The 66,790-nt window shown below is 37.8% G+C and overlaps 1 protein-coding gene across 4 annotated transcripts; it reads left to right on the forward strand.

Annotated features, from left to right (window-relative positions):
- The first annotated feature begins 32,822 nt into the window (after positions 1-32,822).
- AGTR1 (angiotensin II receptor type 1) lies at positions 32,823-59,650 on the forward strand. 4 transcript variants are annotated; one of them, XR_001331764.2, is made up of 4 exons: positions 32,823-32,980; positions 37,531-37,648; positions 51,399-52,743; positions 54,256-59,650. XR_001331764.2 is itself a non-coding variant. In XM_014256156.2 (4 exons), the coding sequence occupies exon 4, from the start codon at positions 51,452-51,454 to the stop codon at positions 52,529-52,531; it is 1,080 nt and encodes a 359-aa protein (XP_014111631.1). In that variant the 5' UTR covers positions 32,823-32,980; positions 37,531-37,648; positions 42,866-42,940; positions 51,399-51,451; the 3' UTR covers positions 52,532-59,650. The 4 variants fall into 4 exon arrangements, 3 of the variants coding, with proteins under 3 accessions (XP_014111631.1, XP_014111630.1, XP_014111632.1); XM_014256156.2 differs by adding an exon at positions 42,866-42,940 and having other exon boundaries at positions 51,399-59,650; XM_014256155.2 differs by having other exon boundaries at positions 51,399-59,650.
- The last annotated feature ends 7,140 nt before the right edge of the window (positions 59,651-66,790 follow it).

A 66,790-nucleotide genomic window follows, 5' to 3' on the forward strand; every position in this document is an offset into this window, starting at 1 on the left:
AATGCACCCAGATCCTCTTCTTCCCTGACTGCTTCCATCTGTGAGCCTCTGGAGGAAATGCCTTAATTCCCAAGTGCCCAGACCAAGGGTTTGTATTATTGATTCTCCATTACTTTGGTCTCCAAGCCTGTGCAGTTCTACCTTTTATAATGTAAAATAACCATCTTTATGGTTCCTCCTAAATTTTTGTCATAAATAGATTTCATCAACATGTTCCTATTGTTTATGCCAAAGTCATTAATAAAAAAACCAAGAAAAAGTAGTTCTCTCTGAGTTAATCCTTGAGGAAATGAGAAGAACCCACCAATGTTTTTCATAATGATTCACTCTTGACATATTTTAAATGGTTCCTTATGTGCTGTGTACATTTTTTAGCACTTATCATCATAACAAATAACTTGACATTATTTCCAGCCCCTAACTGATTCCCAGAGTTAGATTTAAATTGCAAAAACTCAGGAGAAAAATATAAAGTATTTAAACTTTCTCTGCAAATTCCTGTATTGAAATTATTAACTGTCTCATTCAACTCATTGGAGATGAATTTTCTCTTTTTTTTTATGCAAAGATAGATGTAGATCCCAATTGCAGTAAGACTTTGAAGGTAAAGAGCAGATATAACCACAGAAACAGAACTTTAAAAAATATTAAAAATATCCAACAAGTTAAATAGAAATCCAAAGATTTGGATTGGAAAGTTTTCTACAACAAGGAGCTAAAGGTTTTTCAAGGAGGACTACCTAATGTAAAAAAAATGCCATGTTGCATTTCAGATTTCTTAAACATACCTCCTTTATATGTCAGTGTGTCTGAAACAGGTTCTTAATGAATCCTTACTATGGTCACCTCTATTTATAAATTCTCAATTTATTTTTGAAATTTTATCAGCATAAAATCCAGAAAGCAATTTTGTATTTCTATGTTTCATTTAGGAATTCTCTTTGAAGAAACTCCTAAACAAACATTTAGCTCCTATAAAGTAGAACCCTGCAGGAAGCTGGGTGAAGTTTCTTTCAGAGACCTTCATCCTCATCCCAGCCCCAAGAAAAAAAGAAAAAAAACAAACCTTCTGCACAGCCTTTCCTTGGGAATCCATTCCTGCTCAGGAATGACTGGAGTTCACTGTTTCCTTTCTCGTATCTTTCCTACAAAAATACCTTAGCTCTCCCACCACTAGGAAGCATGTTCCCTTACCAAAGCTTATGTCCTCTATCTTCTCTTTCAAAGACCTTCTAAAATTCCTTTTTAAAAGTTGTCTTGCTATTAATAAAACTTTCCACAGCTCCAAATGTCAGTCTCACTATTTTAAAAAATACTGGGAGGTGTTGCTCTTATCCAGCTATCCACAATACTGTATACCACAGAAGACTTTCACTACAAGTGAAATCTCATTAAAATTTAACACACACATTAAATAAGAAAGTCCTATCAACTCATGATGAAAATACATAAATATTTTTAGATCACTCATGCTTTCTTATACTCAAGACTTATTCTATGTTTCATTTCCTCACCTACAATACTAGAACCAGACTTTATCACTCATATTCTCTGTAGGCCTAATTCCTGCAATGGAGTGCATTTCTGAGGAGTTCCACAGCGTGTTTTTCCAGCTACATGTTTACAGTATCTTGCTGAAAAGGATTTCCATCTTGGATATAGTATTTCAGTACTATTTTAGTATAAATAATGGTGCAAAAATGTAACCAAAAAATAGTTTAAGCACTTAATAAATAAAGTACTGTAGGTGAAATGACTTCTTGTATATCCCCTGGGATCACAGCCACAAATACCAGGAAAACAGTTTGAGAAGCAACCACAGAAATAGAAAGTTGGATATTGGATTAAAAATAACCCAGAACAAATGAATAGCAATCTCATTTAAACTTAGATTTAAAAATAAGATCATTTTATTCTGTAGTGCTAACCACATAAGTCAGATCTCACCATAAAAAGAAAACTAGCATCAGTAGCACACAAAAGCAATTAGAAGAAATACCAGTGGTAAGATTTCCATGAAAACTGAAAAAGAAAATGAAAGGTGCAAAAGCACAGGCTCCTGTAGAGAAAGAAACTCATGGCAGTGTATTAAAATGGATGTTACTTGTGAATGGACACTGGGCACATTCTTCATCCATGTGGTTAACACAAAAGGCAAAAGAACCATGAGAGGATGCTTTGGCCCCTATTTCAGGGGTCTGTTTGCTCCAACCATGCATTATTTGTGTATTGTAGGTGCAGCAATAAAAATAGTTCTTAAGCAGGTACCTCAGACAACCTACAGAGCAGGACATCACCTTAGTAAGGAGCTTAAAGACATCTTCATACTCATATCTGGACCACTCAAACACCTAAACCATTTGTCCAGTCCCCAGCCCATCATTTAACACAATGACAAAGATTTAAGTACATCATATGGAACTTATGCAAGTTATCTTCACTTCTTAACAATGCCCAAATAATGCTGTTGGGAGAGTGACCAAGGTAAATAGTATCAGTCATCCAACGGCACTGACGGGTTCATATTCAACATTTTATATCTTTTCCTCAAGTGCAAAGAGATTCTGAGGAGGTGGAAATTGGTCTGATTAAGACAAATCCCAGTAAAACTGGTCCCCAGAATACTCCTATCCATTCTGCAAGAGCCTGTACACACTTCAAAAATCCTTCCTTGAAGCCAGAAGTGTGTATGTCTTGGGGAAAAGGGCTTAATCTCATTCTAAACAAACACAGCAGCACAGCAGGCAATCTACAGCAAAGTGAGAGAGCTAAAGACGTTAGGGCACGTCCAAAATCAACGAACACTCAGCCGGACTTTCAGCTAATACAAACCAGCACTATGTGCATTAACTTCTTTGGCTCAGAATCATCTTCTAGGCTTACAGCACGCAGACCACACGTGACTTCCTCCATCAAACCTTTCACAAGCCAAATCTCAGCCTCACCCACCTCTTTCTCCCACAACCCCTCAGTTGCATCCTGTTCCAACACAGCTGGGCTTGGTTACTGCACCCTCCTCAGCCCTGTGAAAGCCTGTCCTGCACAAAGCTCAGCCCTCCTTTGCTTCTTTCTTCATGCTAGAGAAGCTTGAAAGCACCACCTAATGGCACAAGCAAACTTTCAGAATATTAACTTTTTACACTATTTCTAGAGTGTGCTATCATAAGGAGATAAAACTTCATAGAAATAATTTTAATGGTCACTTCCTAAAGAATGCAAGATACAAAAATGGAAAATATAATTTTATCCCACATCAAGGAAAAGGCATTGCACTTTACCAAGAAATATTTATGTAAAGGCATATCTTTCTATATTGTATGTTGGAGTTCACAGATACCCACAATTTGGCTTAAATGTGGAGTTCATTAGTGCAGTGACCAGAGTTCCACATCTGGATTTAGAAGCAACTGAGTGAACTGTACTGCAGAGAAGTTAACAAGAACATTTCTACTGTCAACTGCACATGAAAGAAAAAAAAATGTGCTGAACAAAACATTTTAAGAGTTCAACTGTGGCCTGCCTTATATCATTAGTACTTACTAAACAGAAATTGGAACAACGGGAAGCTGTGTGATTGCTTACTTTACGCAGAGTTTACCACTTGGCTACTGTAATGTTCTCAGCAACTTTCAAGAGAACAAACTAAATGAAAAACTGTGATTTCATTCACAAGTTTGGAGTGGATTTTGGCAGGACACTACAGATTGCTGTGGTCAACCTCTAACTGAAGTAATCTGCCTGTTACTTTATTCAATCCTGAGCAGAAGCCATAAACGCCCTTCCTGTATCCATTCACTTCATAAACAGCCAGAACAGGACTCAGTGGTTTATGTATGCCCATTTAAATCCTTTATATTTTAGTATCCAAACATGCCCACACATGGCACATCAGAATTAATAGAACTGCTATTGCTCCAGCACCATTAAATATTTTTATCTTTGTAAAATGAAATTATGCAAGAGGAACAGATGATATGCTACTGCTAGCTAGTAAGAATTATATCTTCCCATCTAGAGAGTTTCTTTTATACAAAAATCATTGTAATATTATAATACTTCTGCAGGTAGGGAAATCAAGAAAAAAGGAAATTAAAGCATATAATCACATTACACATCAATTCCACATTCAGTAGCAGATCTAGAAACATAATTCAGTATCCCAGCACTGTTCCAAAATTCTATTCACTCAGCTGTATATAAAGCATGTGGCATGTCACAATTCAAAGCAAAGCAATAGCATGGCTGGACTTCTCCAGTTCCAAATCCCTCTCAGATGAAAACTTAGAGATACTGGCAATGCCATTCTTCTGATTCCAAATGCTCAATCTGACTTCATTTGAAAAAAAAACCCAAATAAAACAATCAATTTCTTTTCTGAAAGTGAATACATTTAATGTGGGTTTCCATCACTGTGCAGGAATATAGGTTGCTTACATGCACTAGAGGTTGGAAATATCGTGTGTAAATAAAAATGATGAGAGAATAAGAGTCATAAGAAAGAATGTCTTTTTTTCCTTCAAAAGCATCAATATTAAAAGTGAGGGTGTTGAAACAATTTTATCATATATAGGAACCTTCTTCCATATAGGATTCAGAGCACCCAGCAGGATATGAACTTTAAATTCCAAATGCATGATAACCAAGTATTCCCATGTCACATGGCCTCCACAGACACAAAGGAAAAGCAATGTTTATTCCCCCTTAAAAATATTCAAATATTAATCAAAACATGAATGTACCTGTATAATCTTTAATTTCCTTTTTTTCCTAGCTATTGAGATACTGATGTCTCTAGCTAGGATTTTTTTTTTTTTAATTTAAATCATAAAAGTCTCTTATTCTGAGCACTATTTTGGTTTCCATGTGATTCTGCTATAGTATTTGTCTTTGAGAAGTGGCTACTAAATAAAGCTTCATATACCTACTTCAAAATAGGCTGGTACTGAAGCTGTTTCCACAGGAGCTAAGAAAAAAGTGAACTTGTAAATCCTTATTGCTTAATAACTACACTGGAGTTTCTCTATACAGTTTTATTGTCATGCTTTTCCCATATGAAGATCTGCTTTCACTCCTCTTTGGAGCCTCAAGGTTTTCACTAAGACCAAATTCTTAACCAGGATCCAAATCCAAAACAAGGGCTTTGGAGTACACAATGAAATCTATTTCTGTTTGACTCCTCCATACTTACTATATCTTAATTTCAAATTTGCTTTGCTTGAAATTTTTGTTCTGGTTGCACAGAAGAAATAATAACTAAACAAATAGAGAAGTAATTTGAGCCTGATATTATTCATGATCCATCAACAGTGAAGGAAGAGTTCAATCCCTTTGTTACAGATTGTAACATTTTTAAACCATGTTTTGACTTTTCTATAGGATTTTCTGTTTATATGCACTAAACCACAACAGTATTTAGCATACTGAGAACTGTTTATATATCTTGTATTTAAGAAGTGCTTGCTGTGTTTGTTTAAATCAGATAACACAGATGGCTTTCCCCCTCCACAACTCTATAATAAATCTAAATTGTAACTCCCCATTTATTTTTATTGTCTTGACAAGAATCCTTTGAAATTATCATGTACTTTATTTAAAGGATTTATTTTCAGTTTTCCCATGTTAAAAGAAATCTCCTGGGAGGAGAAAAAAAAGGCACTTTCAAAACAAAGAAGTTCCATTAATAGAAAAATATTTCAAAATTATAAAAAGGGAGTTGATTCAGAACTTACTATTTTTTGCCTACACATTGAACATAAAGGTTTGATCTTTTTTTCTGGATTTTTATTCTTTTAACTAATACAAATTGAGCTAGTAGGAACCAATTTTTTGCTTAGATTGTATAAAATGCATTTTAACTGAAGAATGAGGTTCCATTGAATGTTAAAGCTGGTTTTTGTTCCAGCTTTACCAATTCCATTGTTGGTATGATTAGCCATGACTTAGCAGGCAGAGGACAGGAAACGGAAAAATTCATGCTTTAGTTTTGTTTCTATCACTATCTGTCGCTTAGTGTCAGTTTGTCTAAAATTCTCTGGCATTATAGAAGGAACATATTAGTTTTTGTCTGTCCAAATTTCATGATAAAACACAAATATACAAGTTATTCAAACAAGACAAAGTTCTCAGTTCCATCATGGTGTAGATCATATCTCCATACAAGGCAATTTCCACCCTACATACCCCTAAAGCCAATAATTTCATGTGCAACAGCAAAGAGCCTGGGCCAGCTTTCCCAAGCTGTCAAAAGAAACAGCAATTCTGGGAGAAACCAGCAGGTCAGACTTCACACGGACAGCTCTGATGTGTCCTCCTGTCCAGAGGCAGAAATGAAGAGGTAATGGAGAGAAGCCAAGCTTCATCAGTTTTACTGCTCAGAAAGTGCTCAGATGCAGAAGAGAACCCACAAAAGAGATATCACACACACACGGACTTTTTATTGTTTGTATTGATGCAGGGCAGGATAGCTGGTTGTAAACTATTTCTTTTCCTTTAAAGTATTTACTCAGTTCTTACAACAATGAAAATGGGCATTATGGTAGAAAGCAACCCAAGAACAGAAAATTGACAAACTATATAAAAAGAATATAGAGTTCAATGTCTACCTAGGCATACATACCTGCCACCATTCATATTTCTGTGTTGCCAGGAGCCAGCAGCACTGCTGGCAGCGCTGATTTTTTTTCCATATTATATTTTCCCCTCATGAATCAATGCTTATATTTCATTTTAGCCAGCCTTGATGGGGGTTAGAAGCAGCAACTGGTTTATAAAGCCTACATTATTTTAAACATATGAAGGAACTAAATATCAATCTTTTCTGTTTCATGATCTAAAAGGGTTTTTTATTTATTAGTACAGGAGTGTACCTGAGAGTCCAGCCATCCATTCACATCGTTCCATCTGATGAATACATCCTGATTTTCCTGATTTAAACCAATATGAGGGTTGAATCAGATTCAGATTGGCAAAACATAGTCAAAGCTCTATGGAGCTGAACAGGAGATAACATACAGTCTATAAGAAGCAAAAATTAAGATATGACATCTAAAAACAAAGACAGAACGACTCCCAGGTTTTAGTTTAATTGAAATCTGTATGTTTGCTACATGACCAGAGTTATGAGCTTTGGCACAGACATTACAGTCTCCTAATGTTTTTGCTTCTAAAGCAACCAGCACGCATTCACCCCAACTAGTGTGGATAGTGAAGCTTTCCAGTGTAAGAAACAAAGTTTATTTCACTTTGCTAAAGATATTAAAAATAAATAAATAAATAAATAAAACAAATAAAGCCAAAAAAAACCTGTACTGGAATGCTAAAGCATTCTGACTGAATTCAAGTAAGGACCTAAATTATTAACTCTTTAGGTTCCTCCAGTTTTTGAAGAGCGGAAGGAGACTTTCACTTCAAGGGAAGGCAGACTTAAATCTCACAGAGTTTGGGTGAAGGCTGGGCATTAAAACCTCCAAAAGCACATAGAAGAGAACAATCTTTTGTGCTCAGACCAAATACACTCCATAGCAATCACTCAATGATGACAAATTCTAACACCAGACACTTCACACACGTATGCAAAAAAAACAAATTGCACAAAACCCCACACATTTTCCTGGCAACTGAAACTAAATCATTTGTTTGGTTCTAGTTTACTAAATCTTGTCCAACAATAAGGTTTTATAATATTATAAGACAAAAGAGTTAATGAGCCTATTGACTAACACTTCAAGGCATTAACAAATGCATTTTGGTTCCCACACAATGTCTTAGAAGAAAACGATTCCTTCACAAGTGATACCAGCTGTAACCATGCAAGTATTTGTACATCACTCTGGGAGCTCCAGCTTCAGGTTGTGTCTCTCGTCTGGTGGTTCAAGATTGTCCTAATTACTTCCCTGCAATATTCCTGGATGGGCACAACCTCTTCCATGAAAACAGATCATCTAAATGGCATAAAATCTATAGAAATTGCCAATAGAAAATAAAGAAATTACCTGAAAAAAATAGTAGTGGTAGTACAGAAGGCCTGCATTAACTCATCATAAGAAGAAAAATACTGGCTATAGTTAGAGAATGTAGCTCACCAAGAACACCTTTTCTAAACACCTAAGAGATCTCTTGTGCCGAGGAAAACACATTATTTTAAAGTTGGCCAGGTCAATGTAACACACATTTGGAAAGATATCAGCAGTGTAGAAATAATTAAATACTTCCATCCCCTTCACATATTTCAGTATATTTAATTCAAATAAATTTTGTAATGGAAAAAAATTTGTCAGGTATTTTATAGGTCATTTCTATTGGTTGCCTCTTTTTTTTTTTTAATTGTTTGTCTCTCCCTTTCTCAAAGTGTTACAGCTTCACTATGAAAATCAGGTATTGCTTAACAGTTAAAGGATCCTGTTCCAAATAATTTAACAAATTTCTGGAAGAAGGACTTGAGGAGGCCCAAGCAATTCAGTGCCAAGCTCCCTCCTACTTCCATGCTCAGTAAAGGAGCTGGCAGGACACATCAAAATTACAGCCATACCACATGACTTCATAAGAACTCCATCTTGAAGACCCTTTTAGGATTATTGTGCATTACTCCATCAGTCTGCAAAGCAGGCTGTTCTTAAATGAAAAATTGGGGTGGCAGTGACAAGCCTCCTTATGAACATCATAAACTCTTTATGACATTTCCACGGATACCTCTCAGGTTATTTTATAGTTCTGCCACTACAAGCAGAACTTGCACAAATAGATTTAGATTGGTAACACAAGACAGTAAAGCACAAAGCATAAGAGAACCAGATGCAATTTCATCTTTAAAACGTTTCAGTTGACTCTATGGATTTTAGAATTTACTATTTGATTTTATTGCACAGCAACAGGGACTACATGTGTGAAGCAAGAACCCTTTCATAGAAGGGCAGATATATCCTTTTATATCATTTCTACATTATCTTTCATTTAGAACAGTTTAGTAAAAAAGGCAAATCACTACACGAAGATATGCATTATGGCAAGTAGCTCTAATGAGTCAGCACTGATGAAGTCAGACGTGTATGCTCAAAGGCCTCTCCACAATTTAGCTCTGTTTAAAGCTTTATAGAAACTATTTTAGCACATGCAAACACCTCTTAAAAGGCCTCTTATCCAGGAAATTACATTGGCTGTTCACTGCTGAGCACAGATCACAAGACCACAGGACTGCAGAACAGAGTGCACCTTCTTGTACACTGAGTAGGGTCTCACGTGTCCAGGGCTGGAATACACTTTCACATGTGTAAACCACTTTGCCTTCCAAATAGGAGTACAGCTGGGGCTCTCCTTTAGTTACATGGACTTTGGCCAGTGCTTACAGAACCAAGCATTAGAGAAGTTTTATTTCTGTGTATAATCCCAGAAAGACGAGAAACTTTAAACCATGCCTTATGTTAGTTGAAGTGAAGGTAGAACACTTAACTGCCTCTCTGCTTTCAGACATTTATTAGGCTGACTTTACAAAACCTGGCAAAATAACAGATAAAAGTGGTTGGACCCATTTTTTTTAATATTTGCTAGCAACAGCTTTCCACAACAACTTTTTCCCAGAAAATCCATCAATTAATTTTTTTTTATCATCATCACCATCTTGCAGATGCATGCTTAAGTAGGAGAAAAATTAGCTCCTGTATCACAGAACAGAGAATACAAAATTCACAGAGACAAGATTTGGAATTTACGTATCTACACTGAAATCCCCACCACTCCCACTGCATGCTGATGATACCCATGGACTCCCTGCTCTCCCCACAAGACATCAGAGCACACACTCTCTGCCTTCAGGCCTAACATAGAAAGGCCAGGTGTCAGGCATAAGGAATTAGAAAATAAGAACTGGCTTTTTCTTTTTTCCATAAAACAGCACATTCAAAAATTAAGACTATGTTTCACACAGGAAGCTCCTTCTCCAAAGCATAGGGCTTCCAGCATAAAAGTTCCCTGAAATACATCTTCCTTTCTTAAAAAAATATTATGAAAACAGATTCTCTCAGAATTCAATACAAAGTTCTAGGTAAAATCTTCTATGATTTTTTGGTTTCAAACAGGCAACCATCATAGAAAACAGCAGCACACGAGCACACCAAAATATTGCAGCCATCCAAAAAGAGTCACAGGAAACAAACATCCAGCTCCTGGACTGTATCCAGAACACTCAAGAGCAGCCCACAGCTCCAGCTCTCTAATAATTCATTTGGTACTTACAGTTAACTGGACTAAAATCTTGATTCTATTCAAGTCAGACGTGTAAATCCCAAGTCTCTGCTCTTCTGTAGCTCTCTGGCCCCAGTTTCCTTGAGGTTATTTTGCTAAAAGGTTTGAACATTTCAAATATGCCTATTACTATCCATCAGTAGGACAAATTTATATTTCTCCTAAATGCCTGGTATTAACAACATGAAATAAGGATTTATGCCATATAGCGGTTCAGGAGCAAAGTGGTTTTCCCTGGAAACACCATCTTTATTGTGTTGTGGTGTAGAGAAGAAAGCCTTAAAACATCAGTGTCTGAATTGAATTTGGACACTTTCTGGAATAAAATCTCATCTCCCTTACTGAATTTAATAATTGATCCAAATACTTCTCTTGAAAGCTATTTTTCTTCTGCCCAGACAAAGGTACCAAGAGTCCTGAATCATCCATTCATTTCTTCATTTTTCACACATTTAAACTTAAATCTCACAATAGTTTAGGTCTGACGCCAAGGGGAAATGACCACATGAGTCTGATGGATTGTCAAAGAAAAAAGCATCACTTTAACTTTATGGTGTTTTCTGAAACCAAAATCTTCCCTTTAAAGGCTTTAATAAAGGTTTCACTTAGAATTTTATTTTTTTTTTTAAATTGAAACCCTTAATTAAATTCTGACAATGTTCCCAGTAATAATGCAAGAAAAAAAATCCTATCAGTCTGTCTTCAGTGCATGAATAAACAGCTCTCTCTCAATGAATCAAAGTTCCCTGATACCAACCAAGAAAAAAAAACAGAAAACACACTATTTTTTGGGTGACCAATGCCAAAAAAAAATACTTTGCTTTACTATACAAGCACAAAAAATAAATGAGTTCTTTATCTAAATTAAAATGTCCGCCCACACTGTAGCTGAAGCAAATAATCCTTCTGGAAACAAGAGTGTGGAATATGAGGAAGGTTCACAACTCTGTGATTCAATTAACACATTTTGTGTGTATGGCAGTGCACAGACACCAATTGCAGGGTCTTGGCAGCACAGATCCCACCCATCCATATAGGACATTCACAAGGACTTTAAATTGACTAAACTTCTGCAACTTTCAAATAACAAGAAAATTGCTAAAGGTTTTCTTTCCCCCTTAACATCTTGTGTCTGATATGCCACTGTTCTGCTCTGTTACACAGCACAAACAGAATTCCACTAACACGTGCCCATACATGGGTAGAAGCTCTGCCATGCTTAGAGCACTGTAGGTACAACAAGAAATTCAAAGAATTTTAATTTCATGCCCTACTCCTAACAATAAACATGCTTTGTACCTCTTTTAAAAGCAGACAATTTACATTACTATTTTAATGCCACTGACCTCATGACTCTAAATCTCTATCTGGATCACTACTCTCAAATATATTACTGATATTTAATACTCATGGGAGAGGGAAAAGCCTTGACCTCTTCCATGAGGAAGTTGTTCATCACTGGATTTTATCCAAGGAAAATGTTAACAATGATACAGAAAAGTGGTTAACCATTTTTCTTAAATATAAAAAGCATCTCCTCTTAAGGATGGGCTTCCGTGTTACTGTGGGAAATACACTAAGAGGCAACATATTAGCCTTGGTTTGTTTGTATGAACTCTTATCTTCAAATGTGGACATACAGCTCCAAAGTTATTCTACCTGACAGCTGAGGGATTGCTCCAATATGTCCACTTAAGAAAAAAGTAAGATTTAAACTGATAATGTGAGGAATGGAACCAGGCCCCTGTGCATACACTGCAAACATATTCCACATGGCAGCACTGAGAGAAACTCTTGGGAAGAGCAAATCACCACACTCTCTAGAGCCCCTCTGCTTTGCCCAGTATCTATGATTTACCTCCATGGGGAATGTCAGAGGACACACCTCTTCCTATTCCCTTTAACATCCTAGCAAATACAGGCAGTAGCCTCTACCTCCCTCTCAGTAACATTCCTGAGGCTGCCCAATATTTTGCTGGCTTTTTGACCACCACACACTCACACAGCAATTTTAGGGAACTGTAAGTGATGGCTTAATGACCTCTTTCCTGAGTTTTAACTGCCAGCCCCAACTGCAAAGTCAGGCAGGCATTACCTGTGCTGCTCTCGCTGAAGACTTATCTCCCACCTTTTTGTCCACTCACACAGCCATGTAGAGCTCCCTCCCCATGTGCTCTAAATATCAGTCAAGGCACTGTGATCACAAAACAGACAGGTTAAGAAATATCTGGTAACTGAGTGGAAAAAATGGATAAAGGGAAATCCACAGGGTTGTTCTTGTTATAACTGAGAATTTTATTCAGAGTGATAATAGGCAATTATTATTTTATTATTAGATTGGTAAATTAGGAATTTATAAAATAGTCATTGCTCTCACGCACTAAGTGACTAGGACATGCAGTTGAACAAATAAATTGTGTTTGCCACATCTAGAAGACATAGAAAAAATAAAAATCACTTTTTCTTCCTGACTATGAAACCTCAGGAATGAGATGGTGGCATTAGTCTAGAAAGGGTGACAGAAGCCACCAGTTACTATTATCATACTCTTCATTTGGCTAGTATTGGGGAAAGTACAGGTCACTTTTGCAAACCTCATGGGGTTCTGTTAAAAAGAAGAACTCTAGCTGCTGACACACTGAGTACCTACCACAGGCAGGTCAGTTGCTGCATTCTGACTTTGGCCACACTTGTACCACCTAAGGTTAACTTGGACAGCAGCTCATATACAGCACAACAGGGTCAAATACAGGTCCCTTGATATCGCTCCACAGAAACAATAAATAAAGCAGGAAAAACCTGACCCACAGTGTGAGATTTGGCAGCCTTTTATAGCTCCATCCCTGCAGCAGCTGCGCCCTTGGAAAGGCAGAGCCACACTGCCAGTGAGAGCAGCCAGCAGAGCTGCAGAGGGGTCACTCAGGAAGGAAGGATCCCTCTCCTCTGCTGCTCTCTCAGGACAGTAACCCTGCTCCCTCACACACATCACAGAGCAGAGACACAAAAGACTCTCACTAGAAGTTCATTTAATCCATTTTGGAGTCTCTTGGTCTCTCTTTTATTACTTTCCTTTTGCTATCTAATTCTGATTAAGAGGAAGGTGCTCTTTGAGTTCTTTGCAATAAGAAAAAAGAAACAAAAGACAATCTCCTCTTTTACCATACTGGAAAGGAATTAATTTGCTCAGCTTTGAAGCAATAATTAATTTTATGGGTGTTAAATGATGTTAAGTCCTTAATAGAGATGTTTACACAAATGAAGGCAGATTACACAGTTAAGAAGTCCAGTTATACCCCTAAATAAAGTCAAATTACAAGATTTTGCTGTTTGGGACCTATTTTGCAATATGTTCAATACTGCTGTACTACAATATATTTAAAATATTTTGTTTTCTGAAGCATTACTGGTACAATGTCTCTCATATTTTAGAATTGAATTATTCAGCAATTCATTAAATAAATCAGACAAATCAGATTCTAGCACAGCATGTAGTAGAATAGACTGCAGTCACTGGTATTTATGATGCTTTGCAATTGAAAGTAAACAGGTTTTACCAATTATATTTATTATATTTTATTATTTTTAATCTCGTTAATATACATAGCAGCTGTTTATACAAACATTAGCTGTCAGGTCATGCTAGAAATCAATGTATCAAAACTATACAAGAAGGATTTTATATAGGGCTGTATAAAATTAAATATATACACAACTCACTTCAACATTTGCAATAGCAGTTGTTTTTCAACAGATTGTCAAGAGATATGAATCTATTAATTTAGGATTAAGTCTGTTATTATAGCATGAATCCACTTTATCAGCCTCCTCAAATATACAAAATTATTTTATTGCTAATGTAAACCGTTCACACTGAGATGTTCTGCAAATCTCCTTTGCCTGCAAATGAAAATATGATTAGACACAGCACCATGTAATACTTTGGAGGCGAGAACAAATGTGTGAAGTGTGAAATAAATGTAGCAGAACATGAATCTCCCATTCCTAACAGCTGTTTGGCAGTACAGCATGTCTATGTGACAGCAATGACAACACAGTGTCCTCAGAGGTAACGAGACTCACTTCCCGACGAGCACAGAAATGCGTCACAGCCCCCGCGAGCCCCAGGACAGACATCGTGGGCACAAGATGCATTACTTTGGGCTACGGGAAACCAGGGAGCAGGAATTCCAACCAGCAACAGCGATTTTCATACCCAGGTGGAGATGCAGTATTGATCTGTATCACTACCAGCATGATTAATCATTAGAGCTGATGTAGTAATATATAATTCCTTGCTGTTTCTAGGTACTGAAATGGAGGTCTGAAGCCCTTTCTTGTCTCCTTTAGAGCAACTGCATAATTGACTATATTTTAGCAAGTAAATAAACAAAAAAAAAATATAACTTTTTTCTTTTATCAGCTAGAACCTGCTGTCATTGTTGACAAGGGAATAGAGCAACACAACAAAGCTGGGATGACTACAGCAGAGAATCCACCAAGAGCTTCTAGGTGAGCCTGAGAGAACAAAACATACATATATAAAACCTACTGCCAGAAAGCCCAAAAGACATATCCAGCATAGAAATTCTTTTTTCTTTAAAAAAGAAAGCTTTTTAAAATTTCTATTATCCCTTCTCTCTGATGAACTTCTTCTGAAAACAATCCAAGAGACACTGTAAAGAAATAATAATCCACAGAAGTAACAATGCTCTTTTAGAAGAAACCACACTTTCCTCTGGACAGGCTTTGCATTCATGTCTGCTCTGTGGAAACTAACACCTGTCAGGACAGGACAGGCACCAGGACAGTTCATCACACCAGGACACAGCCTGGTACACAACAGGGGATGTGCTGCCCCGCTCAGTTTGGGTATGAGCTCCATATGGACCTTCTGTCAGTGTGTGGCATCACGGGCACTGCTCAGTGAAGGGGCTGCGTCTCTTTCTCAAGGACTCCTTACTCAGGTGCCACTGAGTCCCTGCTCTTGTGAGAAGGGAAATCATTCCCAAGGTGCCAGAGGTGGAGCACATCGCACCAAAATATCTGTGATTCAGAGATATCAATCAATCTGTGATTGCCTAGAAAGATCCCTGGGGAGTTACCTGACCCATCAAGTAGAGAGGAGTTGGTTACAGCTCAGTATCATCACCCATTCTTTAATGCACAATTGTACATAACTTGTACATAACTTAACTTGTACATAATTAAAAGGAAAGCATCAATAATAATAGGGTTTGTGTTTGAACCAGAAAATGGTGTTTGTCCTCCTTAACTCAAGGGAAGGTATTTGTCAGCTCACAAGGTTTTACCTTCTGTTGGAAGCACTGAAAACAAAAAATAAAAACAGAATGATGCAAACTTTTCAGCAGATAAGCAACCTGGAAGTTTCTGAAGGGTCAGCATTGCTAAGATATTTTTCTTATTAGCCATACACACATGCCAAATTTCATGTAAAGTCTATACTTGACTACACGTAGACCAGTCCCATATTTCTCATTCATAAAAATAATAAATTGAAACCCAGAATTATTCTAGTAGTAGAAATGTCATGCACTCTTCAACAGTAACATTAATAAAAGGTGCAGAAAAAAGAACTGTGTGTTTAACCAGGCCATGGTTAAATGGCAGACAAAAATAATTTGTATATTTTTTTAAGCACTCTCTCTACTTTCCAAGAACAGTTTTCATGAGGCAACATGATGATTTTTGACACTTTGGAATACCATAAGCCTATATGGTATTCAGATATTCCAACTATTCTTGTGGTCATGAGAATTTAGATAAGAATCATTCTTTGAAAATTTGGACTTCCTATTCTTTAGCTAGGATATGTTGGCTTTATTCTTCACTAATTCTCCAACGGCAGGGAAAAATAATAATAAACTGCCAGTTAGTCATGTTATTTAAGAGGGACTTAATGGATTTTTAAGAAAGGAACAGATATTAGTGAGTACAGATTTGAGTTCTCTCCAGTACACACTCTTGAGGGTGTACATGGGAAGAAAGAAAAAAGATACAGAGAATGCTAAAAGGCTAATTGTTTTGCAAGGGGGTTTTTAAAATATTTTTTGAAAGAGACGTAATGTTATAGACAATTTGCCCACATCACCCTATTTCACTTTGAAACCAAGTGCCATATTTTAACCATTTTTAAAAATAATACCAGGAAAACTGGTATTTATTGACAGTCCTTTTATGTACATTGTGTTGTATTTGCATCATTTATTCTTCAGGACAACCATACCTCAGTCATTGCAGAAAAATGTGTACAAGGTAACAAAACCAAACAAAATATTATATAACACACAGGATGTGACAAGATTCAGTCAGGAAGGCACTTTTTATTTTTCTAGAAATCACACGACACATTGATTTTCTGAAAGCTAATTCCTAACAGCAAGCACAGCCAAAGAAAATCAAATGTCTTTTCAGGTCAGGATCCTCTCCATGTAGAACAGTAAACACTGCACAGTTCTAGACTAGAGATAAAACAGCATTTAATGATGCAAATAGGAACAATAAGAAATAGATAGAAAAACAGGACAAAATCATCACAAAATAATGAAATGTAGATAAATTTGATTTAATGTATATTGCTATGATTCCTGGATATAAGAGAATTTAACTCTGAGTAAAACTGGTTAAAAGGCCAAACTCAAAGTGATCTGCAGTGGGAACATCTACGTTACGCAGTTCTTTCAGAAACCAAACCTATAGATTTTCCTGCAGCCACCTTAATGCTAAACTTAATGGCAAATTCTGCCTTGACTCCAAGGATTGTAAGGCCTAGGCCACGTTAGCTCAGGCAAAGCCAGGACTCACAATGGTCAGATTGTGCTTTGCGTGTCTATTTTTGAACCACACAAGTTGAAGGTTCACTGCCATGAGGATGAGATTGCATTGGTACTGAAGGAAGGAAGACCATGGTTTAGTGTAAAGTTACAATGAGACAAGGTAGGACAGGCAGATAATTAACCAAGGGAGTCACGTCACACACACTGCAGCTGGACTGCAGAAGGGAGTCCAGAGAGAGGGAGGGACCTTCAACAAAACACTGAAAGTAATTGCAAGGCTCAGAAGAACCCAGGTGACCTGGAGTAAAGTTTTCACTGTTTAGAAGGCAACACATGGCTGTTGCTAACACAATGTACTCAGCCCTATATTTTAAAAACATGTTGTCCTTTATTTGCAGAAAACTTACTATCAAAACCAATAAGCTATCAGATAAGAATGAGTCATCACAGCAGCTACAAAGAGGACAGGATTAAAAAAATACATGTGTTTATATATCCAAAGTTAACACCCATGCATGGTAACTAACACAAAAGAATATTCATAAATTGCAAGATATTGTCTGTACAAGGGGCTGCAGAATAATGAAATATTGAGAAATTCCATATGGAACAGATTTTCCAGAGAACATTGTGAAAGGTGCATCTTCCAAAAATTTATTCCATAAGTGAGAAGTACTTTTGCCTAAAACTGATTTCATCATTTCATCAGGACTCATTAGCAAAATATTTAGCAATAGCCTGTACCATGCCCCCTTACACAGAAATGATTCAGTTTCACAGGCCATCCAAACCCACATTCTGCACAGGAGACAGATTCACTGTAAAGAATCACATTAATTCACTTACTGAGGTCAAGTATTAATTTTTCTGAGGCTGAGGAACAGAATACATCAACCACTGTCTGTGCATTTAATCTTTAGTCAAGCTCTCACTTATCAGTGTTACTCCCTCTGAACTTGGGAGTATTTTAGAAGTGGATCCCTTACTTTGCCCTTACCTCTTGTTGGTGCTGCCACTGACCACCTTGGCAAACACATCTGATACTGTGGCTGTGACCACTGTGCTACATTTACACAGGAAGAAAGCAATGCAACACATGTTTTGACAGAACACTTGTGAATAAGAGGAATCTGCTACATATTATCCAATAAGTACCACAATTAAAACCAGGTATCTGTGTGCCCTTTACTCATTTTTATTAGCAGACTGACAAATATGTAGGAGATCAGAAACAAGAAAGATACTGACAAGGAATTTTAACACTTGCTGCAAAATACACAAGTGTGCACTTTGACATATTTGAGAATTTTTTCACATACAAAACAAGACCATACCCCAACCTACCTCAAATCTCTTCAAAGTGTTAAGTCAAACAGATGAGAATTTTCTTGATACTGAACTAGGATATGAAGTTTACTTTGACCAAAGCACTGAAAACCAATCACAGAGCCACTGGGGACAGATTTCCATTAAACATCCCACATTTGTAATACTTCAGAATTTACCAAAGGGATTAATTTGTTATTTGGTTTGTTCTTTCACCACTGCAGTAAATCCTGTCTCTCCCTCTCCTGCATGATACCATATCTTGCTCAATTTCACTGTTATAACAAAAAGTGACAGAAAGTACCAGACCTTGTGCTTTATTCTATTCAGAGGCCATTTACTCACATGCTTTGGAAGAGATGGCCATATGGACATCTGCAGTTCTGTTTTCAGTTTTGCAGCCCTCACTGATGAGCAACATTAGATAAAATGCTGCTCACCCATAGCTAAGTGTGTGCCAAAAACAGAGAAACAACTCGAAGGTGTTAGATAAATGACATTTCTATCAGGAATATCACCTTCTATTAATGGAAGGTGTCTTTTTGCATTATCTAATCTGAAACTTTAATTTTGGGAGGAACAGTCAAAGCCAGTAACTTCAGTACCCCGCTGTTCATATAAAGCCATTAATACAATATAGATTTTACACTGAACAGTGATGAAAAAGCCCCACCTTTAACTGACATTTCAATAGCATTTCTCTATTAACATTTAGTAGTAGTGGGGGAAAAAGCATCATTTCTCTATTAGCCACATGAAGGCTCCAAAGGGATGGTGATCTTCCAGACAGCTGACTCATCTGGCACTGCTAACTACTTTGAAATTTTAGAACAAAAACTTTCACATTTTGCTTTAGAATACAAGAAAAAGCAATGTCACTTTATATCTTTTCACAGATACAAATAAGTGTGCAATAAGAAGTTAATTGCTGAACTTCAGATCAAAGTTAGCTACCACCTCTGTAGAATCAACCCTGTCTAAGCCAGGAAGCACCAGAGAGGTGAGGTCCTCAAGCAGAACATCAGAAATTCTACAGCTTGCTACCACACGGCTCTTAATCCCTAAGCATACAAAAGAGAAAAAGCTCTCCAAAAAGCCAGAAGGCTTACCCAAGTCTGACATCAAAGTTACAAATGAGCCCCTTCCCTTTAAACTCTCATTTAGCTTTTGTAGCTTTTCCTCCTGAGTAATAATCTGATTTTGTACACATCATTAATTTCACATAGATTTAGAGTTCAGCTGGCCTAGGTAAAGGAGAATGGGATTTTCCAGTAACATTGCATTCTCTAAGAGTGAAAAAAAATGAAACAAAAAGGACAATAAATTAAAACAAGACTAAAATATTTGTGATCCCACATACATACTTCAGCTCTTATTCAATCCAAGTTTCATAAAGGTGTAAGACAAAGTACATATTCTGAGAAAGAGATGCAAATTTCTCTATCCACTCTTGGACAAAGAATAATTTAGAATGGATCTCATCTTTACAGGTGAGCCAAATCAAATTATAGAATTTTGATTTTTTTAAGTCACAATACCTATTTTTTTACCAAAAAGCAGACAAGCAGTACACAGCTCTCTGACAGAAACTGCACTTAAGAAGAATATGTATGTGCCCAACACTGTCTCCTTCAAATCCATTTCTATGGATAGTTAAAATATTTTCTTTCATTTTATTTCTGCTCCCTTGCTTTGCTGCTCTTCCTGCCAATGTTAGACAATGTTTTTTTCTATTTGCCAGCACTGAGCTAAGTGTGAGCTCCCTAAGGCAAGGCTAATCACTGTGGGCCACATTGCTTTACTAAGGAAGGGCAGAGCCTCTTTTCTGGTCTTTAAAGGTCTTGGACAACAGGCTGTCAGTCAGAGATCTCTGGCTGGAGGCATCAAGGGCTATCTCAACAAAGTAGTTGGACAATACCAACATTTCTGCAAACTGCTTCAATTTTATTATTCTCAGTCTGTCAGCAGGCTGAAAGGGTCTCAGTGCTGAACCTGTACCCATTCATAACCTCCTATGTCACTGGGATCCAAATGACACTAAAACCAAATGAACCACCACACCAGGAAAAAGAAGCCTACCTAACTGGGCTGTCTCACCTCTTCCCACTTAAACCTTCACTGCCAGTGCTTGGCATTTTCCACAAATGCAGGGCAGGCAGAAGCTACAACCACTCACAGCACCTACCTAACCCCCAGTGGGCTGCCATTATTTAAAAGCTGGTTCCAATATTCAAGTACTTTTAATCATCTGCTATCCCCATCAATCACAATCACTGGGGAGTGCCTTGGAGTCTTTTTCAAACTGATAATTCCTTTCCAAGATCGACTTCTAACCTGTGTTAGAGCAAATGTGCAAAATTTGCCAAATGTAACACCAGCAACCCCAGCTTGGGGCAAGAAGATAGTAACGCACTTGGAAATGCAAACATTTGCCTGACTTGAGGCAAAATTAATACAATTCTGTATTCCTATATACTTTAGAGAACTCTTACATTTCTTTTTACCTGGGAACATATTAACCTTGAATAACACTGTATGCTCTGATCCCCCTAAGGCAGATAAGGCTTATAAATCTATGAAAAGACTGATTAGAATAACAAAATATACTTAAGTATCAGTTTCCACCCTTGTGGGCTCTATAATAAGACAACTGGCGGAAGAAACTTACACATGTTAAGCTGCAGGCATCAAAATTAATTATTTTACACCAAAGCTTGCCTCAAAAGGGACCACTGTAATTAGGATAATAAGCATTAGTGCAGATCATGAAATTTATGTGGGTTGGGCTTTTTTTAAAGTTTATAAATCCCCTTTGTACACAATTGTTATGTTATTGCTATTTGAAATAAAAACACAAATTAGACATTTAAAATCTTATTAAAATGTATGCAGTTAAACACTGACTAAAGCGCATATAACCCTCCAACAATTTCAGACTTTATGGACAATATCTATCATTCTAAGTCCATAAATATATTAATTGCATGGATTTTAAGTACCATTAACATTCAACCAATAGTGTTATTCCAGAAAGCTTCCAGCAAAGATTAGCACCTTTTGGAAATAAAATTTAATTTGCAGGGAAGGTAATAACAACGTTTTAATCTACCTCAATGCATTAGAAATGAAAGGAAAAAGTCATATAAAATTGGTTTTGAACACTGGAGACCTGTCCCATGGTTCCCAGAAACTAAAATAAATCCATGGATTGCAGAGCGCAGAAGGCTGTGAGTGACCTGAGGCCTCAGCTGGGGGAGTGTGCTCTGCACTGCTTTCCCACTGCTGCACGGGAGGTGCGAGCCCCTGCACCTCTTCAAACTCTCATCACCTCGGCTGCAGCCCCAAAGAGAGGAAACAGATGCTGAGGTGAAAGCAGACAGTGCATTGATTGCTTCTTTTAGGATTAGCATTAAAGTGTGCAATGTATAACATTTAACCCTCAGCTCCTGCACCTCCCCATCAGCCACCAGCACACTGCACAACGACAGAAAAGAAGGATTTTGCCTTAAGCCAACAGAACATTTGACTTTGTAGGAACAGCATAGATTAATCTTGTTCCTGTTTTTTGAATGCGGCAGTTTGCTTTCAAAAGTGCTACGAGGCAACATTAAGTTGCTGTTGCCAGATACTGTATTTATAATTACATCTCAGATTCGATTTATAAAACAATTTTTTAGCATATCAAAATTGTTACTGGTACAAGGAAAATTTTTGAAGGGTAGTTCTGCATATATTCATTATAAAATTTGTGGTACTTTCTCTGAAATTTAGATTTGTTAGCTCCAGACTCACAGCAATTTTTTCCAATTAATTACTGCTTTCCTTCCTAATTTTCTCAAACATTTTGACTGTCACTATATGTGTGATTCCCTCCCTCAGATTATTTCATAGCATCACAATCAGCACTAAAACAGATACTATTTTTCCACTCAAAACCTAATGTTTTCGAAGTGAACCTAACAATTTTTTTCTACTTTCTGACCTGTTGTGAAGCCTAAATAACATCTGTAAAGTGCTTCAATATCTTAGATACAAAGTAAGAGTAAGAGTACAAAGAGTTAGAGACAAAGTAAGAGTAGGAAAGGAGTTTTTATCACTGTTTTATTCTTTCTAGAAATTTTCTTCATTTATGATGAATTCTTTTTACATTTATATTTTATTCTTGACCAATTCCACCACTTTTTTAATAAAATAATGTTTTAAATAAAATCCTGTTGCTATTAGTTTCTGCCAATTTTGTTCTACTGAATTCAGTTTTGCCTGCAGCAGCACTTCAATTCTGACTTATAACTTTCACTAGTAAGGCCAATTAACTTTCATCTTACCACTTTCCTTTAACCTAAACAGAATTAAGGGCTTCCCTCAAAGCACATTATTTTCTTCTAAGCCATACTTTAGGTGATAAAGGAATGTAATTAAAAAAACACAAAACAACACAACTCTACCAAAATAAAGCCAAACAAAACAAAATCAATTAAACAAACAAATCCCAAACATTTGCAAGAAAGACTCAAAATTAATCTTGGGCATAATGAGGCTACAATATTGTAAGCATTGAAATCCCAGCAAAGTTAAAAGAAAAAATGGTCAAGAGAGAAAAAAAAAGCCATAATAATTTCTGATTTGCTGAACCTCTGGATCAGGACTGTCTGTTCTGACTCAATGAGCAAAAAGATGTCCTAAACTCTTAACTACGAGTTCCTATTATAACATCCTACTCTACTTTGATGAACTCTTGCTTTTATTATGAATTTCCCTACTACAAACAAGCTACCTATCACTAAAACCAGGAAGGAAAATGCTCAATAATACTTTTGTCACTTTATTTTACAGACTTTACCTCTGTGACCTCTTTATAGCAGAGACTGTATCTCCAGGAAAGGGCATTGCCACCAAGCTAAAACACTCCAAGCCATTTTCTTTTAATCTTAATTTAATACATCTGGACACAAATACATGACACTGGTATTTGCTACCAATTTTCAGCCTGAACCACCCTATTATTAGGCTTTGGAATTCAGCTATACTCTTTTCTCATCAATAATACACATGAAAATGCTGAGCACTTCAGAAGGTATTTTAAGAGTAACAGACCTTAATGCTGCTTTAGGATACTGGGGCACTATAATAATAAAATACAATTAAGAAGCTTTTAAAATTGATACTGCAAAGAATTAGGTAAAATATCTGCTTCTAAATTGCTGTTCTTCCTTCTCCTTCATTTCCTGATTATTGTAAGCTTTTCTACAATGCTAATGATCTTCCAAATAGCTCTTAAAAACAAACAAATAAACAAACTCTATGTTTTTACTTTGTTCAGAGCACACAAGCAGGAGAGATACCAAAACAATACACAGAGATAGACAAATCCTTTAAGAGCTCCGTCAGTAAGAAAGGGTCATAGGTGCAAAGGCAGCAACACTATGAGGAATAAAAAGTAGACAAACACAGATAATCATAGAGAAATCACAACAAAAGAGAAGGGATGTGATCACTGCTAAAAAGTGGAACATCCTTTCAAAAAGCCAATGTGGTAAACTGGTTGCAGAAGGCCTCCTAATCAAGACGCCTAGGGATGGAAGCTTAAGGAACGCACAACCAGGTCCTGCTTTTCCCTGGAGCAGCCTGCCCAGGAGCATTGTTCTAACATCCAGAGGCTGACCACTATGAGACTCCAGCTTCTGGAGCAACCTACAGCCATTCCTGTTTCATCCCTGCTTCAGACACAGAACAGTGAACACAGAAGAATGTGGCAAGATAATTTCCCCAGCTATTAAAATCTCTCCTTGGGTGCTTCTGGTAGTCTGGTGTACAGAAGCACACTCCCACCCTGGACTGCAAAGCATCATTTCATGGTTTGAAAGCCATTGTACACAATCTACCCAGTAAGGCAGCAAATGTTCCTCCTCCCATCTCTATGACTTTCTTATATTCTGGATCCTGTGAAATATCCAAGCTTGCAGTGAAAATGAGACCTGCCAGATGTGTCAGATAACTCTTGTCCTGCCAGCTTCTCCACATGCAGTTCTGGAGAGCTCACTACAGTTTAACTTCCAGGTAAGCAAAAGCGAAAGAAAACAATGTAAGTTCTGTGAGAGAAGGAATGCTGTGTTTTGGCTCTGAAACAAAAATCAGAACAAAGTACAGTCTGCCATCTCACGTTGTTCAGATACAAGGCAAGCTACCAAGAATGTTGCTGATTCTGTGATAAAGAGTTATATCACATAGCTACACTTTTCTGTATGGATTCTCTTTTTTTTTGGCTTAATGTAATTAACCCAGAGCAGTCATGGTTTCCTGTCGACTTGCCCTAATGCTGGAGTAAATTTCTTGTGGTTATAATCCTGTGCACAGAGACTCAAACACTGCAAAAAAATAACAGTTCTTGAAAAGCATGCAGAATAGTGATGTCTATAAACAGTGTTGAAATATGAACAAAGTCATGTAGCTGGCACTTCCAAAGAGAGGTTTATAAGGTAGTGTCTGCTCCCTAAGATTTATGTGTGCTTATGTTTTAGAGTTAACACGCCACAACAGGGAGGTAATAAGTATGTTCTTCACCAATAATTTAAAGCACTCTACATTCCTTCAGTGCTACAGCACTGTTCCAGCTGGGCTGTGTCAGCTCTTCCTTCAGAAAATGCATCCAAATACTTGCAGATAGGTCAGGAGAACATATTGTGGAATGAATATAAACTGGGAATGGCAGCAACATACTCTGTTTCCCAGACTTTTCAAATATTAAGTTTACTGATTAAATGTGTTCATAAATAGAACCTCACTCCCTGGTTACCTGTAGGAAGCTCATGTATTTCAGTCAGTACTTTTGTGAAAGGATTTATATATTCGTGCTAGTATTTTGATTTTAGTAACATTTCAACACATTGACATCATGCATTAGATGAATTCAATATCTAATGACTGCTGACTGTACCATCTGACAGGGTGATCCTGACCCTTTCAGAGGAGAAAATTAAGAACATCAGTCATTATGACCAGCATTTCCCTCATAAGCCTAGTAGTCCAAGCTGCTGTTAATAAAGGTACACCACAAAATGCAAAACTGTACTTCAGAGAAAAAAAAAAATTAATGGCAGTTATAATACACAACATGCTTTTATACAGATGTTTTTGTATGTGTACAGAGAATATAGGTAAGTTTATATGGATATGTTTACATATCTATACATTTTTCTGTTTCTTTGTAGATGCACTAAGAAAGGATTTAGGAAACTGATTCACCTTATGTAATTCCTGTTTTCTAAAGAGCAAAGCATTCTAAATGTTACTCTTTGGTCTTAAAATCTTCACAGTATAAACCTATTCAATAAAAAAACTTTAAATTATTTTTAAAAAAAAAATCCTGATAACCATTCTGTGATCCTCTGGTGCTTTGTTATTCTCATCCTCATATTTACATAGTTCACTATCAATAAGCTAAGCCAGCCCCTTGCAATAAACCAAACATCACAGTAAATAAGCTAAAATCATCTCAATTATGAACAAACTAACATGTTCTTACCATTCATTAAGGTTGCCTAGGAACTACTTTTACTTTTTTGAAAAACAGACAGTGTATGCATAAACAATTCAGCCTCCAAAATGTGCAGTGAAAACAGATAACATCTGAAAGCCATGAAACCAGAGTGCCAAAGGCACACCCTGGCCTAGCCAGGCTGTCTGAGGGCACTGAGATAATAGCTTACAAGTAGGGACGACAGCATGGGTTGGCCAAGATTTAAACAAAAAAAGTAGCCACCGAAATTAGACTGATAAATCATATATAATCATAGAGAGATGTCCTTAGCACCATTAAAAACCAAAATTAACACAAATAACTAGGTCTTCAAGACATTCATTAATTATAAAAGACAACAACTCCAACCAGGCAGTTAGCACCACTAATTAGTGCCATTCCCCTACCTTGCCCCAGCAGCTTTCCCCAAGTTTCTTACATGGTCCCACCATTTCTCTCAGCCCTCCACCCTCTGAGACATGTAGTGAGTGGAGGGGCAGAGAGAAGAAGGACAGCCAGCAGTGTCATTTCACCCAGTCACAGAAAGCCAGAGCTCTGGCAGGTGAGCTGTGTGGGCCAGTACAGAGCTGGCAGCTCCTGCCACAGCCTATTCACCCAGGAGCTGCGCCAGCTCCACGTGGAGGGACTTCAAAAGGCACACTCCATGTGTGAAACTGTCAATCTCTGGGGGATTTTATGCTATGAAATTTGGATCAAAACCAAAGTTCTTGTTCCAATGCAAACACTCCAAACTGATGGAAACTGATCTAGATTCACAGGTTTGGAAAAAGCTGTAAACACCAGTCTTACATACTGGGAATTAGCCTTTTGTATTTCAGATGGTGACTGAGCATGGATCCTTGTTAAGCTGTCCATAGGAGTTAGGAAAGTAGAAAAACACCTTCAAAAACAGTGTTATAGATCCAAGGTGATTATCAGAAGTTTATATTTTTGTGTTAGTAATCTTCTATTTAAACAAATATTTCACACGCATGCAAACACTGAAAGAGAAATTCTCACTAATTTTGTTCATACAATGATAGAATCATTCTGATCAGGTAAGTTGCTTTAATCATGCAATGACGCCTTTATAACATATTCCTTAGTTTTCATGGTGTCCTAATAATATAGCTTGCATAAACACATAATCATATATTATTACATTTACCACAACATATATAAGATTTAAACTATCAACTTTCAAATCAACCCAGTCATTCTAGGCCTGTCTTTTCCATACTTTTCCCTTTCACAAGAGAGGCCAACTATTTGCTCCAGTTCAGGAAAAACACCTATCTTACATATGTTGAAATGTGAGGAATTCCTGAAAAACAGTAGCTCCCATCTTCTAGCTATTTATAGGTGTTTGCATTAGGTATTAATTGCCTCCAATGTTTCCTCTGCCAGGATATCGTACTTTCTCTGCCTAGAGGTATGAGTAGTGACATAAGACAATGAAGAGTCAAGCTCTCTGGTTCTACAGCTCACACACACCTTTTCAGCAGCACACCGGGCACTTTGATTAGCTTCTGATTGAAGTGACAGATTTTCAAGGTAGAGTTATGTCTCCAATAGATCAGATACAACTCCTTATTGGAAACTTGCACCTGTTTTTAACATTATCAGCCTGGTGAGTATTGGAATTTAGCTGCTTTTTATCTTACTTGCTTGCTCTATTTTTAATAATTTGATTAGAAAGTGCTGATCCTCAGTGTTTTGCAGGTAGCACTGCTCTGGGGCTGAGGGAGTAAAAAGACTGAATTTTAAGTCTGCCATGAGCATTCTGAGGACCACCATCAAGTTACTGCATGATTAAACAGCCTAATTCTCCTGTAAGGTGATGAAAATACTTCTGCACTGTCTGTTCATCCCACAGGAATTGGACAGGGCTAGGTTGATGAGCAATATGTGCCTGGAACCACTGGGTTCAGCCATAGCTCCAATAATTATCATCCCCACTCTGAACCGCTCTGATGAGAAGGGGTATAAATTATGGTTTTGTGCAGAGAACCAAAAGATGCTTCTCAGTGCTCTGTGTCAAAAACACCATCTTTTACTCTCTTGTTGGTTACATTTCTTTTTCAGAAACAGCAAAACTCTCTGCTAACTAGAAAATAGTGTTATCTCCAAATAATCTGCAGAGAGAGAAAAACCCATTTACTTCTGCTTCTGTTTAGCTCAAAGAACACAGTAAATAGTGTCAGGAGGGTCTTCTAGCTGTAATTCTTGGTAAATTTACAGAATTCCAGAACTAAAAACACGATCTCTAAATCTCTTTCCACGGTTAGGCTGGAGAAGAGAGTTTTTCACATAGTAATTATCACTGATAGTGCTATACACTCTGCATCAAATTTTAATCACAATGATTAGAGTCAACAAGAAATAGAGGCCAGCTCAAACACCAATTTCTGTTTCCCTTCTTGTTCCAAAGTATATAAATGTGGGTTTATGAATACATACTGTATTTAAATTTATCGCAGTGGAAAATCTTGCTTATTGTTTTGAGAAAAGACGTTCCAAAAAACTACTAATTACACATTAGTCCACACCCATTACCAGAAACTGATAATTTTATCATCAGTTGAAAATTAAATGGGATAGTTCTTCTGACCTACAAGAGCCTTACATCATTAACATGACAAGAGGAAGTGTCTAAACTATCCTTTTCTGCTGCAGAAAAAAAGGACCACATAAAAAACAGTCACAAATTTCATAACTTAGATTTCCCTATTTCAGTATTTAAAATACTCCTTTCAAATTTTAACTCCCTTCTACCCTGAACATATTTTTTACATAAAGGTTGCTTCAACTGAGCTGGATTTACTCAAAGGAAGAGTAAATGAAGAAAATGATGCCACACACTTCTCATTCAGTTCGGCTTCTTACACAGTATAACCCAAACAAAAAAATCTACTTTTTATCTATCAAAATCAAACCAGTTAAACTTTAAAGTGTTATGGAAATGCTGAGATTTTAAACATTGAGTTCCTTAGAATCTTCATATTTTCCAGCCTCCCCTTTTGCTGTATGCTATGATGATTATGAGGGATACAATTAAAGCATACCAGATAAAGAAGACTAGAAGTTAAAGCATATAGCTTCCTGGAAAGAGATTAAATATCCTAATTGTTCACAAAGCTCATCAGAAAAAAATAATAATGTAAATTTCCATCACTCTGGAGAGGCAGACCTTGTGGATATCAGCACCACCACTGCTCAAAAGTCTGCAAATGACCTCTCTCACTTGCCTCAAAGAACATTTCACCCTCTCCTGCTCTCTTCTCCTCTCACACACACAAACACAGATTACTCTGCTGGACCAAGCAGAATGTTCTGGTCTGTGAGACCAGAGTGGATAACAACCTTAATATACATTCCTATTCCTACAGCAGAAGCTAACATTTTTCCTGCAGCTGAAAAGGTTTGGGTTCTAGAGAGAGACAGTGAGAATTACAATGTATCTTTTTTCCAAAATTTCATTTCTTTAATATTTCCTAGTAACTTTCATTTTTAGTAGACCTGATAGAAGGGAACACACTCTGAAAACAAAGTTCATCATAGACAAAAGTAGATAAAAACTTCTAAATCACAGATGCATTGGCCTGGAATCAATTCTAGGTCCTTTTTCTAAGAAAATGTTTAGGGATATACAAACAGGATAGAACTGAAGTACTCCTTACGGCAGCAGGAGAGTATTTTGAAAAGAAGTGTTCTTAAAAAATAACTTTCGTAAGTTGTCTTATCTTCAGGAAAATCATCAGCTTTACTCACATCAGATTGCTACCAGGACATATCCAGGTTTCCAGTAATCCTACATCTGAATTGCTCATTTTCTTCTAAGCAAATGCACGTATATATTCTACATGCAACAGTCCAGTCTGTTTCCTGAAAGAATCAACAGTGGGAAAATGCATTAAAATTGAACACAAAATAATACAATGAAGAGAACCAGAATCTCAGCCTGTGAGGCTTTCCTCAAGCCTGGCTCTTGACATGCAGAAGTATGGGCATCTATGTAAGAAGAATCAGCTTTCAACGAAGACAATAACTTTGTACTTCTTGTTTCAGCAAAAAAGAAACAATACCTTAAAAATGTAAAAAAACTACAGCCAAAATGTTCAGATGTGAATCATTCCAAACATATTACTAAAATATAAAGGGTTTTAAAAGGCAATGTAATTTTGAGTTCACAATAAAGAATTTGTTTTAAACTATTTATTCTCACTAGACCACTAGCGATTTTAATAAATATTGCCATTAGAAGAGCTATTTATTTGATTTCATAGCAATCAAACTGCCCAGTACAGTCACCTTCTTAATGACAGCTCTTTGCTCTAACACAAGCAATAGAATGTAACCTGCTCCCTGAAACCCTTTCCACATTACAGACACCTCGATCAATTCTGGTGGGAAGAAGCCTCTTTATTTACAGCAGCTCAATGAAAACAGAATTCTAGTCATCAAGTCTATTATTCACTGGATGTTCCTTTAAATCACATTTCTATAGTGAGTGCATGTTGCAGTGCTCATCATGTTACATTTCTGTTATTGGGATTCCAGACACAAAACTGCTGGAAGTGAAGAGATTTTCCCAAAATTACATTAAATTACATCTCTCTCTCTTACATACCCCAGAGATGGACTGAACTCAGCAGAGAGATGCAGACCCAAATTCAATTTTACATGCATCTTTTAAGAAAGAATCCAATTGAAAAAGAAGTTGTTGTGGGTTTTTTTCATTTTGTTCTGTTTTAAAATACAGCTATCATCTACTTTCTTCATCCTTTCCTGAAGAGAAGAGATGATGGAATGCAATAAAAGGAACAGCTGATCCTAGGCAGTGATTCACACATACAGAGGCATTGTAAGCAGCCAGCGTTTGATACTGGCATTGGGATTTGGTTTCAGCTCCTTCAGCTCTGTGAGAACTGAAAGCCCTGCAAATGTCTCCTCATGGAGATCTCCTGCACACCAGCTCCACCCAGCAGGTTGTACCACAGAACACACTGAGGTAGAAGCAGCCAATAGCTGCCAAATAAATTGTTATTCAGCAGAGTTTGGGAATCAGTCATATGTGTACAAAGAATGTTTTGGATAGAAAAAATATGTCCCATATGTTGAGAGCTCCATGTAATGAAACCAACAACATAAATGGAGTTAACACAGCCCACTCCTGTAGACAGCTTCAGGTGTTGTACAGGGCTGAACAGTACTTACAGCAAGTGGTTTCTAGTCCCTGCCATGATAAATCTGTGAACATGCACATGATTAGAAGATCTCTCAGCAAAATCTCTTTAGAGAGGAAGCCAATTACAAACTCCCCAAGTGGCAGGAAGGCAGTGTACTGCCAATATAGTTTGCTTCAGCCCTGGCTGCTGATCTGATGAAAATGCAGATGATTTTTCTTGTCACAACATAAATAAGATCAGGGCAAAAGATTATGTCACAGGTGAATTAGTGCTTCCATGTAACACACTCATGGCCCATCAGACACGGCCTGGAACAAGTGAATTCATGTAATGTGTTGCAGCTCTCCATTTCTATGTGAACCTCTGATTTAGCTAACAGATTTTCAGAAACAAATTATAGCCAGACAAGACCTTACTGACTGTACATGTGCAGATACTGAAAAACTAGTTGTTATCACTGTAGAATCCAAATGTTTCCTCTTGACTTGCCTCTCCTACCACTATGACTAAATAGACTGTAATTATTCTTAGCCACAATAAAGTTACACTGCCAACCATTGAAGGATAGTGCCATCATGTCTTTCTAGAGAGGGCCTTCAAAAACACACTAGGTGTATAAAAATATTAAGAAGCAATCCACAGCTGTTCAGCTCCCAGTGGAATCTCTAGCTCTGTCCATAACTATGGTGACATGGCCCTAAAATGAAGCATAACTTCGGAAATCCTGTTCTTGATGAGCATGACAGTGTCACAAATTCTGCCTGAAAAGTTGTTCCCTGTCCTGTTTAGTAGAACGAGAGGGACACAAATAAGCAAAATTCCTCATATACAAAACCCTTTCTTTAAATGACAATTATCGGTGACATGGAAAGTCCTCCTATAGAATATGTATTCCAGGGGGGTTTCCTCTGTTTCTGCTCCCCTCCACTCCCAGAGAATAAAGTTTTCCAGATTTATTATGGCAATTATACATTTAACTTCATTAGTGACGATCAGAACATTTCAGTTTTGTTCACTGGCGGCACGGCGGAGTCTTAGAGAAACTGGGAATGTTTGTACATCACTCGCGACCCCTCCCCCTGAAAGCTGGAGGCAAAGGCAAGGAAGGGGCCCCTCATGCGCATCCCTCGCCCCATGCCCGCAGCCTGCGCCGCGCTGGCGGCCGCACTTCCCGCAGCGATCTCGCCTGCCCTGCGCCGGCTCTGCCCTTCTGCCCAGTGCTGATTCTGTCCTCCTGCCCAGTGCTGGCTCTGCCCTCCTGCCCAGTGCTGATTCTGCCCTCCTGCCCAGTGCTGGCTCTGCCCTCCTGCCCAGTGCTGATTCTGCCCTCCTGCCCAGTGCCGGCTCTGCCCTCCTGCCCAGTGCTGATTCTGCCCTCCTGCCCAGTGCTGGCTCTGCCCTCCTGCCCAGTGCTGATTCTGCCCTCCTGCCCAGTGCTGGCTCTGCCCTCCTGCCCAGTGCTGATTCTGCCCTCCTGCCCAGTGCTGGCTCTGCCCTCCTGCCCAGTGCTGATTCTGCCCTGCTGCCCAGCGCCGGCTCCCCCGTCCCGCCCGGGCCCCGCGGGCACACCGCACTGCCGGCCCGCTCCGCAGCCACGGCGGGCGGGGACGGGCGGGGAGGGAGGGGAAGTGGGAGGGAGCCGGGTCAGCGGGGTCCGTCCCGGGAGATGGGTGGGGAGAGGCAGCGGGCGAGCTGGGCTGTGCCGCAACGCCCCTCGCTATAAACGGAGGGGCCGCGCCGGAGCGACAGGAGCAGCGCGGCCGACACGGAGCGCCCCCGGAGCGCAGCCCAGCCCGGTCCATCCCATCCCATCCCATCCCAGCCCGGTCCAGCCAAGCCCAGCCCAGCCCAGCCCAGCCCAGCCGAACCCGGTGCGCTCCGAGCGCCGCCGGGGCTCAGCCACCCCCGCCCGGATCCAGGTAAGCGCGTCCCGGCCGGGCCCCTTCGGCCAGGGGCAGCCACAGCGTTTGCGAGCGCGGCACAGCCTCATGCGGAATTTATGCTTGGCTTAGACGGAGTTGGCACGGGAAGGCTCCGTCCCGGACGAAGCGGAGGCACTTAATCCACCGTGCTCTGGCTTGCCCTGCGTGGCCCGCTCCCTAAACCCGCTCCACATAATTATTTTAGAGAGGACTAAGTGCCCCACAAACTCCAAACCCTGCCGCGTGTGAGCTCTCGAGTCTTGTCAACAGTTTGAAGAGAAAGCAAGGGCGCCCTTTGGCAGGAGACAGCCTCGGAGCAGTAACTCCACCGCACCATCAAGGCTCATCCCAACATCCTGCAAGACGTAGCCCTGTCACCTCTGCTAAGGATCAGATGAGCAATTAAATTTTTATTGCTGTGCTAAACTCACGATAGAAGTTAATCAACCACCACAAGTGATGCTCTTGATTTCTGAGCTATGCAAACAGTTCCTCAGTCTGGAAGGCAATGCAACTTCACCAGTTCTCAAAATTTGGTTTAATCAGAATTTCGTAGCATACACTCTGCATAACCAGATCTATCCTTTTTCTACAGAGCAAGAATTGGAGTGATCTACAACCAGAGATTAACTTTAGTTAGTAAAGTTAAAATGCCTCCCTGCCTTTTTTTCTTTTTTTTTCCCCGACAATTTCTAAACTTCTCCTGGACCCACACCAGACTAGAGTCTTTCAACAAGTTCAGATGAAGGCATATATAATCCTGTAATATATTTACTGTTCTTCTCCTCTCCATGCATCAAAACACTTTATGTTACCAGTTACTTACAAATACAAGCTCTATATTTTTCTAATTCAGCTGGTGTATCAGTAAGTAAGTCAGGTCATGATGTGTACAAGCAGTAAAATTGCAGTATTCATTTACACCTATTTCTGGAAAATCCCTAGAATTAAGGAGCTGTATGGCAATAAGGGACAGCAGGATTCTGCCCAGAGCACGCTGCAGTTCACTGTAAATTTCCATCACTTCCAAAAGTAGCAGCACTCATTTAGATTGTGTTGTGCTGCATAGCATGGGACAAGGTAGTAAATTGGCTCAGTAAAATCACAGGATGAGTGTATAAAGGGGGATTTTTTTGTACAGGGAAGCCTCTTCTCTTGTCACTTCCATGAACCCTCAGCACTAACATGATTAGAGTTTCATCAGAATAGGAGGATTAAGTATGGCCTGAAGCGGGTAATTACCATGATGATGTAGAAAGGCTTTTTCAGGTCTGTTTTGGTGTCAGACAAATGTTTCATAGTCCTGACTATGGCAGACCATTTTGCTTGTTGCCACCATAATCTTTTAAATTACAGAATCTTTCAAAAATATTAAGTGCCTACAAATTCAGCTTTTGCTCATGTATTAAGAATTTAAAATATATGCCTTTTCAGCAGGAACATGGTATTTCTGCACACTTTTCCACTCTACAACTTGAACTACATAGCAGAGAAAAATCAGTTGTGATTATTGTGTGCTTCCTAATTCATTGTTGAACTGAGAAAGCAAAGTGGCCCTGTACAATTAAGAGAACTGACATTTATCATTAAATTTGATTATAGCTGGTTTTATTTTTACTCTTACTTTTGTCATAGTAATAGATGAAAACAGAGAAATTTCGCACTGGGGGAGAGCAGAAGTGTGCTCATTTTCTGTGTTGTAAGGTGTCCTGCCTTCCTGCTTTGAAACAGTATTTTCTTGGGTGGACAGCATGTGCAAACTGCAGCTAGAAGGTACTGGTTTAAAAGGCAGCAAATACCAGCCTGAAGTGTCAGTACCCACAGCACTGCAGAAGTGAGGAGAGTGCTGCCTTTACCTTTCAGATATCACAGCTCAACAACTTGCTTTTTACAGTCCTCTTGGAACAAGATGAATGATGGTATTTGTATATCCTGAATAATGTTATATTTAATTGTATTATGTTTTGGAAAATATATTTAATTTCACTCTTTGTCATACTATAAAAACAGAGGCAGATGCAGAATGTAAACATGGTGATTTATTTACACTTTCTAGAAATGTATGGACCAACATGGCAATGTGTCAGAGTTAATGCTCATTTAAAATAGTTCTATTTGGGATAATGGGCACTTACTGCATTTTTCTACTCCTAAATTTTCTCCTCTGTGGTAATTTTATCCTCCATGTTTGTTATATAGGTAGTTCTTTTCTCTGGCACTGCCCATTGTTGAGCACATTAATTAATATGGCAATTTAAAATTACATAAATTACAATCCCTCATAACGATGTCCTAATTAAAATCTTGTTTATGCAAAGGCATAGTATTCATTTAAACCATTTTAAGCAGTCACAAATTACTCCTATTTGCACACTACCTCTCTTTTTTCTCTGGAACTTCTTGCATTCCAGAAGTTATTAGTGTCGCCAGTAGTATTCATAAGCTCACCCTTGGCTATTGCTCACCAAATTGTAGGGGTCTTAATCACACTCCAAGAAGCATACAATTGTTTGAGTGGTTGGCATGTTCTCTGCATCTCAAGTATCCTATTGTACTTTGGTGACTTCATAAAAGGTCATATTCATCTTGATGTAGATTCAGAACATGGATATTTATGGATTAATTTAATCAAATACTACATCTGACTTACATTACAGGATTAATCTTGTACATTTTTTAAACTGAATTTAATGGTTTTCTTCTAGGAGACTACCTCAGTAAGAGGAAAGATCAACTAAAATTGAATTTGGATATGTTGTATCTAAAGCTGAGCTGGGGAGATCGGTTATCAAGATTCATTGGCCTACAAGTAGATCTGCTTGGGCTTTATATTGGATGCATGAAAACAGGAGGACAAATGGCCAGGTCAGGAAGGGTGGTAAACAGCAAAGCAAAATATTTCCCTCACCTATTTTGGATAGTAATGCAGGCAGCGCAGCAACCATCATCTCTCTCCAGAAGGAGAAGCATAAACTTAGAATCTTTTCAGAGCATGGTGAGATTAGGAGCTCACAGCTGGGAGGGTTGGGTGAAGGTATAGCCTGGCCACTACAGGCCCATAGCAGCTGCTTGTCTTGTAGGCTCTATTGTATGTTTAGCTAAATCTCTAGCCTTTGGGTAATCTTGGCTCAGTTTTCAAGCCTTACCTAGTTCACTGCTGCTGTTTGTTCCTCCTGCTCTCAGCTGTACAACAATTCCATCAGAAATGCAATGACACAAATAATGTGTTCATCTCAAAAATCAAATAGGAATTTTTCAGTATTCTTGGATGGCAGTTCACATTTTTGTACAGTTAATCCTAAAGGTGATTATGGTGTTTTTAAGTCAGCCTCTGCATTTTAGGATCAGGTTTGAGAAGGTAAAATGGCAGAATTTTACAAAGAAACATTTTTAGAAATCTCATGGTATTTTGAAAACAGGATAAAAAAATATGGATCACTTTTGAAGAGAGAGGAAAATGGAGGAAAAAATTACATCATTCTTTTCACTATTGTAGGGTTAGTTTCCATAACACCAACAGGAATAAAGAGGTTGCTACTGTTGAGCATTGAACCTCACCTACTTACATTGAATTAACTTTGCATAAAAGTTAAAATTTTTGCATGTAACTACAAGGTGAGTTCAAATGCATTGGAGAGTTTGAGTAGGTGGCAACCTAATGTACACTTTGAGTTTCAAGATGCATAGAGCTCATTCATGAAGCTGAAATCCTGCAGCCTGAAGAACAGAAAGGCTCCAGCAGAACTATTTCAGTGCAATTGTGGCTGTATGTAAGAAAGTTACTAATCACAGTATCATTTTCTGTCTCTTCCTTCTGATCCCAAACACCCTTGCAGTGAAGAGAAAGCCAGTAATCTTTTGCTAATGACAGTATTTTTTTCCATTCCCTTTCCATCAACAAATCTGTCTCTTAGGATCATTTTTACTAACAGATAGTCATTCTACTCAGAACACTCATTCCATGTTCTATACCATTTTCTAAAATGTATCCTTCGCCAACAAAAGAAAACAAAAAAACACTAAAATTGACAGATGTACCCTAGAAGAATCTTTGTCACTTTGGAACATTTTGGGGAATTTAACAATTTGACAAACAATTTATGATACTCATTCTTAACATTTTTTTACCCCAGCTGGAACAAACAAATGCAGAGAGGTTATCTTGACTGTAAGTCCTAACAGCTGTGATTGAGACAAAGCACATATGAAATAAAATTGCTGGTCTAATAATTTTTGGTCTTATCTTCAGATAAATGATGGATTATACTAAAATTACTTTGAGCTTTCAAGTGAATTGCTAAAAAGGATAGGAAAATATCATGTGCCAAATGACATGCTGTTAGTATTCTCTGCTGCACCATCATGTGAAAGAACTACACATTTTGGCCTTTAGTCAGGTGTCTTTTACAATTTTCATTCCATTTGTGTTTTGTTTGATAGCAAAACTGTCCAGGTATTCACTATATAACAAGGCTAGCTAGAATGCTTGGTTACTATTTGTGGTGTTTATCTCCTTTTATTGTAGCTGAGTAGCATTTCTCCTGCAGGCACAGAAAACAGGTAATAACCGAAGACGGCCTCACAGCAGGAAAGTGGGATCAGATTGGCAATGCAGCAGTAAGTGGCATGATTGAAGACAAGACAAAAAGCAGGCTACAGCAAAAGGTAACTGGCAATATCTAAAGAAACTAGTACTGAATCTGGGCAAGGTCAATATTTAGACAGTATTTCACTGCTTGAGGTGAAAGCTATAATTAGGGTTACAGCCAGAACAAAGAATGATTTAACTAAACTCCTAATTTCAGCTAATTCACCTATTCCTTTCTTTACTTCTAGGTCATTCCATTTTGGGAGTTACTGATAGATCCTTGGCTAGTAGAATCCAATAATCAGTAGATGAAGTGTAGGAACAGAAATAGAAATCAAAAGTCAGTGGATTGATTCCTGAATCCACACAGTTTTCAGAAAACAGAGAGGAGACACTGAAGAGGAGTGCTGTGCCTGAGCATTTCTAACTGAGAGGGACATACAAATAAGTAAAACATTCCAGAAAACCACTGAACAGCTGTACTTTCATGATGGGGGGCTTACGCAAGGAGAAAAATGCACAAGTTGACTTCTTTAAAAAATGTTCTATTGGCAGCTGGCCTCTTTTTAACTCTACTTTAGCATCAGCACAGCCTGGCCAGAGCCTTTCCTTGAAGCAGGCAGCACATGATGTACAAAGATGCAGCCTGAGCTAGTTTATTGAGAAACCATTCATGCCCTTCCCAGTCTACGTTTATAAGATGTGTATTGCCTTTTCATCTTTTTTTAAAGTCCTATTGGTTTTCATCTTTTCTCCTTTCTCCACTCATTCTTGTTGTCCAAGCCTAAATGTTTATACTATTTTACTTCCTTCCCCTGACAAGGGACTCTGACCTACCACTGGAGTTGCTCAGAGTTTGTTTTCTCCATCCTCAGACTCTCTACTTGATGTACAACAGTCAGAAATAGAAGGCATGGGGCAAGAATCAACACGTGTTGTCAAACTGGGACTCTAGTTGTGCTGTCTTTATTGTTTTTCTCTTTTTTTTTAATTATTAGCAGCTTGCCATAATTAGACAATTACAGTCTTTCTCAAATCAAGTAAAAATATTTCATTTCACATGGTCTTCCTAAAAAGTACTTCAAAGTAAAAGGGTTCAAAATCATTTTACCATCAAGTACATTTTATGATGCTGTTCCATGTTCTTAAACATAACATCAAAATAGAAACGCCATGTCAGTAAAGGACTGCCACACATCCAAGGAATTGCACAGTATTTTTCCTAGCACTAAAGTGAAGCTCATTTAGCATATCTGGGAAGGCACAGCACTACCCCTTCTGAGCTTCTGTGCACTTTTATTTGCTTGAGAACTGAGACTGCACCTGCTTGAGGATGCACTGATTCACAGTATCATAGATTAGCTCACTCCAGCTGTAACAGCTGCCTTTGTTTTGCTACCTCTGGCTGGTCCTCAGTACCCACAAGGAACATCTCAGGACAGCAAAGACAGTTCACCGATTAATTTTATTTTCAAAATAGAGCAATAAATTTTAACTTGGGGGAAAAAACAGGAAACAAGCTGTACAAATTTGGCAGAACATCTATTTTGGGATCATTCTATTAAGTGTGCCGCCTTCCAGACAAAGCACTAAGGATCATAGTAACTTGTTTTTCCATGGGTGATAATACCTTTCACACTGACATGGATTAAGGTGTCTATGTTTGACCTTTCCTTCTCTTTGATTAACCCCTTAGAAACTCACTAGTTCAATTGACTCATATATTCTCAAATTTTCTTCTAGTTCTCATAATGATCTGCCCTTAAGAGGAGTTTTGTGCAACTGAAAGCACAATTGGGTCTCTATGCTTTCAGTGTTATACCTACCAACAGTTACAATGATACTAACTTCTCTTGGGCTTAGCTACATTACCATTTTAAAAGATTTTTTTTTTGTCTGAATAAACTCTTGTACTTTGCCAGTTACTCATACTGTTTTCTTTCCTCTCTGCCTTTGGTTCCCTTTTTCTGACCCTAATGAGTGATTCATTAAGAAGCCTCCATGCTGATCTTTTGCTTTTAATCTTTTAACTTTTCCCTCCAGGCTGTTCCTAACATTCTCATTTAGGGAAGAAAAGTCTTTTCTGAGGGGTATTGCCGTTGTGTGATATTTTCCCACTGTAAGGATGTCTAAATTAATTATATAATAAGAAAAGTAATCAAGTGTCTCAGTTAGACACAGTGAACCAAATCCTATTACGGATTGCTGAATTACAAGATAAAGCTTCCTCTGAACTAAGGTGCTGAAATCTAACATCCATTTTCTTGCTCAGAAATCCACAATACTGAATACTTTGCCTGAATACTGAAGCCTTTGCTTCTTCAGTAAGACAAACACTGTTTTACAGCGCTAGGTCAAAAGAAAAAAAATTTTCAATGGAAGGTTTGCTTTCCTCAGAGCTGTAGTACTGACTGGTGGGAAGTTACATGGAAATCACTAGCCCTGACACTGGAAATGTAGAGATAAAGCTTTCAGTTTAGCTGGTTTAGTTACCATGACAGACATTGGTTTGTCCATGTTCACACAGAAATGCTGCATCTGCACATGTTTGTGTTTCAGTTCACGTCTTCATTACTCAAAGCAAAAGATTCTCTTACTAACTTTAACCACATTGTTGAAAGGTAACAGGAATGGGATTCATTAAAGGGTTTTAGAGAGGGAAATTCTTTTTAGGCAACACTATGCAACATGAGCTACTTTCAGTCAACTCACCTAATTTTCATTAGATTAGAAAGTGGAACGCCTTTGTATGAAGGAAGTCTCTCAATTTCTGGAGTAGAAGCAGAGAATTTTCAGTATTTATTTTCTCTCCTGCTTTCTGATTAGCCATCATTGCAGATGAAGGTAATTGCTCTGCACAATGCCTTTCTAAAGCTTGTTATTCATTAATTTAATATTTGCTTTCTATATTTGAGGGAGATGCAGGGGCCTTGGGTGGGGAGTGGGATGTAAAAATAAAAAGCCTGTCCTGCAGAAAGGATTGCATCTTGAACCTGTAAAGCTCAAAGGTGCATCATGGTCCCAGCCTGGTGATTTAGCTCAATGGCAGGAAAATGGCTTTTTAAGGATTAACATACCAGGTCAGGCTTCAACACACATCAGAATGTTGCCGTGCACATCAAAATATTACCCATCTGCCTTACAAATTGAAGTAAATCTATGTAAGCTCTCTGGTGGCACATTTCCTACTGTTTTACAGGAAGGTACAGAAAGGCAGTTCCTTGTCCAGAAAAGTAGAATTAAATTTATTTTTCAGAATTTGTTGCTGATTGCATTAGTATCTCACCTTTTACTAAGGAAAGTTGTTCAGGAGTGTAAATAAACTGCATACATAATGTTCATTTTTGCCTCTCTGTCTTCTGGCTCAGCAGAAGAGTTACATGACTCTGGGAGAGGGGCAAATGACACTGTGGTCTTTGAATAAAGTAACTACTAACTATAAATAAACTAACTACTGAAAAAAACAAGGAAGCCTCTATCTGGACTAACTGGAAATTCCACAAACTGCTATCACCTCCAACTTTGTCTACAAAATTATTAGCTCTGTCCCCTACCCTTAGAAACATCATTGCCTAGAGGGAGCAACAGAAACCTAATTAAAACATTATTTTTTGGTACATTTATACTAGTGACACTACTGGTTGTCTTTCACTGTAAATCTGTAAGACAAAAAAAAGAGTGAAGATTAAGAAAAATCCTTTTCTCCCAGAAGCAGGGGATTTGTTTCTTGAGGAAATAGTGGAAGTTTCGGCCATTCTATTCCATTTTCTGTTGTAATCTCTGCCAGCAACAGAAAAGGTTCTGACAGTGATTGCATATTGCTGTGGGCATGTCACTCAGCAGTAACCATTTTATGAAATTATCATTTCCAATTTAAGTGCATGAAGTACCTTTTTCTGCTAAATTATTAACAAACATTAATATAACCAAGAGTTTAGGCTTACATATATCTCACTTGTTTTTATCTAGAGGCTGGTAAGCAAGCTCTGTCTTGCAATTACAGCAGTTTATGGAAGTAGCCTTTTTTCCCCCCAAAAGGCCACTCTCCACGTGATAGCTCCCTTCTGCTGGACAAGTCTGCTGGACTGACTAAGACTAAGATCTGGACAATGAAACTTAAAAACTCTTTCAGTGTTGGATGCTTTCCAGCTAACATTCCTTCCAACAAGAATAGAAGTGATCAGAGACCAGTGATACTCAAAACAGCACATAAAACGTATTGTAACCCCTTATTAAGCTCTACTTGCTTGATATCATGGTAATATAATAGCATTTCTTCTACAAGTTGGGCAGGAAGAACCGTTTTACTGCTATTTTTTGCATACTGAAGAAGGAGCCCTCAAGCTTCAGTGAAGAGGACTGTGTAACTTGGGACAGATTCATAGGTGTTTGGAATATCCATTAATCAAATTGTGATTTATATATGATCTGAAAGGAGGTGAGATACCTCACTACTTGAACCTGATCTCTGTTGTTAGTGCTGGCCATGATAAGGTATGCTCACAGCAGTGCTTTTTATTTCAGTATGTTTTTTTTTCTTTCTTGCCTCTCCACAGCATTTTTAATGTAAGACTGAAATATAATTCTGGATCAAGGCCAGTTTTAATGTAAATTCCCTTACTTCTCAGATTGGAGGTGTTCACAATAGAATCTTAAGGTGCGTTACATATAGAAGCAGTGGAGAAATTTCAGTTGTGGGGTTAGGTATCCAGAAGCTACATTTGTGTAGGATGTGCCATGCAATGTAATTTAGGAAAAAAAAAACCAAAACAAACCAAAACCAAAACCAACAAAAACTTTAAAACTTCTTATTCCATGGAACTAAGCTATCTGAAAATAAACCTAAAATTCATCACATTATTTCACTTGCACTTAACAAACCTGAATTTGATTTCTATCTTTTATTAAAAACAATCACATGGGGCACACTATATTTTATATAGGCAATTCCAGCTGCAATAAAGGAAATGTGTTAATTCATTCATTTACTATCACTCAGAGAAAGTAACCGTGCAGCGTGTAACCTTTCACAGCTCAAACTAATATCATTTTTATTCATTCTGGGATTGATGTCTTAATTCTGCTTAATTATTGATTCTTTCAGGTACTTCCAAATACCCTAAAGATACTTCATAACCCGGCATCAAATTTGAAGTTATAAACCTGCAGTAAAATGTGTATTCATACTAAAATATTACATTGTGCTGCTGTTCAAAAACTTTTCATGTCAGTGCTGAAAACCCTAGAAATTCTAGTCCTATATTGTACTGAAATACCTTTATTTTGTCTTTCAGTTGCTTTCATCTAATGTGCAGTAAATGACATTTTTAGGAGTATGAGGAGATGACATGATCCTGAGAAGACATTAGGTTAGCCTGCTGATTTTTCATCACTTTTATCTCCCAGAAGGGTGCCAGTCTTCCTTTGTGGTAAAGCTAATGGCCAGAGAAGAGGTGCAAAAACCCATGCTGGATTGGTGATGGTAGTGCACTCATTTCAAAGTTCTAATATGCCTAAGTGTCTTCAGCCTTTTCTACAGAAAGAGAAGATTCTTTACCTTGTGTTATAAACAAGAGCAGTGACTGCTTCCTGCTATAACAACTAATTTTCATATTTAAAACTAATTTGGCTATAGGTTTAATAACTTGATAAGGAAAAGAGGATAATCATTTCTGTCAAGACAGGCCAACCAAGATGATAGGACACCATGAGAATCCCCTTTCAAACATCATCTTTTCTGAAGCTTAGCATTGTGATGTTTAGTTTCAGAAGTACTGAAATAAACTATTAATCTAGAAATATATTTTACTTTGTTTATTTTATTATGTTTTCAGTTTTAAGTTACTGCTCTGGGGATAATTTTATATTCATATCCTTAAGGTTATATTATATCTAAGACATATTAAATGCCAGAAAGTTAGCAACACATTCATGTAGCCTTGGTCAAAGAAAGAAAACAGATTGTTCTGATGCTTAAATGGGAAAAATGATACAAGAAAATCCATAGAAAAGTCTAAAATATCTGGCATACACTGTCAAGCCAGAGCCAGCAGTGTCTAAAACCATCATCCCACTGATCCTCCACAAGAGATTAAACACACTGCATGTTGACAGTGGTTAATCTTTCAGTGTTTTGGAGTCCAGTCCTACATGGATTGAACCCAAGAATGTTTTCTTTACCCTTAACAGCAGAGAAAACAAAATTATGTGTATAAGATGAAATCAATGTTTACTTTGAAAATTAAATCTAGAGAATCCTAAGAATGAAATCTATAAACTAAAAGAATTAGACGTACTCTAAACTGAAAGACATTTAGCTCCTCTAGTGAGTGCCCTGTTGATCTGTCAGTTAACAAATTTGTACAAAATTTGTACCAAAAAAATTCCCATAATCATTGCTATGATAGCATTCTCTAAACCACTACGTTCTGGTGAGGTTGAGAAACTCCAGTGAAGCTGAGCAATCCTTTCTTGACATTAACTTTTACAAGTAAAATTTTATAGAAGTATGTACATCAGGGCTTCCCAGATTCTGGAAAAAAAAACAAACAAACCACAAAAAACAAACAAACACGAGTTGGGGATTGATAGTTAGCTTTGTCCAAAGAGCTGAGTAGTAGGAAGAAATATTTCCAGTGTTTCTGGACTCTGTATGTACAGTGTGAGTATATGCAAACAGTCCAAACTTTCCCTGCTGCTGCAGCTGCTCACATTATAACTGTGACATCATTACACTGTAGACTGCTAAAAAGAGCAGAAAAATTGTCACATCTTACATTGTAGTATATTAGCATTTAATGTCCAAAAAATATACTTGAAAGATTTTATTCATCACTCCACCACCCCATAAATTTGTCTTTAGAAGTGGCCTTTCATGCCAATTTTTGCCATGTCAATTTCTAACACAAAGGGTAAGTGTAATAATAGATTAGATTTCTTTAGTCTTCATTTTAAATCTATCCAACTGCTTGCTGATTTTCCATCTCTATATATCACTTCTGTTCTCTCTAAATGCTCCTGTTTTTAGCAGCTTAGAGATATAAGCATTGTATGCTTATACCCAAACATCCCTTAAGTACACAGAGATACACTGACGCTGTATAACCCATTGGACATAAATACAGGACAAGATACTGATTAGTCCAACTCATCAGGCACAGGACAGTATAGTTTATGTCATTTTTTTGGTTCTAGTTTGCTCATCTACTATTTTTCAATAAAATAAATCTCATTTTGACACTAACAGCCCTTCTGCTCCGTCTGAATTAAATACTGTTTGCCCTTCCAGCATGAGGGAACTATTTAGGTAAACACGTAATTTGAAACAGAATAACAGCATCATGCACTGACACTGTCCAAAGAGGTAATGACAAATCCAAGTATATTAGTAAAACTGGGAGTTGGTGGTGGTGAAAAAGTGTTAAATATACTTCTATTTTCAAATTATTAAACTGCTGGAAATTCATAAAATGCACACACCATTTGGATAACACTGTGTAGGCTTGTTACCTTTCAATTTCTAAAAGTCCCTTAAGCTGCTTTAAAAAATAAGCAGAAAATAGTAGTTCTGAAGTGTCATTTTCAACAGTAAAAACATCTTCCTTCAAAATTGGCTGATATTTGGAAAAAGAGTTATATGATTAACAACATGTCTAGGTAGATCTAAAATGACCTTAGCTGAATGACTAGGTGTCACTCTTTTTCTATCTGCATTGCTAAAGTTAAATTTCTTTAAAATATTCTTCTTAATTTGGGTCACAGAGAGTTTAAGTTGCATATGTCTTTGAAAAAATAAAATATCAGAATCTTATTCTAAGTCTTAAAAGTGCAAGAACTGGACTGAAGGTTAGCAAAACTAGGAATGTGCCAGAATAGAGGAAATTAGATAGAAGCTGGTAGATGCTAAAATAAAGTGAAAATAGTTACCTCTAGTACATTAAATTTAAATAAGTACAGGTACAATTATATATGTTTTGCCTTATGTTTTCATCTTAAATAATCTTGAACTAAGTGGATATTCTGAAAATTGATAGCACTTGAGTACAAAACATAGCAATTCCCTAATTTTAAAATAGGAAATACAGACCTCTAGTGGTGAAAATCTATATTATATGAGTTAAGCTTCAAAGCAATTTAAATGTCACTATGCTTAACTGTGTTACATTCTTTTGCATTTTCCTCCCCCATAATCATTTAAAATCATACACACCCTCAATTCCACCGTTCAGGCATTGCATATGCATCGATTTTTCCCAGAGGAAAAAGCCTCTTCATCTATCCTTTTTCACATAAATTTTATGACTGAAACTGAGTAGTTGAAAGATACTTGGGGAGTGAAGAGAAAATTAATGAGAGTAGTCCATGAGAACAAACAGAAGATAGATGTTAATTCTTCTCAGAATAAGCTATAAAGCCATCCTACAGAAGGACAGGCTCTTTTGAAGTGTGGCAGAGGAAATAAATACAGAGAAGTTCTTACAGAGAAGGTCAGAGTACATAAACAGTTCACATTTGCAAGGTAACAGGAACTGTTCTGCTAGCACAAAAAAAAGTAATAACCAATTTAGGTTTTGATGTTATAGAGAATCAGATCCTGAAAGGATCACAGGCAGTTTATTTTCCAGCTATATAGAGCCAGCACAAGTGAAGCAGACCAGCTTGAGCTCTTGCAAGGGGAAGGCACAAAGGATCCACGTATAGGTTAGAGCATTAAAAATATACATGCTTTAAAATAAATAAAGCAAACATCACAAAATTAACAGCAATTTCAATGGACTGGCAGTTGCCTCAGTTGCACAGTTATTGAAAGGAAATGCAAAGGCCAGTACAAGGTCCTGCAAGTTCTGTTTGTTCTGATGTCAGACCACCTCCTGATCCAAAATTGCAGAGCAGCAGCCAGCTTGACAGCTGCGAAAAACACATCTGCTGAGTTTTGCTTTGTGTTCTTGGTGTTCATGAGCTGATGTACAGACAGTGTCTGGTGCTGTACTACCTATCACAGTTCCTTTTCAGTAGTATTTTGATTTATTTACCACCACAAAGTCAGATGCTGACATCTGTAGAAGGTATCGACAGTGATGACAAGAGCCCAGCGTAATGGCACCACAGTTTAAATCATGTACCCTTGTTTGTATTTCTCTTTCCCTTCACAATTAATCTATCAACTCTGAATTAAAGCCATCAGTGGGAAATACAGACTGTTAGAACTAGCTGAAGAAATAAGAGCTAGGAGAAAGGTCTATGGCTTCACAATGGTACTGCTCAGGAACTTCAGGAAAGCAGAGAAGGTGCTGAAGTGTGCTTGTGAAATAGAAGTAGCTGTATTCACTAAGGCAAAGAGGATAGGAAAGGATTACTCTGTTGAATAGAAAAAGACCCTAAAAGCCTTTGCAATAAAGCATATGTGTCATTGCTTTCTCAGCAGTTAGAACAAATTAGGAAAGGGGGGGTCTAAACTCTTAAAATGAAGGAAAGCTTACGCCACCAGAAAGAAATAAATATAGCTAATATACTGAACATACTGATCCAAACATTTTTCATTGTCTTTTCTATCTGTGCAAAAATTTTACATAAAAATAGAATGCAGTATCCTCTTAAACATGGAACTATCTTCCCATTTGTAAGAAAAACAAATAAGCCACCCACTATCAGAAGAAGGAAAGTGCACATTACCTAGTGATAAGGTGGCTGAGCTGTGGCAGGATTGGTCAGCCTGAGTTTACTTAGTCTTTGTCAAAGCAAATATTAAGTACATTTTTGTTCAAAATCTGACTTGTGACACCTGCTTACCTATTTTTAGCTGATGAAGTTCTCACAGAAAGCCACAGTCGCTGCCATCTTACCTTTCAGTAGGCAAAGTGCTGTTTACCTTACATGAGCCCAGCATTCCTTGTTTCCACAAGCAGTTTAATTAGGATGCATGTTCACCCAACAGAAGCAATGAATAGAGCAGTAAATAATAGTTGGTTGAGCAGTCTGAAGCATTTCATTATCAGTGACTTATTGTAATAATTGTAGTTTAAAAAGATAAAAGGTCAAACAGGACAGTACCTCAGAACAGGGGCTTGCTGCTCACCAGATAATTTGTTTGAGATTGATGCCACTACACCACTCAGTCACAATGCAATCCTGTTAGAAAAAGCTCATTGTGTATCAGCCTTAAAATGATCCAATTATCATTATGTTAACACAGGTCATTTGAGATGCTTTACATGGAATTATCAATGTGCAAAACTTCAATAGATTAATTTAATTGGCCAGTGGTTTAACCTGCTTTGTTGAATTCTGGCAGCATAAAGCTGTATCAGCCATCTATTTCTGTAGTATTTTTTAAGAATCTGCAGTTCCTACTGTGTAGAAGTATCTGCTTTGCATGTGTCCAGCCATGATCCTGGGACAAGCAGACGAACTGTGGCCAGTGAGAATAACAGGAAAAACTGAAGGTGGTATGGGAAAGAAATCATTGCCTGTTGAGTTCACACTGCAGCGGGAGCCCTCTCTCACTACTCAGCACAGCCATGGTTCCAAAAAAAATCTCAAATTTTGAAGCTTTTCCTAATGCTCTGAAGTTACAGTTGTGCTCAAGGAAGCAGATCCACCTGAAACTAGTTCTGAAACTTTAGAATTACCAGAAAATTTCAAAATTCCATTTGGGATTAGCAGTGCCTTCCTTAGCATGCTTCATATGTGTGGCTCTTATGAGGCTCATTCGCACAGCAACATTCAGACTGTTTTCAGATACCCAGATGGCAATCCATTTGTGTTTACCCAAAAGCAGCCACATTACATATTTTTGCTTCCTTGTACCTTACTGAAAATATCGATAGATTTATTTATTGATTGTAATCCTTAGTGTAATTTAAAACTGATAAAATACCAGACACATCATTTGAACAATTCCACTGACTTCAATGTTACACCAAAACCTTTTAACTCCAGAAGGATTACACAGTCTTACAGAGAGGTAGATTGAGGTATAATACTATTTCTTGACAAAATTCCTGATTCTTCATGGGAATTGTTCTTCCTTTTTTTATTTCCCAAGAACTCTAGAATATGCTCAGTGAATTCAATACCACAGAGTGCCAGACAATTTTTCCCAACTGAATTATTTTTTGTTTATTTAACACGTTTCTGAAAATGTAATAGAATCACTGTTACTCTTCCTTGAAAGAACATACGCTATTAATTAGCATCAGCCAAAGCTACTGACATGAAACAGTACAGGTCACCACGTGGGTAGAAAAGGGAAATTGGAAGCAAAACAACACAACACAGTACACTGAAGGAGTGTGTGAGAAGACCATGGGAAAATTGCCTTGGCATCTACCATTGCACAGAATCAACCCCACCAAAAGGGAATGTTCACCCTCAGCTGCATTTGCCTTAGATGATGAATCTGTCACTGAGTAAACACAAAGCCAAATTGTACCAGGCACTGGTTAATCTTGTCACTGAGAAGGGCCTTGCCCAGCTTGACTGGGCCTGATCCACATTATTGCCAGTCAAACTTGCACAGGTGATCTCCTGAGCTGCAGCTTCACTACAGATTCTTACTGCAAAGTTCTGGGCTGTAATTTTCGTGGCTATATAAGGAAGCAAAGACTGTAAGTGACATTGCAGCACCAGCCTATAGCTGGGACAGGGTAATGTTGCCAGACCTTGATGTTGCAGGACATATCAGTTACTGTCAAAGTTACTTTCATAACCAAGGGATGAGATAAAAGGATTTATCTTGAAATATTTTTATTGTGGATTCTCAGTCCCAGGGATAGGCTGACCTTCCACAGCGCCAAACACCTTGTATTTTAGATCAGGCACAATTTGAAAGCCAGGTTTTGCTAAGGATGTACTAGAGTGTCACATGTGATCAATGTGATCAGAATGGTGAACCTTTCTTTGTGTTAGCTCTATTTCCTTGACTTTTTTTATTTCTCAAACATGGCAAAAATAGTCGATGTCCTTTTGAGACATCTATGCCAACTGACGCAACAACAGAATGAATTGAAGAGACTGGGAAATGTTGCATGGCACATCTTGACCAACTGTCTATTAGTTGCATTTTTTTAGATATTCTAAACTTGATAGAATTATCAAGAACCTAAATCTTGACATTACTGTGCTAGCTTTGTAGAAATTAATTAGGTTATTAATGCAAACATATGCTACAAATGAGCTAAGACAGAGAAATAAGAAGTCTTCAAAACACTAAGAGCCAAAGGGTAACCTTACTCACAAGATGTTGCCTGCAACCTCTTGTGTTCTGGGTTCAGTTCCTGGCTCCTTCAGACTTCCTGTGAGGGCTTTGCTGAAACAAATCTGTGCCTCACTTCCCTGTTAAAAACACAATCATTTGTAAAAAGATTAGTCTTCCGATAAGAGCAAGTCAAACACTAAACTCAGTGGTATTCTGCACTTAAAAGGAACATCAGGTGCTGAGCCTCTCAAATAAGGAGCAGCCACATCTGTAGCAACATAGCTGATGTGTCTGTAATGATGGGCATCTCTGCTTTCTGAATGCATCTGTACTGCCCAGGGTCTTAGGGTGGATCTTACATTTATAAAGTTTTTTTGCTGTTTGGAGTTTGCTTTGTTTTGTTTTTGAAGCCAAAGTATTTCAGTTAATCTTTGTTTTTAGCATCATGATTTGGGTTTGGCTTAGAGCTGTCAGGATCCTGCAAACAGTGATAAACACTACTCTGCAATAATAGCTGTTCTTTTTTTTTTAATTTTTTTTTTTTTTAAACATCTGTTATTTTTCAGGGAAGACTATCTGTTTTTAGACTCTGAAAGGTAATGAAAATCAGAGCCACTTACACTGTATTACCTGCTTTCTAAAGTAAGCAGTCATTAATAAGGAAATTATTTTTGCAGAACACACAGACCCTGGCAAACCAAACAGGTGCCCTTTAAAGGAGATTTCATACCCTTCCTGAGCACTTAATATGATCCAGAAATACAACTTCAACTCTTGGATACATAAATTTTCCCAGCAACTGGAAAAGTAGTATGTCTCTCCTTGCACCCTTCTTAAACTCTTGGTACAGTTATTAATGTGCAACAGATCAGGACATGACTGGATTTTCACAGATTCTTTTTCCCTCACCAGTAGTTAAATACCATAGTTCCAAGCCAGATGGGGAGCTAAGTAACCTCCGAATATTTAAGGTATTTTTGGTAGAACAGAATACTAGGTTGTGTTTTCATCTCACTCTGTGATGTGAAAATTTCCTCAAGGATTAAATTCAATATATAAAAAAAAAAAATTCTAGTGATTAATCTAAGAGATACAAATGAGTACCTAATCTAAAGTAACCTATTTTCTTAATTCATTGCAGTTTGTATTTACATACTTTATTACTCTGAATACTTATTAGTATTCAGAGTGCTTAAGTTTAGTTTCTGAGATATCTGAATAACTTACCTCATTAAATATGTCACCTATTTATGGAAAGAAAATAATCTAAAGACTCCACTGAATTTATAGTTCTCTGCTATTTACAGTCTCTCTTATTATTTTTGACACACGTTCGCTAACCAGTATTATTTTAAATTAGAAATTTGTTAATTGAAAGAGGTTTTTAAGATTTCATTTATGTTAAAAAGAATCTAAAAATGTTCAGCCAACTCCTAACATTCTTACCTGTTTTACGCTGCAGAGTCTGTATTAAAATAGGAATTGGTTGATAAAACACTTGAAGATGGCCTATTTTAAAATTCAAAGACACATTGTGTTAGACTTGACAGAAGACTTGACATTCAGTTGGGAATTGTTAAAAATTAAATCCCTCTCACAAATACTCTTTCCTTCATCTTTTCCTCTCCTAGGTGTGAGCTTCATATTTTCTCCCTGAAACAAGGTTATAGCTGAAGAGTTCAAGATGATACCAAATTACTCTACTGAAGAAACTGTTAAAAGAATCCACGTGGACTGTCCTGTTTCAGGAAGGCACAGCTACATCTACATTATGGTTCCAACCGTTTACAGCATCATCTTTATCATAGGCATATTCGGGAACAGCCTGGTCGTTATTGTCATTTACTGCTACATGAAATTAAAAACAGTAGCCAGCATCTTTCTTCTCAACCTGGCCCTAGCTGACTTGTGTTTTTTGATAACTCTGCCCCTCTGGGCTGCCTACACGGCCATGGAGTACCAGTGGCCTTTCGGCAACTGTTTGTGCAAGTTGGCCTCGGCGGGGATAAGTTTCAACCTGTACGCCAGCGTGTTCCTGCTCACCTGCCTGAGCATCGACCGCTACCTGGCCATCGTGCACCCAGTGCAGTCGCGCATCCGCCGGACCATGTTTGTAGCCAGAGTAACCTGCATCGCCATCTGGCTTCTCGCCGGCGTGGCCAGCCTGCCCGTCATCATCCACCGCAACATATTCTTTGCTGAGAATTTGAACATGACGGTCTGTGGCTTTCGCTATGAAAGCAATAACACGACGCTCCGGGTCGGGCTAGGTTTATCTAAGAATTTGCTGGGCTTTTTGATTCCTTTTCTAATCATATTAACAAGCTATACCTTAATTTGGAAGACACTGAAGAAGGCATATCAAATTCAAAAAAATAAGACTAGAAATGATGATATTTTTAAGATGATTGTGGCAATTGTATTTTTCTTTTTCTTTTCCTGGATTCCTCATCAAGTGTTCACTTTTCTGGATGTGTTGATTCAATTACATGTAATAACAGATTGCAAAATCACCGATATTGTGGATACAGCTATGCCCTTCACTATTTGTATCGCTTACTTTAACAACTGTCTGAATCCATTTTTTTACGTTTTTTTTGGAAAAAACTTTAAAAAATACTTCCTTCAGCTGATAAAATACATCCCACCAAATGTCAGCACACATCCAAGCCTAACAACAAAAATGAGCTCTCTCTCCTATCGGCCACCAGAAAATATCCGCTTGCACACTAAAAAGACTGCTGGGCCTTTCGACACCAATTGAGGTGTTTTGCACAGTTCTTCTTTTGAACAACCTTGTGTGCGAAGCAGCAAGAGCAACAAGATTCATCTGCGGTCCTGAATATCGCAGCTCATTCCAGCAACACTGGATCACCTCCGAGAAATCATACTGTAAAGAGTCCGCAATGGCCTTTCAGCTTACATTGCAGAGAGGACTGATTCGTTTTCATTTTGTTCTCCTTTACTGAAAGCAGCGTAAGTGTTGGACAGGCATGTCAGAGTTCCTGCCAGCATCCCACCATCCGCTCAGAGCTACAAAGGAAGGGGAGGGCAAACTCCTAACTTAAGTTCACAGGTGTTTCAAAAGGAAAAGCTTATGCAAATAACATGAAATACAAAGAACTTGATTTGCATATATGTGAGCTATTCTGTTGAAGGAGTGGAGCTTTGTTTCTTGTTTTGTTGGTGTTTTTTTTTAACAACATAAATGTCTTATAATCATATTTATAATATATTTTCAAATATATGTTATATATAGAGGCCCAATTTTAAACTCAAATGGAAATTTAAGGTTCTCAAAATTGGTCTTATTCTGATTTATGCTACTATTTTTTTTAATGGCAATTTTTTTCATAATAATATATGCAATAAAATGCAGATTTATTTATTAAATATAGAATAAATATATTTTTAGATTTATATTCCTACTCATACATTTCAAACATTGCTTCAGAAATGTACATTTATATTCCAGTGGGTATTTTTATAGTAGTTAAAAAAATACCATATATGAGCACACAGAAATGGGGTTCACTCAGCCTTTCCTCAAGATAAGGCACCCTGACTTTGAAGAACTTTACATACAGAAGGAGTTGACTCCATACTCTGTATGACTAAAAGTAAAATTCTATATTTGAAAACATGAGTTCTGGGAAAGAGGTGATCAGAAAACTTCAAACTATTTGTCTGTTATAACCAGGACACTCAATGAAAGAAGTTACCAATTAATCAAATCCACTTAGTTTTTCAAATTCCTGCACATTCAGTAAACTCATATACTGATAAGCAAAAATTTGACAATGCTTATGTATCAGTTTAATTAATAATATTTTTAGTCCCATCACAAAACATGTGAGATCAAACTTTACTCTTGGCTTTTACAGAATTTCTCTCCATTTATATGAAATTATGCCCAGGGTATTTGCTCCCTGTAGAACATTTTATTATTTATATGGAACAAATTCAGATTTATACTAGCATAAATCAGAACTAAAGTCTGGCTCAAACTCTCAATGCAAATCAAGAGGAAAGGTGATAAGCACTGTAAGAAGTTTCCACCAATTATATCCTTATATGTGTCCTTTTTACCTCAAATAATGAGCTTCAGATAATATTTATGCCTGATTCACACCCATTTATTGTCCTCAAAAATAAATGAGTTCATAAGTACTTTTTGAGATTACAAAAACGTAAGGAAAAATCAAAAACTTTACATGTATCATGTAGAAAACTACATACCCCTTAAGAATTTGCAGTATTTGTAGTCTTCAAAATCTTATGTCTAATGTGGGTTTGTCTCAAGTAGTGAGTGGTTGGATTATCCATATTTTCTGATGATCAAAATCAAAACCTAGCAAAACAGTTATTTCTGTAGTTTAATACTTTTTAAGGAAAAAATGGGGCTATAACCAGGTCTAGAAATTTTCCTAGTCTTTCATTCACTTATACTAAAGAAAGTTTTTTTCAATTTTGCCTTTGTTCTTCCAGCTGTAAAAATGGGAACGTGTCTACTCATATACATCGTAAGGAGCTGTGACAGGTCACAACTTCTAAAGCTGTATGTTACAAAAAATCTCCTTCATTTTAAGTTAATTTAATTGCAAGCTAGTGTCTCAGCATTTGAAGCCTGAACATCATTTAACTATGTCATTTAAAGACATATTTAAATTGTTGTACTGAATATTTTCTGTTTAGCTTATATCCTTACATGTGAGACAGACATTTGTTTAAACGGAATATGGCAATAAACCCATGCATTATCACTAGCACCCAGAACAGGACCTGTGCCCCAGCACTCTCTAAGTTGACAAAGGACTGGCAGAGATTGCCATTTATCTGTATATTTTGTTCATAGACACACATGCACATGCTGAGCTGCATCAGGAGCTTGCCTTGGCAGAAGCATCTCTGTACAGCCCTAATTCTGCGTGCTGTGCTTGCCACCTGCTGGATGCAGCCACAAATTTGCTTTACGTCTCAGAAGTTGTTACAGGAAGAAACATCTACACTTCCCTGTCACCTGAAGGAACTGAAGATACTCACCTGTGGCAAAACTCCTGCATAAATAAAACACAGACTTGTCCATCTGGGAGGCCAGTAACTTCCTTGGCAGGGTCTAAGCAAGCGTTTCCTCATCACCTGCTCATCCCTTTGGTCACTGAAATCCAATGTCCCCAATGACCACAATAGGGAGCACATTTGCAAAACATCGATTGCATTACTACAAGAGCCATCTCAAAGAGAAGACGTAAAAATCAAAGCCATTGGTTACAGATCTTGATCATTTCATGCCAGATCCTGCACTTTTAAGAGACTATGTATCCTAAGCTGCTGGGCTCATCTGCATCTGCCATGTGAAAAAGCAGAAGCATGCACATTCAGCTGTGTAACTGAAGGAAGGGTAGGAGGGGGTTGCACCCGGTGGGCTCTGAGGGCAGCACTGGCCGTGAATGGATAGGCAAAGAAAGTGGAGGGGAAAGCTTTCCTAAATGATGCAGGGAAATTTTCTTTCTCCTAAGGAGTAAGAAAACAATCATCAGCTGCCAAATATGTTAGCTCCTTAAAAGAAAATAAAACTTCAGCAAATCAGCAGATACTGAAAAGAATCTAGGGATAAAATTCTCTCACAACTCTAACTGGGCAGCAGCAGAAAGTAAACCTTTTGGAGCACAGAATTACTGTGTAGAGCCAGATGCTGCAGTTTCACAACACCCCAAGCTGACAGCTAAGGGAAGAGCCCACAGGAAGGACACCCACACCACTTCTATCATGTATCTGCAGCCAAGGCAGGTGCTGAGAAACACGTTATTGCTGAGCCTTACACTGCCCTGCCTCCCTGCGGGCTGGAGACCTGTGCATGGGGCAGGCAGAGCACAGGTGGGGCAGAGGGGACAGTCTGGCCTTTGCTGGGGACCCTTGGCCATGTGGTCTCTACTGAGGGGCAGGTGGAGATGGCCAGAATATCCTTTGGTGCAAGGACCTACCCAGTGCCAACAAAGGAGGGAGTAAGATTTGGGTCTGTATGACTGCTATCTTTGGGGAACTTTGGGTTGAGCCCTCTTAATATGAAAAGAAAAATGGCTGTACATGTTTAAGGACGAAATCCCACTACCTAAAGAACACAAAGTTAATTAATATGCAATAAATAGTATGCAGTTATTTTTGGGAATATCCACAGTGCTTTTCTTGTGGTGACCAAAGTAAAATACTACAAACTCTTAGTCTGTCCTTGTACTCTCCTGTTGTGAGGAACCCAAGTCAGTAATAATGGGAACAAAATATAACCCTAAGTACAGGCATTACAACCCCTGTTCCACCATAATTTTATTTATTTGAATGAACACCTTTTTTTTCTGCTGAATAATTACTGAATTACATATTTGACATGTACATGCATAATATTTATTTCTATTTATTGTGCAATAGTACTTTATATGACTCATGTTTTGTGTTCTGCTCCCTACTTGCTTGTCCATTGTAGGCCCATCCTAAACCATACTGAGTAATCTACACTGGTTAGCCCAAATTCCAACAAAACCATTACAGATGCAGTGGGGATTAATCTGTCTTCTTGGCCTAACAATTTCCTCATATTTACATTGTTCATCAAGAGGTTGCAGAGTAAGCACAAGTCCTTTACTTTACCAGCATTATTATTATTATTTAGGTGATAGCTTCCATTGTCTACTTCAAACTGTGACATCAGCAGACAATACAGTAAGTTTTCTAGGTTTGGTTTAGTTTTGCTTGAATAGCTTCAGCAAAGGTTTATTTTGATAAACTTGACCTCCTTTTTAAGAATGCAGGTATTCCCAGGGAAATATTTGCTACTGAAATGAGAAACAAATCCTTAGGAGAGGGTGGTTGAAGGCTTAAAACAGGGACTTGTTGAATTTGGAAATATTAAGTGTTAAATGTAAATATTTATTTTTAGTTTTGCAACAGACTGGGGGAAAAAACACACACACACACACAGGCACAAAAAGAATTTATCTTTCAGCTTAGTAAAACCTTCAAGAAAGTTTTGAGAGACCCTAAGTTTCTTAATAACATCCTGCTCAGTTTAAAACATGTCAAACCATTTCTGTACCACTCATAAGGTCAGGGCTCCAGCCCTGCTCTTCTGCATTGCTTTATAAGTTTGGCCAGACCCTCATCCCACCAGCTCGTGCAAAGTGAGGGCTGTTCTATCAATCACTGAGAGCATCTCAACAGCGACCTCCCAGCCAAGGCTGAACTAACAAATCCTCAATGTTACAGCCCAGCCGTCAAGCTCATTGTCATCAGAGAGCTCTGCAGATGTGACAGGACACTCGAGGGATAGGGACAGATCAGATGGTGTCTGAGAACAGCATTGTGTGATCTTTTCAGTGGACTAGTGCCATGGGATCCAGCTTTGTAGTTGGCAAGTTAGATAACAAAAACTAGGTACTATTTTATTTTCAATATTTTTGTGCAGTTGTAATTTGTGACTTGTGGATGTTAAATGTTTCCTATTTCAATAGAAAGAGTTTTATATCATAGAAGTTTAGCTTGATTATGTAACAACTTTATTGTCTGAAGTGTTACTAAAAACATACAGGTCATCAATAAATGTCTTTGTGAAAGTCATCTTCACTTCTGTATTAAGCACCGAAAGCAAAGAGGTCTGTTACTGTGTTGTTGTAGGTACTATGCTGTTATCTGTATAACTAGATAGATAGATAGATAGATATTAGGCTATATCATCCTCATTTCTGTGTAATGCTGTAACATTTTATACCACTATTCCTCATTTCTTTTAACCCCTACCCTAATCCAGTTCTCCCTTAAATATTTGAGATGAACAGGTTGTGTCTGTAATTCACAAAGGAGAGGATACCCAGCTAGCTCCAAAATCAGATGTAGAACAGCAGTTCAGTAATTCATTTCTGTATCCTAAAACAAACTAAGCTAATAAAGTTTACTTGGAGTGGAGACTTAGCAAATTGCTAATTTTCCTACATAGAAGTTGGAGTTTGAAGCCAAATTTAGGCTTAACCTTTTAGAAACTAAATTTAATTTCAGGGACAGATTTATTTAGATAACTGTGTTAAATACAGGATCACATTACATTATGAATAATGGCCTTGAATAGGCAGACTCAGGCTGCTTGTAGCTGAGAATTCCATGTAAATATAACCACTTAGAATATAAGCAGTGCCACATCATACTGTGGCTACAGTGGAAATAGCATCAGGTTCCAGCATAATAAGAAGGGATTGGGGAGGGGAGGAGGAGTTGACAATGAAACGAATGGTAGATTGGATTTTGCCATTTCCAATTTGTATGAAAATAAAATAGAATTTAGTCTTGCATATCCATAGTAAACCCCACTTCATACGGTGTCTTACAGTGTCACATGCTGGAAAAAAGTGAAAAACAGTTAAAGGTTGGGCCTGTGAAATTTTTACAGCTTATCTGCTGCATAACTTATTCTCCATGTATATTAGTTATTCCTCAGCTTTGTGTATTGGCAGCTTTATGTACTGGTAGTGTTGTTAGGCTACAATTGAGCAAAGGCCCTGGGGCAGGAGGACAGGTAGAGCCATACCTTGGAACTTTATCATGAAGTGATCAGAGGTGAAAAATTGTTAGAATAGGGTGGAAAGCAAAGACAGTTGCTGAACAAATACAACATTATAAAGATAATTAACCCCATTAAATAAAACCATTAAACCCTGCCATTAAATGATTTTTTAAATTATTTTTTTAAACCAAAGTCAGACAAATAATGTCAAATAATAAAGCAAAAAGAATAGAAAATGCTGAAAGATAATTTCAATTCCACTTAGAATTACAAAGAATTTCAAGCAAATCCAACTCATATTCTCAAGCAAATGCAAACCTGATCATTTCTGTGGAATTGAATGAATAAACAGAAAAGTTGAAGTTAACATATGTGTGTAAGATACTAGCAGCCACTTTGCTACTATTGACTTTTCTTTCAGAAAAAAAGTTGAATTATGCACTTGAAATTCATCAGATAATTATATGCCTAGGAAAGGGAAACAACATACTGCCTATGGGGTTAGATGAGCTTTGCATACATAGAATCCTCCTCCTGCTTAGCTTAGCCTGAATCCTCTTCATGCTTAGTTTATCACATGGTACACAACTACACAAAAAAAAAAACCCAAAACAACTAAACCAGAAAACAAAACAGAAATGAATTAATTTTGTAAAAGATTTGTATTACAGTAGTGCTATGCATATTTATTTTTAAATCACCTATGAAACACTAGAATATCTAAACTTTGTTTTAACAAGTTTATATTAAATTAAGTAATATTTGAGCTTTAATAAGGATTATGTTTTGCACTGTAAAAAGATCTCCAAGCATGAGAAGCAAGATAATAAGAAAATAAGACCCAAAGCCCTCTTTCTGTACAGCAGCACCTGTAAAGTAAGGCCATGTGTACGATTTGCAGGATGCCTTTCAAAGGAAGGGCATAAATAAATAAGTGCATGTGAGATGTAATGTCACCTGCCAGAGCATTATTAATGTTGAACCTGATTTTTGTGATGTGATTATTCTAGATACAAATGGAAAGCATTAGAAAGGCATACTCTGTATACTAGAATATACTATACGGTGCCATTTCTACATGTTAAATTCTGAAGAATTATATTCCTGGTATTTTTTTATTTTCTCTGCTTCATCTATGATGGATCTCTATACCATTATCTGTAATTTTTACATGAGAGTACACAGCAGATATGCACTGTTCTGTTGAAACAGAAAATACCGCATATTCAACAGCTTTCTGTCTAACACAACTGCAAAACCAGTACCCTTTTTCACAGAGCCATCTATATCAGACTGGTTGTACTTTGAAATACTGAAAATATTAAAACAATACAAAATAAATAAGTGTCAGTTTAACTTATTCTTAACTACATATGTTTAGACTGTTTCTCTCAAGTTTTGTTTCTGATTAACCCTACAAGTAACTGTGTTTTCATCTTTAACTCAGCAACATGGAGGAGAACCATGTACAGAGTCTGACATGAACACTTAATTCTAGAAAACATTTATTGGAAAAAATACACTGTACTTACTGCTTAAGCTTAGTAACATTCTACCAAGGGATGTGCCCCTACAATTCTTTTCATGAGGGATTCACTAATAACGTGCAAATAGACTAATGTCAAATATGTTTTAAGAGCTTGACAGATCAGTACCAAAATGTCAGCATTCAGTACTGTGACCCAGAAATATGCATTTGATTTAAATGTGGAAGTGTCAAGACACTAGTAAAGTACACAGTACATTAAAAAAAAAAAAAAAAAATGCTAAAGGCATATTCCAATTTTTATCTCAGTTCCAGCCCAAAAATCAACTGCAAACTTTTCATGCAAGATAAAATTTTCTTTACACTTCACTGCTTATCTTGGAGCTGTTTAAAGGCTAAATTTTCTGCCAAGTTAGTTCAATTATTTTGACAAGGTTATTCCATGACAGAACATGCCTTTATCTCTCCTGACATATCATTTGATTGATGATCTGGTTATGTCACAGGAGAAGTTGATCAACACTGCAAAGCTCCAGAACTTCCAGCTACAAGGAGATCATCACCCTGGGATTCAAACTTGCTCAGAAGATTGGTGTGCACAGAGCACAGCAGTGAATCCAATTTCACTTACTGCAAAATAAAATTTACTCCTCTGGCCCCATACAGCCATGGAGGCAATGACACCCTGAACAAAAATTATCATGGGTAGAGATATCCCTGAATTTCACCTACTATGCAGTACCTGCAATGCCCACAATATTTCACTTACTGATATCTGCCAGCCAGCACATACCATATACTCAGCACTGCTGCACTGGAAGTATGGGCTAGAATGAACATTAGGGCTTGTTTTTGTTTAACAAAGCCTTGCATTTAATTTATCATGGCTACTCTTAAATTTTGGGCTTTCCATTCTATGTTTTTCTCCTAACAGCTAAGCAGGAAATACTCTCTGGGGGTTAAGTTCACAGTAACAGTGGAGAAAAACACATGGGCAATACTAACAATTTGCTCCAACACACACTGTGTTAATCCCACATTGTTTTTAAATATGTGTTTTCACAGAAAGCAAAGGAATCTAAGACTTTTTCTATATGTTTTTAATTTGGGAAATGTTTGATTTCCCAAAAGCACAGAGCAACTCTCAGGAGGTCTCTAACAAATTTGAAAACAAACAAACATTCTTTTGCACAAGCTTTGAATCACAATTTAGACAGTATTTTAGATGTAAACTGCTGACTGCGCATTTGACAGGATTTTGCTGGCAGTCATTCCAGTATTTCTTTCTCCTTCAGAGGGCCTCTGAATAATAGGACTTAAAATATTCTTTTAACAGAGGGTAAAACATAAAATATACACTGAACAATAAATATTGGAAGACAGGTCAATGCAGCTGTGGCTCCTAGAGCTGCATTACCCACTATTAATTTCATTACATTGAAAGTAGTATGATTTCAAACTAAGAGCCTCTCTAAAAGGCAGAAGTGGTCTGAAGGCTCAGTATTATTTCAGGCTCTTGTAAAGGTATAAATCTTCAGGAATTATAGGAATTGAAATTGCAAACATGCATTTAAGTATACTTTAAACTCCTAGATATTCTACATTTCAACCTTCAAAGTGCACCTTGTAATAGCAAGCACTGACACTGATGTAGAGAAGTCAAAGCAGGTCTGTAAACATTGGCCATAAACCTGTCACAGCTGTTTCTGTGTGCAGTCTAAACATCCCTTATAAGGTTTCTGTTGGGCAATGCGAAAATCTGCTATATTCCCATCTAAAATGGTATTGCTGTATGAACAAGATTATAATTGTCTTGTAAATGAGATTATGCATTTTTAACATTATGGGGAAAAAAGAGAAAACTATGCAATCACCTATAGTGCACAATATTGAAGAATTTTAAGAATATTTAGAGTGGCACTGGTGTGGAAAAGAAATTTTTCAAATAAGCCCAAAACACACACTGGATCCTGTTCACACTGACATCAGCTGGAATTTAGTTACTGGCTTCAATGAAGAGACAACATTAGATTCTAAAACATACCACATGCCACTGTTCACTTTAGAAATGGAGAAAAAAATAGCATCTGAAAAATTATTTTATCTCCTCTAAGACAGATATGAAAATACAACGTGCATTTTGCCATCATCTGAGAGGATGAATATAGAACAGATCAAGGCAAAATTATGGAGCCAAGTATTTGAACCATCTGCTTGTAAAGGTTGCTTTAAACACAGCCAAGCCAATCTAGAAAACACTAAAAAATTAAACACTGTTTCCTTATACTATGAAGCAGCTTCCCAACCATCTTCTTTGGTTTGTGCAGTACCCAGCATTTCTTTGTAGCATGGAGTAATCTGATGTGATTCTGCCTCACTAACAGAGTTTGAAGTAATTTGCATTAAAACCATGTAAAGTGTCACTTAATAACAGAGACAGTGGAATAAAGTCATAAATTGAGAGGAGGAAGGCAGAAGGAAACCCTAGCAGCATAAAAACTTTTATTGGCACTTAAGAGTATTTTTCCCTAATTGAAGCAGAATTCATGAAATAACTACAACCCCATGACAAAAATCTGTAATTAGTCCTTAGGAGCTACTGTTTTTTTCTAACAGTTCAGAAGTTGTTTTTATTTCAGGAAATGAAACATCAAATCTACTTTAGACTATCGAAAACTGAATTCAGAGGTTAACATCAGCTAATTGACCAGTGCTAGCATTTGCTGAAGCTCCCACTGTCAAATAGGAGACTTCTGGACTAATCTATAATTGCAATTCATTCTTGTCACCCAGTCAGAGTTTTTAAGGTCACAATATGCACTTCAGTACCTGGAACGTAGATCATGCTGTGCAACAATAGGAAATATACTATCAAATATAGTGATGGAATTATTAGAGATAAATTACTATTAAACAATTTTTATTAATTCAGTCAGAATTATTGTCAGTGAGATGTTATATGTTATAAAAAGAAAAATCAGTATCACAATAAAATCACATCTACACAAAGTCATCCAGGCACTTCAACAATATTTGTATCATGCTACACCTTTATCTTAGTAGCTAAAAATTACTTCTATGCTTTCAGAAATGTAAAATGTTTTTCATTATCAAGTTCATACAACAAGTCTTGGATGGAATAGAGAACTTCTACAATTCTTTATAGCAGGGACCACATTCAGACCCATCATCACATTCTTTCCCAGTCACCTATTCAAAAATCAGAAAATATCCCTGCAGCAACTGCATTGCAATACTGCCTTAACTGCTTCATGCAGAACAGCAATATTGAAAAATTGTCAGTGAAATGGTAAGAGGGGAACGTGTGTGTCTGTGTGTTCTGTTGATTTTTGCATGTCTGTTTGGTGTGGGGGTTTGGGGGCAGGGGTTGTGCATGTAGGGGGTGCATTTACTACAATTGTTTTCTCATTTAGAAAAAGCACAGATCTCAGGGTCTGTTTTATTTTGTTTCACATACTGTTCCTTTTATTTAGATATAGCCCTTTCTATTTTGTTTTCTTTTGTTTCCCAACCAAGGTTCTTTGCCTTGGTATTCTCTAATGTTATTTGAATCTTGTCTTTGACCTAATCACATTATTTCAATAAACTTGGAAGGGTCCAATCCTAACCCTGTAACTCAAAAAAAAATGCTCTAAACTTTAGACACACAACAGCTCACTCCAAACACCACTGCAGAGCTCACCATCAGCTTGTAACCATAAAGGAAGGCAAAAACATAGCAGTTCCCATCACAACCAAGCAAGCAGATGCATCTATCTGACACGTAATTATTCATAGCAGAGAGCTCAGACTTCTCTCTTCCATTTCACACGTGTATGTTGTTTCCCCTGTTTTGTTGTTGACCTCATTATATCTAATCTTAAAATTAAATGCTTTGCAGGTAAGAAAGACAACAAAACATTATAGAATTACTAAAACTAGATTTTAGGCTAGCCCTGCTTGTGTTCATACACGTAGTCTGCCAGTTGCTAGAACAATTTCCTCTCAGAAAGCTGTTTAAAAATGAAAAAAATGTAATATAACCTTTTGAACACATCCCTTTAAAATATCTACTTAATTCACCACATCACACTCATCATGTGTATCCACAAAGTTGCAACAAATTTCATTTAAAGTTACATTGACAAACTATTAAATACTCCCCAGTTTGCCAAATTTTCCAAGGAATACAAATCTTCATGTAAAAAATGCTGCTGTGAAAGATAATTCTGTGCAAACTTAGACACACAAATAAAAATAAATCACACTAAGACATCGCCCCATGTGGTTTCCTGAGGGAGAGAACCCCATAGGATTTACTGAGCTAGGAACAACATAACAAGAGACAATGTGTGAATTAATACCCAAATCAAAGCATAAGGGTTTTATACACTAGAAGATTTACTTTTATCCCCACTAAATTTTTTTTTTAAATGTAAGCACTGTTATTTATCAACTCTCTAGTGAAAAATATTTGTGGTTTTCTTTTAAAAAATGATGAAGCAAAACAGATGCTGCAAGAAGAGCAAAGTGACACAGGGAACAGTTGTTTGCTCGCTCTCCAGCCTGCCACGCACATTATTTGCACTCAGGCAAGCCCTCATCAGGCCAAGTGCTGAGCCACGATGCAGCCTTGCTGCCTTGGGAGCTGTGCACGTGCAATTGAGATCAGGATTTGGCCACGTCCGTGCTTTCCCGGCCCAACAAGCACAATCCTTGCTATAGAAATTTTCACAGATGCAGACAAACTCGGCGCAGCGTAACTTCCCTGCTGGCAGCGCTCACGTTCCCTGCAGGCATGCAGCTCACAGAGCTCAGGTTTGCCTTTCACCAGGACACTGACCAGCAGAACACAAAGTAAGAGTGTCTGCTCACTTCATTTATCAGCTGCCACAAGCACAGGGAACCCCACGTGATTCTGTCCTGCCAAAGCCCACTGAGCCCCCAGCTTACCCAGAGCGGCGCAGTCTCTCTGTGCGGTGCCCAGTGGCTGTGAGGCGGAGGCCTTGGTCCCGCTCTAGGGGAAGCACTTTCATCGGTCTGTCACAGCACAGAGACTTTGTTCCCCATGCAGCACAGGGCCCACAGAGACCCCAGCCCAAACAGGGGTGCCCTGTCACTCCAGAGGCTTCCTGGGGGCTGCCCTTCCCGCCTGGCTCCTGGCAGGGCACACGGCAGGGCACACACATTCTGCTGCCGCGCTCCTCAGGGACCCGCTCCCAGCCTCTGAGGACACCTTTGTGCCTCAGTGAGCCTGAGGAGCAGCACCTGAGGGCTTCCCACCGTGCCCTGGCCCAGCAGCCCACTGCAGCCCAGCCTGGGCTGTGGTTCAGCCCCAGTGATTCTGATGGACACAGCTCTGGTCCTGTCCCAGCCTGGCTCTGTCGCCATGGGCTGCTCGGCCATCCCATGCTGTGCCCACCCAGGTGCCACTCACCAAGCCCAAAAGATGAGCACTGAGAGCTTTGAGGTTACTCTGGCAGTGGTCTTTGGGGCCAAGGGGGTGCCTAGAAGAGATCAGGATGTAAAAGCTTTCCACTCAAGCTCACTCAATACTAACATTGCATCCCCCACAAATCCCATATCATAATTCATAATGACTGGTTAGGATTGTCAAAATAATTTCAGTCTCATTTTATCATCTCTCTGCTTTTTAAGACTCAGTCTCAGCCTGGGGACAAGTTTGAATTTTGTTGGATATTTAAGGTGATTTAAAGGTTTTTCCCAAACCTAGGTAGTCCACCTGACAAGCATTAAAAAATAGGTAGGGAAGAAATGTGCAGCGCAAACAGGTTTAGAGAAGGAATGTCAGGTATTGTATTGGCAGCCTGAACTTGCAGCTACACTCCTTCACCCTTTTCTTCTTGGCTCATTAGATGGGAAACCAAACCTGGGTTCCACATTTCAAAGTTAAACCTGTTTAATCCATCCATGAACAGCTTTTCCCAAATATAACCACTTCTTTTTGCAGCACAGATAAGGAGAAATTCTGGCACCTTAGCAGTGGAAAATTTTAAGATAGTCTGCATACCTATCAGGAATGACACAGATTAGCCAGCTTTGGGACAAAGCCATGGACTAACTAATTGGTTACAATTTCTATGGGCTTAGAGACACTTCTGAGGCAGAGAATGAGCTGATGGAATAATTCAGTTGTTGGACATCAGCTTCCTCAGTTCTTGCTGCAGTTCAAACCAGTAGGCCAACCCCTGTTTTTCACTACAAACAGCACTGGCCTTGTGCTAAGGTTCATGATACTAACTTTAATTTATAGCTGACAAATACAGCCTGTGATAAGCTTGGAAGAATTAAAAAAGGCCTTGGCAGAGCTTCACCATAATGCTTTTTGGTTTCTTGTCCCTTGGGATGGCATTCCTCTACCACAGGTGTTGTTTCACAGGAAACCATCTAAAATCTATGCTCTTGAATTACTTTTGACTCTTTCAGAACTTGCAGTCTCTCCCACCAAACAGCCTTCAAACACTGATATCAGGATATGCAGTTCAAAGATGCCAGGATAGCCTCTGCTTTACACTGTTATTTGTAAATTCTGAATGAGCCATGAGTGACCTATATTTATGATGAACCATTTGTGTTGTGAATGTATGCGTTTTACAAGATTCATCATTTTCACCTTGGAAACCTTGATACTAGAGACCTGAAGAAAGTACAAAGATTCTTCAAACCTTGCAATGAAACATGGGTTTAGATTACAAAATCTATGAGCTATTTGACTCTACATGTAAAATATAACTCCCTTCTCTCCTCCAGCCTTAAAAAATTTATCTAGCTGACAAACAAGTGAAAAATTACTCCATTCAGGACCCATACCAGTTAAAAACAACAATCCGAGAGAGTTTACTTCTGAATGATATTGGAACAAGACTTCAGAAGAGCTAAGACAAAAAAAAAAAAAAAAGAGTAAAAGTTATCAAAGTTTTACTTCTGTGATTTAGAGAACTTCATTTTTTTTTTTTAATAAAAAAAAT

The sequence above is a fragment of the Pseudopodoces humilis genome, chromosome 11 (assembly GCF_049639895.1).
Source record: "Pseudopodoces humilis isolate 2021_Gansu_Grassland_sample_001 chromosome 11, ASM4963989v1, whole genome shotgun sequence".
NCBI lineage: Eukaryota > Metazoa > Chordata > Aves > Passeriformes > Paridae > Pseudopodoces > Pseudopodoces humilis.

Coding starts and splice junctions, on each gene's coding strand:
- AGTR1 (XM_014256156.2), top strand. CDS start 51,452: ATGATACCAAATTACTCTACTGAAGAAACTGTTAAAAGAATCCACGTG.